Raw genomic sequence first — 72089 nt, forward strand, 5'->3', positions numbered from 1 at the left:
ATCCTGGTTTGTTTGGTTGGGTTTTTTTCCCCACAAACTCAACATGCACAATTTATAGTAGAAGCTATTGGCAATCGACAAAATAAAGGCAGAAAAAGACATAAAATAATTTTTTAATTACTTGCTAAACCTGTGCTATTTTCCCAAGTGGTATAAAATCTCAGAGCAATTCTCCCATCGTGCTCATTTTCACTTGGAGAAAGGTTCGTGTGAGTCATTACATTGTTTTGTGCTGAACATTAGCTCCATATCAGTCTTGGTCCCAAGTTCTCACTTGTAACAAGTCATGTCCCTGTCAAAGCCCTGCTTCTCCTTGTTTCATTAATGCTATTTAGTTATTAATAATGGTCCCAAAGTACAGCAGCTCTTATAAGTCTAAGAAAAGTCACAAATTGCTTTGGTATGCTGATATTAGAAATATTTATTAAATAATGAAATCTGAGGGCAGCTGGGTGGCTCAGTCGATTGAGAGTCAGGCCCAGAGACAGGAGGTCTTGGGTTCAAAGCTGACCTCAGACACTTCCTAGATGTGTGGCCCTGGGCAAGTCACTTGACCCCCATTGCCTAGCCCTTACCATTCTTCTGCCTTAGAACCCAGTATTGATTCCAAGACAGAAGGTAAGGGTTTAAATTTTTTTTTTTTTAAAATAAGGTTTGCTTTTATGTGAGGTTTTCAACTTACCTGAAGGATTTTAGAACATATTAGTTTTGTTAAACAAGATCTTAAACTGTATTTTTGAAATGATTTCCAAGTATTTTGGTTGCAATTAGAATAACTGCCACCAGATGGATGGTGCTGCTTGGGGTAAGGTCTTCTGGTCTAAACGATGAGGTTTCCCATAGATGCAGTTAATTGAAAATAATAATATCCTTATATATTCAGTTATGATTTTTCAAAAATAAAATGAATACAAGCTGTTACACATAAACATTCAACAATATTATTTTCACCAATAGTTTTGCTTGTAGAGTTGGCATTAGTAGAACCCAAATTAGATTCCCAAATCATATAATCACTGTGTGACCATGAATAAGTCACTTATTCTCTCAGTTTCTGGTTCCTCACCTATAAATTTGAAATAATAATACTTATATCATTTCTCCCAAGGGGCTGATGTCAGGAAAGTATTTTTATAATGTTTAAAGTATTATAGAAACTTTATTATCATCAACTCATATCAATCTATCAGTCCATTAGAGAATAAGAAAAATATAAAATGTTTTGTATAAGTTCTGTTGGGTGATAAAAAGGAAGAAAGGCTCTGATCACTGTGGAGGAGGATAGGAATATCATGAATAATATAAAGATAGAGGGCAAAACTAGCCAACTCTTATTTTTCTTCTGATTTCTCCACCAAAGAGAATAACCTTTGGAATTAGAAAAAGAAAGGAAAAATGGTTAGCCAAATATTAAAACCCAAGAATCAGGGAGAAGATCATAAGAGACACTTAGCCTCCCTCAGTAAGTTCAAGGCCAAGATAATTGAGATTCTAGGATGCTAAAGGAACTACTGCCTGTGATTGAGAATCTGTTATCAGTGGTTTTAAAAAAATTGTGGAAGATGGGAGATGTGCCTCAGCACTGTCCTAGTTTTTAGAAAATGGAAGAAGCTGAAAACTATAGGCTAAGGAATTTGTCTTCTATTCTTGGTAAGATTCTAGAACATATCATTAAAAGGATAATTTATAGGCATTTAGAAAAAAATGGTATCACAACGAACCATCACAACTTAAATAAGATCATGACAGAATGTGAAAGTTAAACTTATTACCCTTTTTGACTGAAAGATGAGAAAAATACCATAAATTTAATGGAATGGAATTAAATAAGAAATTTGACAAAGTATTTTATAAAATTCCTGCAAAAAAAGAGGAAGAGATATTGATTATGTTATTGTTATTTAGTTGTTTCCCACTCTTCATGACTCCATTTGAAGTGTAAAATTAGAATTTGAGCCGCAGGACTCTGAATCCCAGCATTCTACTTTTGTTCTCATGTTATATCCTTAAGTTTTGGAGATAAAGTTTGTGTGTGATCCTGCCCCTCTCTCTTTTCCCACTAACACGGCTGGGAAAACTTTTCTTTACTCAGGCTTTTACTTTTGTCCTTTTATTTCTTCTACTTCAAGTGGTTATTAATAAATCTTATAAATGTAATACTTGGAGTTATTGGATATTAATTTTAATTTTATAGAAGTTTTCTTGGCAGAGATACTAGATTGGTTTGCCATTTCTTTTTCCAGTTTATTTTACAGATGAAGAAACTGAGACAAACAAGATTAAATTACTTGCCCAGGGTCTGAAGCTAGATTTGAACTGAGGAAAATGAGTCTTCTTCACTCCAGGTCCAGCATTCTCTCCATTCTGCCACCCAGCTTTTATATAGATTATAGTAGTTAGGTGGATTTGGTTGGAACCAGATTCTAGTGATATAAAAGCCAGTGTCAACATGGCAGATCTCTAGTCCAGGGTCCCAGTGGATCTATCATTGACCTAGTAGCAATCAATATTTTTATCACTTATTTGGATGACACTCATCAAATTTACAACCGACCTAAGACTAGGTAGAAGAGACAATTGTAGAGATAGGATTGAAAGGAATCTTGAAAGGCAACAACTTAGTAAGATGAAATTGATTAAGGATAAATGTAAAATTTGACACTTGGATTCAAAAAATCAATTGCTCTATTACAAGACAAGTACACCTATACAAGAATTCTCGTGAATGAAATCTAGTGGTTTTAGACTTCAAGCCCATTATAACTCAATAGTATAATATTTTATACTATTTATACCTCACCTTTAACCAAAAACCCCCCCTAAAATGTAATATTGTATTTCATTAAGAATAGCATGATATCCAGGTCAAAGAAAGGGATAGTTCTAATGTACTCTACCCCGATCAGACCACATTTAAAACAATATATTCACTTTTTGTGCCACGTTTCAGTAGGTACCTTAACATATCAGAATGTGTTCAGAAAAGGGCAAATCAACTAAAATTAATATCTTTATTAAGCATCTACATGTGCCAATCATTAGGCTAAGCACAGGAATACAAAGAACAAGAAAAAACAGTTCCTCTCATCTGGGAGTTTGCATTCTAATGGGGGAGTTGGTATGTACATAAATAGATAATTCCATGATGCAGAGTAAGTAGATAGAAGGTAAACTGGGAGGGCACAGTGAATATGGTGCCAGGTCCACAGTCACTAACCAGCTGTATGACTCTGGACAAATTACTTTACCCTTTTAGTCTCACTTTCCCCATCCATCAAATGAGATGGAGAAGGAATGGCAAATCACTCTAGTGTGATTTTTTGCTAAGAAAACCCCCAAATGAGATCATGAAGAGTTGGACACAACTGAACAAGATAGGAGGGGAAGGCACTGGCCCCTGGATGGGGAGAGGGGCTGGAAAAGGCCTCCTGCTGAAGGTGGCACTTGAGCTAAGTTTTGAAAGAAGGCAGGGATTCTAAAAGAGGTGAGGAGAATTGCAGACTTAGGAGACTGCCAGTGCAAATGTGTGGAGGTGGAGATGGAATGCTTTGTATAAAGAACTCTAAGTAGGTCAGTATGATGGGAATGTGGAGTGAGTGGAAGGGAGTAATGTATAAATAGAAAGGAGAGAGAAAAGAGGGTCAGGTAGTGCTTTACAAACCAAACAGAAGAGTTTATATTCAGCCCCAGAGGGAACAGGGAGCCACTGGAATTTCTTGAATAGAGGTGAAACAGGGTCAGACCTGTACTTCCATAAATCATTTTGGTTGCTTTTTAGAAGAAGGATTGGAGGGGAGTCAGGGAGGCCAATGAGGAGGCTATTGTGATTGTTCAGGTAAGAGGAAGGATGATGGTTATGTGAGTAGAGAGAAGGGGACTTGAATGAGAGATGTAGAGATAGAAATGACAGAATTTGAGAACTCATTGACTAAGTAAATTGGCAGGAAGGAATTAAGGATGACAAAAGTCAGCAAACCTGGAAGGAGGGTGGTCCCCTGCATAGTAATAAAGAAGTTCAGAGGGTTTAGATCCATGGAGGTGAACCTATGGCATGTATGCCAGAGGGGACACGCAGACACCCCTTGCCTGAGGACATTTCTCACATCACCTGTCCTTCCAAAAGGCTCGCCATAAGTGGTTTAGGTCATTGTTCAATCATTTCAGTCTTATCTGACTCTTTGTGATCCATTTGGCATTTTCTTGGCAAAGATATGAAGTAGTTTTCTATTTCTTTCTTTGACTCATTTTACAAATGGGGAAACTGAGGCCAACAGGGTTAATTCGTTTGCCCAGAGTTGCACAGCTAAGTAAGTTTCTGAGGCTAGATTTGAATTAAGAAAGATGAGTCTTCCTGCCTCCAGGCCCAGTATGCTATACACTATGCCACCTAGCTTGCACACTTTAAAGGGACAATTTCATGATAGAGGGTTTAGATGAGACTGAAAGGAGAAATGGAGACATCCAGTGGGTACAGCTTTCTCAAGGAATTGATCTATGCAGAGAAGGAAAGACACTGAATTATGGAAATATAGAAATTGTAGGATCTAGTGAGAGCTTTTTAAGGGAAGGGGACACTTGGCTTTTCAGGAAAGGATGAATAGGTAGGGAGAGAGGATGATAGTGAGTACAATCTGCTGGAGAGCTTGAGAGATGAAGAGATCAAAACTGAAGGGAAGGAGGAGAGAGTGCGGTATGATGTCTCAGAAGAGCATAATTTGTCTTTTTTAAAGTAAAAACAAAAGATCTCTCCCCCTACCCTGCTCCCCATCAGATGACACTTTTATATTTATTTATATTTTATATTAACTAGATGCTTATATTAACTAGATTAATGATAAAGTCTAGAACTCTTAAATGCCTGGGCATGCTAGCATAGTGGATAAAGAGTCAGACTCAAAGCTAGGTTCAAGTCTAGCTTCTGATATATATTGGCTGTATGACCTTAGGTAAGTCATTTAACGTCTCAGTGCTTTAGGCATCTCTCTAAGACTATAAATGGCAGGAAATGTGCCAGCTTTCATTACTGATAGAGAGTTTTTTGACCTTGGACTTTCCTATACCAGTGAAATCATAGCTCAAGTTACTATTTAACTTCTCTTAAAGAGATCACAACCCTGTTTCTGTTCCTGGATCTATACATACCAAATAGAACATTAAAAAGTTTTTCAACAGAGCTATAAAGCAGCTTCTGTGTAGTTAGATAGCAAGAATATGCAGTGGATCAGGCCTGTAATAGTTCTGTGATGTTTTCTAGAAATGCTTTATGACCTTGAAAGAAGTGCTCTGTTGACAAAAAGTTAGAGGCAGGAGGATGAACACTTCTGAGTTCAGAAAGTATCATTCAAGTCTGATTTGGTATAAGAGGATAAGCGGGGGGAAATATGTCTCTACTGTGCCATCTCCAGAGCTGTACCCTCTCTGATTGCCTCCATAGAGAAACAGCAGTCTTTGTTGCTTTCTGGGCTCACATTGGGGATTGTTGCCTAGCCCTTCCAGATCAGGGGCCTTAATTCTTTCTTAATAACTTCCTTAGTTCTACCAATCTAACCAATTCTGGCTTCAGAAGGCCTACAACGTTAGAAGTTAAAGTTTTAACCCCCCCGCCCTCTCTGAGCCTTTACATGTTGCCTGCCAAGAGAATGAATGTTTCCTCCTACCCTTTGGATATTTGCCTTTATTTCTCCTTCCCAGACTCTTTTGCACTATCAGATATTTAATATTAAGAAGGGGAGTCTAAAAATGAGACATCTACCTTCTCCAGTTCAGTCCCAACATAGCTAACCAATTTAAATTCCTAATGCTATGTATATAGAACTACGTCAGGTAGTTGGCACAGTAGAGTTCTGGACATGGAGGGAGACACTTACTAGATGTGTGATCCTAGGCAAGTCATTTAACCCCATTTGCTTTGGTTTCTTCATCTATAAAATGAGCTGAAAAAAGAAATGGCAAACCATTACAGTATTTTTGCCAAGAAAATCCCAAACGAGATCATGAAGAGTAGTATATGACTGAACAACAATAACAACAATAACATGACATGTTATTCCTCTACTAAACTATCTTTAGTGGTTATTATTACTTCTAAGATAAAATAAAAATTCTCATCTTGGCATTCAAAGCCTTTCATAATCTGATTTTTATTTACCTTCCCATTCAATTTTAAAGTTTGCCTTAAAAATCAAGAACAACTTAAATAACTGGAAGAATATTCAATGTTCATGTCTAGGCTATGCTAATATGTTAAAATTATAATACTGCCAAAATTAATGTACAGTTTTAATGCTATACCAAACTACCAAGAGGTTATTTTACAGATTTTGATAAAATAATAACAAAACTCACTTGGAAAAACAAAGGATCTCAAAAATCAAGGGAAATGATAAAAAGAAGTTGGGATGAACAGGGAACAGTACTTCAGACCTCAAATTACATTATAAAGCAATAGTCATCAAAACTGTCTGATATTAGTTAAAGAATTGAGAGATCAATGGAACAGACTAGATGAGAGACATTTAAAAACAATAGAATTCAATAATTCAGTACTTGAAAAAGTGCAAAACAAATTATCTAGGGAAAACCTCCCTTAAAAATCTGCTAGGAAAACTGGAAAGCTGTCTGATATATATATATATTGGACTGAAACTGTCATCTTATATCACATTGTATAATATTCTTTAGCTAGATATATTACTTTAATATTAAAGATCTCACTATTAAAAAGGGAGAAGAGTGGCAGATCATCCTTTCATAGTTATAGGTAAGAGCAACTGGTATTTTTAACTGAACAAGATAAAGGTAATTACAAAAGCTAAAATTGGTAACTGTTTACTTGAAAATAAAAAAAGGTTCTTCACACACAACATTAATGCATCTAGGACAAGAAGAGAAGTGGCTAATGGAAAAAAGAATTTGTATCAGATTTCTCTGCTAAGGGGTAGGTATTCAAGAAATACAAATGATACCTCTATATGTACACACACAGTATAATATGTATGCATATCTAATAGTCAGCCCTAAAAGATACATGGCCAAAGGATATGAACAAAAAGTTCTTAACAGAATTGCAGAGTATTTTCAACCATGTGAAAAGGGCTCCAAACCATAATAACAAGAGAAATACAAATCAAAACAACTCTGAGATTTTACCCCTGCAAATGAGCAAAAATGACCAAAAATGCCAACAGCCAATGCTGGCGTGGTTGTGGAAAGACAGACACATGAATACATTGTTAATGGAGCTGTAAAATGGTACAATTATTTCAGAAAGCAATTTGGAATTATGCAAATAAAATGACTAAAACATCCACGCTCTCTGAACCAGAGTCCCTGTCACTGGGCTTATACCCTGAAGAAATCATTTTTAAGGAGGAAAAAAATACCCATATACTACAATATGTTTATAGCAGCACTTTTTGTGATAGTTACACATTTGAAGCAAAGTAGATCCCCATCAATTATGGTATGGTAAAAGAAATTGTAGTTCATGAATGTAATGCAATGCTTTTTTGTTTGTTGTTCAGGCATTTCAGTTGTGTCCAATTCTTAGTGACCTCATTTGTTTGTTTGTTTTGGCAAAGATACTGAAGTGGTTTTCCACTTCATTTTACAGATGCAGAAACTGAGGCCAGTAGGGTTAGGAGACTTGCCCAGGGTCACACAGTTAGTAAGTGTCTGAGGCTGAATTTGAACTCATATCTTCCTGACTGTAGGGCTGACTTTCTATCCTTTGAACCACCTATCTGCCCCAATGAAATAGCATTGTACTGTAAGAAATGATATGTATGATAACTACAAAGAAATGTGGAAAGATCTATTTAAACTGATGCAGAGAGAACTAAGCAGAGCCAAGAAATCAATATATCTAGTAACTACAACAATGTAAATGCAAAGAACAATGACATACCCCCAAATAAAAAATAAATGTAAAAAACCCCATAAAAACCAAGTATGACTCAGAGATATGAGAAGACACTCCCCAACTACTCCTCTTGGAGGTGGGAGGGCCACAGATGTTATGTTAATTCAAATGTTTTTGGACTTTGTCCATGTATTGATTAGTTGTGCTGCCTTTCCCCCCACTCTCTAAACATTTAGTCTTTGAAATATTGAACGGAACAGACTTAGTCCATTACATAGTGCATGGGAGAAATCAGAGCTAATTCTTTGGATTAAAGGCATGCCTTATAAATAAAAAAACAGGACCAACTAAGCAATGCATTACTGGGGTTGACAACTGTAGGGAGAGTAGGGTGGAGGACGAATTTGAACTAAAACCATTCTTCAAGAATAGAGAAAGGGAGAAGACTGAAATGGCATTAAAAAACAATGAAAAATACAAGTGGAGGCAGACACACATTTATTTGACTGTAATTGAGTTGAGAAATAGCCTAGGGTTAGCTAGAAGAAATTTCATTCCATACTTCTAGAACACAACAACATATATGTTCTTTCTACTTGCTTAAATCAACACAGTTCAATTCAACAAGCATTTATGAAATGCCTACTGTATGCAAATCACTTTGCTAGGAGCAAAACTCAGATAAGACAGGATTGTGGCCTTTATGGGGTAGTGGGCAGATAGGAGGCACAGAAACTCATATGATACCAGAGCAGAGTCAGTGGGAGTGGGGAGGAAAGTGAGGGGAGAGTCAATAACTGGTTAAAATAAGGAATCTGGCAACATGATTTGCATTTCTTTAGCAGGGCTTCCCATTCAGAATGATGAGCTCTTGACCAAGGATAGGATATGCCCAATGCAGCCTGGGAAGATTACATTTGCCTGGAGACTTGGAGATCTTCAAGAGGGCTTTAAACTGAAAATGGAGAAGGAAGGAAAAAGCAAACATGAGCTAAGCCAGGTGTCACAGAGAGAAGCAAGCATGGCATGGGGAAAACGCAGAAATAATAACTGAAATTTATATAAGGCTTTAGGGCTTATAAGATGCTATGCAAACTTGATCTTATTTGAGAGCTACCAACCCAATGTCAGAGGTACTGCTGGTATCATCATACCCATTTTACAAATGAGGAAACTGAGTTTCAGAGAGGTCAAATGACTTGACAATGGTTATATAAGGACAGTTAGGTGGTACAGTGGATAGAATGCCAGACCTGGAGTCAGGAAGACTCATCTTGCTGAGTTCAAATCTTACTAGCTATGTGACCCTAGGTAAGTCACTTTACCCTGCTTTTCTCAGTTTCCTCATCTTCAAATGAGCTGGAGAATGACACGGCAAACCACTCTAGTATCTCTGCCAAGAAAAACCCAAATGGAGTCATGAAGAATTGAAAATGACTGAACAATGACAAAATGGTTATACAACTAGGAAGTATCAGAAGCAAGATTCAAATATGGGTTTGACTTCAAGAACCACAAAAATATACAAGAAGAGAAATTGAGGTATCATAGAAAAATCATTGCATTTTGTCACTCAATTGAAATGTGTTATTAAGTGCCTTCTGCATGCTAGACACTCTGCTAAATGCTAGGGATACAAAGACAAACATGAAACAGTGCTTGGCCTCAAGAAACTTACTTTTAAAATGGGAGAAATATCAAAGAATTTGGGTTCAAATCTCAGCTCTACAACTAAGCGACCTATGGGACCTTGGGCAAGTCATTTTAGCTGAGCCTCATTTTACAAATATGGGGATTGGACTAGGTAATTTCTAAGGCCCCTTAAAGCTAGAAATCCTATGATCCTATTATACTATAAAAGGATAAAATTTACACTCATGCTTTCAGATGGTGGCTACATCCTTCCACATCTCAGAAATACCTTTCAGACTGAGGTAGATTCAGCCTCATAAACATTCAAGTGCATTTTCATGGTAAGCCTTAATATTGTTGTTCATTCATTTCAGTCACATATGACTCTTCCTGACATTATTTGGAGTTTTCTTGGAAAAGATACTGGAGGGGTTTGCCATTTCCTTTTCCAGCTCATTTCTTAGATGAGAAAACCAAGGTAGACAGGGCTAAGTGAATTGTCCAAGGTCACACAGCTAGTAAGTGTCTGAGGTCAGATTCATACTCGGGAAAATGAAATCTTTCTGACTCCAGAGTCAATGTTTTGTCCACTGTACCACCTAGTTGCCAAGCATTTAATAAATGATGGTTATTACTGAGATATGATATGATGTTTCTCAAGACTGACACATAGTAAGAGCTGGGTATACCATATTTAAAAGGGACTTCAGGGAGTAGTAAGCATAATGAAGAACAATTGGGTGAGGAACAACAGAGGGAGAAAGTAATATTGTGATGAGAGCATAAGACTGCCTGGTCAAATGAAGGAAACAGGTTCTAGAAGCAATTCAAAGAGTTGGCGAGAAGAAAAGATATGGTAATGGTGGTCTTCAAACTAACCAGTCTTCTCTAGGAAGGTCAAATAAGAATAGAATAGAATAATAGAATAAGAATAAACCCCTTTCTGTTAAAGGTAGAGTAATAAAAATTTTTGACTTGCTTTGTTGTGCTTCCAAGGGAGAGAAAGTGATAAGAACTGTGGACCATATTCTGAGAAATAAGTAGGAAATGGTTTCTAAAGTAAAAATGATAAGAACCTTGGGAAGAAGCAATCACACCATTAAAAAAATTTGTGGGAGATGAAAAGGAGAAAGCCATACATAGACTGACATATATCATTGATTTTAGAAGAATAGATTTCAAAGAAAAGATAGGTAGGGTACCATGTCCTAAGATTCTTTAAAAAGAAATAAACCCAAGAGGGATGGGAAGTATTCAAGAATTACATTTCAAAAACAAAAATAGAAGTGATTCTTATGAGGAAAAAAGGGAAGAACTGTTTAAAGAGAACTATAATATTGCACAGGGGACACATTCCCCAAGTTAGATTTTTAAAAGGAATGTACAGAAAATGGAAACAAGGGTAGATAACTGGATACGAATACAAAAAAGTAACAAGCTCATGTAAGAAGGGTGACTGTAGTGCTTGAATTTAACATGATCTGAGTCTGGCAGTCAGTTAATGTTAAAGGAAACAAAAAGAGCTTTTTGGATATGGTGAAAGTAGAGTAAGGCTCAAATAAAGGATAGCCTACTGATTAAGATGAATGGAAAAATGAAAATGATAAGACCTAGCACAATTCTCCGTGCATTGTAGATATAATCCTCAATAAATGCTTGTCAAATTTTTGCTGAATTATGGATAGAAGGCAGAAACACTCCATTCCTTGTTGTCTTCTTTTTTTTTCTCACCAAGAATAATGACATCCAACCTAGGAAACAGAGCAAAAATGGTGATTGAGAAATTAAACACAAAATAAGATGATAGTGAGAGAGAGTGCATCTAACTGGACTCAAAGAACTCAAGTTTCAAGGCTTGGATGATGTACACCTAAGAGTACAGAAGGAACCTCTGAATGTGATTGCTGTGTTGCTGTGATGTTTTTCTTTCTTTCTCTCTATTTTTTTTTAACATTTAAATTGATTGATTGATTTGTTTGTTACATTAAAATTCCCAGGTACCTCTTTTCCTCCTTCCCCTTTCTGCACTAGAGAAATAAAGGCATCATGTGATGAAAAAACATATGTGTATATATAAAATTATGTCTTGTTTATTTCTATTTATCAATTCTTTCTGTGGAGTACCCAATTCATTCTTCAAACAATATTTCTTTTGCTCTAATCCATATTCTATTAGTTCTGCTTGTTTTACCCTTTATAACTTCATGTGAGTCTTTATTTACATGATTTAAAAAAATGAACCCATTTGTCATTTCTTATGGAGCAGTAGTATCTCATCGCAATCATATGCCATAATTTGTTTTGCCATTCCCCAATTGATAGACATTTCTTCAATTTCCAGTTTTTTACCATCACAAAAAAATATTTTAGAACATAAAGGTTCTTATCTTTTTTCTCCTTATCTTAGGAAATAAACCAAATAGTGGTGTTACTGGATCAAAAGGTATACACAGTTTTATAACTCTTTGGGCAAGATTCTAGATTATTTTCCAAAATAGTTGGATCAGTTCACAGTTCTACCAACAATGTATCAGTGTTCCCATTTTTCCACATCCCCTCCATTTGTCATTTTGCCCTTTTGTCATTTTAGCCAATCTGATAGGTATGAGATAATATCTCATAGTTATTTTGATTTACATTTCTCTAATGACTTAGAACATTTTTTCATATAGTTATATATAGCTTTGATTTCTTTAGCCAAAACCTCTTTTTCATACCTTTGGACAATTTATCAATTAGGGAATAGCTCATATTCTGATAAATTTGGTAAAGTTCTTTGTATATGGTAGAATATGAGACCTGTATTTGAAATGCTGTCTATAAAATTTCCCCCCAACTTATTGTATTAATTTAATATATTCAAAATTATCCATTTACAACTTGCAATGTTTTTTATCTCTTGTTTATTTATCAATTTTTCTCCAATCCATAAATCTGATAGGTGATATGTTTCCTGTTCTTCTAATTTGTTTATTATATCTCCCTTTATGCCTAGGTCATATATCCATTTTGATCTTAGTTTGGTGAATAGTGAAAGATATTGCTCTATATCTAGTTTCTGCTAGATTGTTTTCCAGTTTTCCCAACAATTTTTTTTACCAAATAATGAATTTATATCCTCAAAACTTAGATCTTTGTTGTAGTCAAACATAAGGTTACTATAATCTTTTACAATTGTTTATTTATGTTTGTTCTCTTCTACTGATCTTTTCTATTTCTTAGCCAATACTAGATAATTTTTATAATTACTACTTTGTAATATAATATAAAATACTACTATACTGTCTTCCTTTACATTTTTAAATATTAATTCTTCTGATATGATTGAACTTTTGTTTTTCCAAGTGAATTTTGTTATTATTGTTTTAGTTCAATAAAATAATTATTTGGCAATTTAAAAGAGATAGCACTGAAGAAGTAGATTAGTTTAGGCAGGGATTGTCAGTTTAATTATATTGGCTCTGTCCACCGTTATAGGGAAAAAAGAGATTTGGGTTGCCAGCAAGCAACAGAAAGAAAAGTTTGCAAAGAAGGAGTGTGATAGCATCACATGCAGAAGAATGGGACAGGATCTGCTCTGGAATGTGGGGAATAAGTGGACACAAGGAGAGGAGAGGGGCTTTTTGGACTTCATGTTTTCTGTGACAATTGAAGTGGTAACTTCCTCCTGCTGACAATCTGTGTGAGCTGTGGGTGGGGGGGAGGTTGTTTCCTATCTCCTAGAAGCTGGAGCTGCCAATTCCAGTGTCCGATTTGAAGAAATCCCGCTTACTTTTTTTTTTTTTAACTCTTACCTTCCTTCTTAGAATTCATTGATATAAGGCAGAAGAGCAGTAAGGGCTAGGCAATGGGGGTCAAGGGACTTGTCCAGGGTCACATAACTAGGAAATGTCTGAGGTCAAATTTGAACCCAGGACCTCCTGTCTCTGGGCCTGACTCTCAATCCACCGAGCTACCAAGCTGCCCCCTCGATTACTTTTTGATCCAGTCATTTTCCTGCCTACAGAGAAGTGTTCCTGCTTACTGAGACTGGTGACCATCAAGCCTGTGATAGGAAAGGCCTAAAGCCATCTGAGACCTGACCCAACTTAGGTGAACTCAATCATGAAGGGTTACCCAGAAGCTATTCTGAAGAACTTGTATCTCAACCAAACCAGTCCTTAGGAAGGATCTTTAGTTACAGGATAGTCAGATAGCTGGGAAATAGGTAGGCAGGCAGAGTAGGGTTATAGGTAGCTTGGAAGACACACAAGAAATCTCTTTGCAGAGATTGTAGAGGTGGGAAATTTATCTAGCCCCTTAGTGATTAAGGAAACCTAACTACAATCCTTCCCTCCATCTAACTGGTTTTAAAATAAGCCCTGATCTGTTTTGTAACCTGTCTGAGACTTTGAACAGAGCACTGACCCAGAGAAGATACTTGTGGGCCCTTCCTTGTAAGGGTACCAAGGAACCAGCTAATCCTAGGTATCTTGACATTACTAACAACAGCAAGATATATTACCCACATATTTCAGTACCCATGAACAATTAATATTCCTCCAATTATTTAATCTGACTTTATTGATATAAAAAGTGTTTTATAATTATATATACTGATTTTAAAATAATTGTATAAAATATCAAAGATGTATTAGTACTAGAGCTGGTCAAAGTTTATTTTCAATAAATGGAATAGGGCCAGGTTCTTCAAACTATAACCCAGTGAGTTTGATTTTAATTTCTGGAAAAATTTCTAGAATGCATTTATTAAAAGAATGGTTTGAAAATTTTTGGGAAGTAGAAGCTATGATCACCAATAATAATATCTAGCATTTATACAACAGAACTTTATTTTATGTGAACTTAATACATGCAAATTTAGGTATATATGACTGATAATTTTAAAAATTAAGACAGAAAATATGTAAAATAAACATTTTTAACTTTGCACTAAATCTACCACATTTTTCTGAGCAAAATCTTTCAGCACGCTCATTTTCACTCTGAGAAGTGTTCATGTGAATCATCACATTGTTTTGCCCTAAACATTAGCATCCACATTGGTCTTTGACCAGAATTCTCCCTTGTAAGAAGTTCTGTTCTCATCAGAGCAGTGCTTTTCTTTGTTTATTAAAGCTATTTAGTTATTAATGAAGACCCCAGAGTAGGAGAGTAGTGTTGCTGGTAGCTCTGATAAGTCCAAGAAAAGTTACAAAGTGCCTATGTTTATATAAGAGATACTTATTAAGTAGCTATTCTGTGTGATGTTCAACACATTGGTCACTTTAAATAAGATCCTACTATATACGGTTGTAAAACACTTTGTATACATTATTGTATTTGATACTAATAATAGTCCCGTGAAATAGATGATACTATTATAACCACTTATAGACTAAGGCTGAGAAAAGTTAAATGACATGCCAGGAAATCAAATCATTTTGAAGTATCTAAGGTTAGATTTGAACTCAGTTCTTCTAGCACTATATCCGTTGTACCACTTAACTGCCTAATTCTAGGCACAAAGACAAGTTATGACTGGCCAACTTAATTTCATTTTTAAAAAGGTTTAAAAAATAGTTTAAAAACTAGATTGTTTTGTAAGAGTAATATTGTAGAACTAGTATAATTTCATCAAAAGATTTGACTGTTCTATCCCCATGAACAGAGGGATGAAGTCAATGTGATAATCCAGTTAAGTAGGTTTGGACCTGGTTCAACAACCAGACCCAGCAGGTGGTAATTAATGGACTGATTTTTATCTTGGAGAAGGGTCATAGGTGGAGTGCCCAGATTCTCTCCTTTGCCCTCTTCTAGTCATCATTTTTAGTAGAGATTTAGATAAAACAATACATAGATGACATACTTATTAAATTTGCAAGTAATAAGAATCCCAGAGGGATGAGTGTCTAATATGTTGGATCAAATAATTTGGATCCCAAAGCAATCTGATGGTGAGGGGAATCTAATAAGATGATTTTTGGAATAAATGTAAAATCCTACACTTGGGTTTAAAAAGTCATATGCAAAGTATAGAAAGGGGGAAGATATTGGACTTAAGAGTTTTAGGAAACTTCAAATCAATGAGTAAATTATGTGCATGGCAGCCAAAATATGTTAAACTAATTAATTTTTAGAGTGCATTAAGAGAGGTGCTTTCTCTAACAAAAGGACAAGAGCATTCCACACTGTTCTGTACAATTGGAGCAGTTCTAAAGTGGAACAGGCCTTGTAAAGCAGTGTGCTCCCTAGGACTGGTGGTCTTTAAGTGGAAGCTGGATTGCTTCTTGTTGAGGATGTTAACTAGTTTCTTGCTGAAGTAGGAGTCCACTAATGACCTCTGAGATCTATTTGACCTCTTTTGTTATTCGTTTTTTTTTTCAGTCATGTACAACTCTTTGTGACTCTATTTGGTGTTTGCTTGACAAAGGTACCAGAATGGTTTGCCATTTCTTTCTCCAGTTCACTTTACAAATGAGGAAACTGAGGCAAACAGAGTTTAAGAGACTTGCCCAGAATCATGCAGCTAGTGTCTGAGGCCAGATTTGAACTCAGGAAGATTAGTCTTCCTGACTGGGTCTGGCACTCCATCTACTTAGCTGTCTCTATTTCAACCCTAAGATTATTTAATTCTCTGAAAGATTGTTCCTGATGGGGAAAACCAGAAAAAAGATGACATTTGAGTAGAATTGGGGCAGCTAGGTGGCTCAGTGGCTAGAGGGCTGGATTCTGGGTTCAAATTTGGTCCCAGATACTTCCTAGCTGTGTGACTTGGGCCAAATCACTTATACCTAACTACCTAGCATCCATTGCTCTTCTGACTTGGAATTAAAACAATATTAGTTCTAAGACAGAAGGTAAAGGGTGATTTTTAAAAAAGAACTCAATGGGACAGAATGGAAAGTAGAGTTTAAGATATGAATTCATAAGAAACTATGAGCAAAATGAATGGAAGTAGAAAATCTAGGGTTCAATGAAGGATGTCTGTAGCTCAATTTCAAAGGAGTATCAAGTATATGGTCAGAAATAATATGAGATAAATTTAGTTAGGTTAACTGGAACCAGATTGTAAAGAGCCTTGATGACAAACTAAAGAGCTTAAGCTTTCTTTGATCTTTAATAGAGAGTTCTGAGGACTTAAGGAATAGGAGTGCCAAGTGTCAAGGTCAAATCTATGTAAAGGAAGATGAACCTCCTGACTTAGTGAAGAAGGATAGATTAGAGGGGAATGGAGGCAGAGGCAGGAACACTGTTTAGGCATATTTTAAAAACGAACTCCAAGTCTAGCACTATATCCATCTTATCAGTTAACTGTATGATTCTAGGTCTAAGGACAAAGTCCAGTTGAGTGGTGGGTAGGGCCATTGGTAAAGCGGAGAGACAAAAAGATGGATTGCGCAGGTGATATGTGTAAGTGATTGGATAGGAGAGGTAAAGTGGAGAAAAGGAAGGGTATAACACCAACGTTTGAACATGAGAGACTAATTTCTTTGTCTCTAGCTTTCTCTCTCTCTGTCTCTGTTTGTTTTTTTGGTTGCTGTTTTTCAGTTTAGATAATAAATGATCCCCAACTTCATGTGGCTTACATTGTAGTAAAGAATGAAGATGTAGTAAAGAACGATATGTAAGGTATCATTTGATAAGCATTAGAGTTTAAAAAATAAAAAGAAGGTTCTAGGTAATATCAGAGGGGGAATGACTGGGGGAGCATGGATGGTTTAATGAAGAAAGGAAACTCTGACATGGTTTTTAAGAGATGAATGGAATTTTATAGATTAAGGAAATATGAAGTTCTCTTTGAGGGTATGTAATGTAATAGTAGCAGCTAGATGGTACAATGGAGAGAGTACTGGGCCTAGATTCAGGAAGACTCATCTTCCTGAGTTCAGATCCAGCCTCAGATACTTACTAGGTGTGTGACCCTGAGCAAATCACTTAACTCTGTTTGCCTCAGTTTCCTGATCTGTAAAATGAGCTGGAGAAGGAAATAGCAAATCATTCTAGTACCATACTAGTTGCCAAGAAATTGCCAAATGGGGTCATGAAGAACCAGAATTGACTGAAATGACTGAACAACAACAATATAATGGCAGGCTGGATGGAATAGTAGGTAGTATGCTTACATGGAAACTAGGGAAGAGGAATTCTACTCCCATCTCTGGCAATTTGGGCAAATCATTTAATCTTTCAGTACCCTAAGCAATTTTAAAAATTCTATTAAAATTTTTATTTTGCTTTCTTCCATTTAACAAAAAATTATTTTCTCTATAACCGCCCCCCTGGGAAAAAATAAAAATTAAACAATATATTGACTTTGTCTGACACCATATGCCATATCTTATTCTCATAATCTCCCACCTCTGTCATGCAGGGAAGAAAATGAATTTTCCTGTGTCTTTTACAAAACCAACATTCTTAAAATTACATGGCACTCAGTTTGTTTTGTTGTTTGTTATTGTTCTTTCTCTTTGTGTTGTTGTAGTCATTGTGTATGCCATTATCCAGTTTCTGTTTACTGCACTCTGCATTCGTTCATTTATGCTTTCCCATGCTTCTATGAATTCTTCCTATTCAACATTTCTTACAGTGTGTCATTACATTTATATGCCACAGTTTGCTATTCCCCAATCAATGGGTAACTAATTGGTTTCAAGTTCTGAAAAGTGCTGCTACAAATATTTTGTTGCATATGACACCTTTCTGTCTTTGGCATGTAAGTCACACACACATATATACACACTGCTTACAAACTGACTGAAATGCCTATACCTTAAACACACACGCACACAATATCCATACCGTTAAACATACACACACTATCCATACCCTTATACACACATACAATATCCATATCGTTAAACACACATACAATGTCCATACTGTCAAATACACAAACTATCCACAACCTTAAAAATACCCACAATGCCCATGCCATTAAACACACACACACACAATATCCGTATCCTTAAACACACACACACCTTACAAATGGAATAAAATGCTTATACCCTTAAATAATATAGATAGAGATATAATATAAATACATTATACTTAAAATTGATCAAGATGCTATATACTATATATTCTATATATATAGAGAGAGATTATCTATAAATATATTCTGCTTATAAACTGACTAAAATGTCCATGCCCTTAAACACACACACGCACATACACTTAGGTGTTTGTTTAAGGATTTGAGCATTTGAGTCAGTTTATAAGTAGAATACATATTTATATAATATCTACAACTATCTATATCTAGATAGATAGATTTACACGTATAGGCATTTTAGTTAATTTGTAAGCTCTCTCTGTGTGTTTGTGTTTAAGGGAATCCGCATTTTTTGTCAGTTGGTAAACATAATGCCCATACCCTTATCCATGTCCGTGTGTGTGTGTGTGTGTGTGTGTGTGTGTGTGTGTGTGTGTGTGTGTGTGTTTAAGAGTATGGACATTTTTGCCAGTTGGTAAGCATAATTCCAAATTGCTTTTCAGACTCGTTGGATAGTTATAGCTCTATTAGCAGTGTATTAGCATGCCTGTTTTTTCTTTAGCCTCTCCAACATTGACAATTAACATCATTTGTCACTTTTTCCAATTTACTGGGTGTGAGATAAAATCTCATAGTAATTTTGATTTGCATTTCTCAATTTAGAATAATCTTTATTATTAATAATAGTTGTCAATTATTTGTGATTCTTCCTTTCAGAAATGCTTGTACATATCCTTTGGCCATTTCTTCATTCGGACAATGGCAGATTGTCTATGTTTGTAATAGTTTCCTTGGATATAGTTATTGGATATATATTCCTTGTAATAGTTTATCTTGGATATCAGACTCTTACCGAGATATTCAATGTAAAGATTGCTTCCCCTCAATTGATGTTTTTCTCTTGTATCCTACTTGCATTAATTTTGTTCATGCAAAAATCAGGGGAAGCCACTTTTCCACTTTCTTCACATTATCCCTCTACTTACAGCCTTGCCCATACTTTTACCCAGATATGAACATGGACCTGCTCACCCACCACCAATTCCTAATGGTATGACACTATTGGGTAAAGCCCAGATCCTGGTATTCTTTATATTTAGCCAAGCAAAATGATTTCCTTCCCCAGGCATCTCTGTCCCCTCTTCCTCAAGTCAGTAATCCAGCTCTCCCTTGGTTTCCTGATTTGCTGTAGCAGATGAAAACTGTACGGTACATGTTCATAGGCAGCAGAGGCAGGAGGGAGAGGGCATTTCAGGATGCCTGTGTGGCCTCAATAGTGAGAGCTCATCTAGGGCAAAGAGGGATGCAGGATATTCCTGCATCCAGAACTCTCAATCTGTGTCCCTCCTTCCCCACTCCCATGCCTACCCTCAGTCTGGTGACAGACTCCTTGGGCTGATTTAGGAAGGGCTGTGTGGAGGAGTCATCCCTTCCTAATAGGCCTGGGTTATAATTCACAACCGCCACCCCCTTCGTTTCACCTCCTCCTCCCAAAGTAGCCTCTGCAGTTGTAGCATTTAGGGCAGATTTAAGATCAAGATGAAATCAGATTCACCAAACATGGTGTCAGGCAAGGCAGGAGGGGCTGGGGGCTGGGGAGTTATGGCTTGGGAGCCCCACAGTCCCTGGGAGACTATTAAGTGTGTCTGTATTTTATGGGCAGGCACAATGCTGAGTGAATCATTCATAAACCAATTATAGGCAATGTTTCCTCTTGCTTGGCCTCTCCCTAAGATGGACAGGAAAAGTTCAGGTGTGTGGGAAGCTACACTCTGTGTGTGAAAACACTTATACATGTGTACACGCGTCCTTTCCATCCGTCATAGTTCACAGATGGGGGCAGTGTCACTAAGGTAACAGGCATCTCAGGATGGGGCACCCCTAGCACCCCGAGATATACGAAGTGGCCAGGGGTGTTTCTCTTGAGAATCTCCCATGACTGCCATTCTGTTGCTCTCTCATACAGACATCCAGTTGTGTCGATTATTGCTCTGGTTTAGCTGCTGAGATTCCAACCCAGAGCTAGCTGCATTTCAAAGGTGGTCAAGGCTGCCTCTTCTGTGTGGCCCTTGGAGATGAAAGGTAGCGAGGCAACACGAAGGGGAAGAGGATATTTGCCGTATCAGGTTCCACCAAACCCCTGATGTCCGTACACATGCACACACCTACCCCAACCCACGCTCATATAGACACCCAGACACACATGGATACACCCCAGCTCTCTTGGAGAACTTGGCTTTGTGCTCTTGTTGGATGACTCTAGGGACTACAGAGGTGCTCAGGGGAAGCAAAGCCCCGGGGGACCCAGATGCTTGCCTGTCAGGTCCAGCTGCCCTGAGCTCTGACGACTTGACAGATGGCATTAGCATAAAAACCTTGGGTAGTGGCAGCTGCCGGCTCCATGCCAGAGCCCTGGGCGTCTCTGCTTGGTGCCATTCACTGTCACTGAGATCAGGGACCTGCCAGGGAGATGGGCTTGGCTGTCTCTCACTCAAGTCTCCCTCTGACTTTGGGTGCTTCCCTCTCCCCAAGTCCTGGGGGCAGGAGCAGCACTTCACTCCCATCTCTGGCTTTTCAGACCTCTTTCCAATTGGGTCATGAATAGCAAATGGTAAGAAAAGAGAGCTCTGTGCCCCTGACCCTAGGCTCTTAGTGCCCCTGGGACCTCAGGAAGCTGCCATTCTCTGTCCTTCCAATGACATTTTCAGAGGGGGAAGCCCAGCCCAGGCAGCATGGCTCCATCTCCCTTCTCCCACCTCCCCATAATGCTTTGTTTTTTACAATGGTGATCTTTTGGTTTTTCTTAGAGTCCTCACTTCCCTTTACCACTTCAAGGAAGAGAGGGAATGCTGTTAGGGACTGGGACCTATAGAATATGAATGCTAGAAATGACCTTAGAGGTAGTCTAGAATAATGACCTCCTTTTACTTATAGAGAAACTGATACCACATTTGTAATAAAACTTCCTCAAGACCAACAAAGACCAGGACCAGGACCTAGTTCTGACTCTCCCCCAGTATTCTTTCTATCATTATGATATACATATATAGATGTGTGTACATGCATAAATATATGTATATGTACATAGATATACACACACATACACACACGTACAAAGCCTTTCCAGAACAGGCAGGGGCAGCCTCAGGAGACCAGGCCACTGGTCAGAGTGTCCAGTAGCAAAGACTACTGCCCTCTTCCTGCTATCCACCCCCAATACAGGTTTTCCCATCAGTATCTTAGGGTTTCCCATCTATTCCCATGAGCCTAGTCACTGCTGGGGAGGGAAGGGAACATCCAACATCTCCCATCTTCATGGCAACATTTACAAACTGCCTGACAGAGGAACCCAAAGATCAGGGAAGGAGAAAAGCCAGGAGGCCAGCCAACCACATCAGTAAGCTAAAATATTGGTCAGAGAGCTAAAAATATATTGATAGGTATCCCCTTCCTCCCTCGATGTATTAATGTGGTTTTGAAAATAAGTCAGCCTCCTTCTAGCTCTCCCTTTCCACTGTCATTTATTTCCGTTTTTATCTCCACAACAAAAATTCCTTCCAACTTTTTTTTCCCTCTCTCTCTCTCTAATGCTCTTCACTTTCAAATGCTAATAATCTCCAGCTGTAAAAGGCTTAGAAGTGGCTCTAGATTGTTTGATCTTTGGCCTGTGATCTGCTTTCATCTCTCTGCTTTCAAATGTTACTTCAGATTTACTTTAACCTATTAACATGCTTGGTATTCATAGACATGCACTCTCCCCACACAGGCTTCCATTCTCCCCAACAACCCCCATTCTCCACCCCCCATCCCATTCTAATGAGGCAGAGAAAGTGAAATTGGAAGACATTTAACTTTCACAATTTTAAAGAAAAACGCCAAGGAGAGAGAAAAAGAGGGACAGAGACAGACTCAGAGACACAGACAGAGACAGACAAAGAGAGCAATTAAAAAAAGGAGTGAAAACAATAGAATTGGAAATCAAAGAGAAATGGAAGGAGAGGAAAGAGGAGAGGCTAAAGAAAGTAAAGAAATAGAAAGAAGAGGAAGGGAAGAGAGAGGAGAGAATGGAGGGAGATGTAGAAAGAGAAGAAAAGATAGAAAAGAGAAGAGGGAGAGAGAATAAAGGTATGAGGAAGGGAGGGGAAGGAATTAAAAGGGGAATAGAGGGAGGAGAAGAGAAATGAAAGAGGGACTTGAGGGAGGGGAAGTAAAGATTGAGAAAAGAAAAAAGGGATAACTGGAGGAGAGAGGATAAAAGGTAGAGAAAAAAGGCAGAGAAAAGAAAAAAAGAGAGGAAGGGGAAAAAGACAAGACTGGAAGAGAAGAGAGAGAAGGAACAGGAGATGCAGGGTAGCTAGATGGCACAGTGCATAGAACACAAGGTCTGGAGTGGATTCAAATGTGACCTCAGACACTTTCTAGCTGTGTGATCCTGGACAAGTCACTTAATCCTGTTTGCCTAGCCCCTGTCCTTTGGTATTGAGTTGTTACTAAGACAGAAGATAACAGGTTTAAATTTTTTTAAGGAGAGGGAAAGAGGAAATGGTGAAAAAAATTTAAAAAAAAAAGAAGAAAAGAGAGAAGAAAAGAGCTAGTGAGGGGAGGCAGAGCTAGAAAAAGGAAAGAAGAGAGGAAGGAATGAAAGGAACTAGGAGGAAGACATCAAGAAAGGAAGAATAGAGAAGGAAGAGGGGAAGGGACAAAGTGAAGGAAAGTAGGAAAGAGAGGAGAAAGGGGAAAGAGGAGAGGAAATTAGAAGGAAGATAGATGGGGAAAGGGGAAGAGTAGAATGGAAGAGAGAGAAGAGAAAAGAGAGTAAGCAGGTGCCATTGTAGGAGAAGCTGCCTCTGGCTTGTTAGACAATATCTAAATCCACTTCCTCCCTAGCTAGGGAGCGGGCACTGGAGAAATGCTGAATTACTACTTAAGATTTCTTGCTACAGTGGTTGTGCTGGAATCTCTGGCATGTTCATTTCCACAGGAACCGAGAGTCATGAATATGGATGAAACCCCTCACCGAGACCACACGGGCCTGGTTCAATTATTTGCGATATAAAGTAGCACATAAGGATTCTTGGGGCTTGATCATTTCCCGACGGGTAGTAGGGAAGTAGGCGTTGGGGAGGGCATTTGAGACTGGGGAAGGGGAAAGGTTCTTTGGTACTGGAAGGGGTGCCAAATGGGAGGAGGCAGGGTCTCAAGGCACCTCTGAAAGTCATTGTGTCATTTGGAATTTTCCCATAGGCTCCAGTTCCATCTGGACATCTGAGGCCAACTCTGATCATAGGGTAGGAGATCACTTTCTGCCTTCTCCAACATACCTCACCACAGCTCTAACTCCAGCTGTCTTGACTTGTTTTCAGACATTAGTGGATCTGATAAATTAGGAAGCAAGAGTCATTGAGTCCTGGGCTAATGGATAACCCCTTACATATCAGCATCAGCCTTTCTCTCTGGACCTTGGAGGAGGCAAGAGATAGTTTCTCTTTGGAGATAGTTTCTCTTTGTCCCCTTTGGAGAAAGCTGAGAATAGCCTTACCATGTCCTTATATTCTCCCTTCCATAGACAAAGGACAAGTACAGGGATTGGGGATGATAGTAAGCAGATGGATCAGGAAGAGGAATGAGGGCAAGCAGGAAATGAGAGGAGGAAGAACACTTTTTCCCAAAGGAAGATTCCCCAAGTAGATGAAAGTCTTGAACTTCCTTAGAACTTACCTACTTATGTTGGGGATTTCTTCCTAAAGGGAATTAGGGGTATGTGTTTAAATTGGAGGCTCATAGTTACTGCGGAAAAAGCAACCAGCTATTGTCACCATTTCTTCCTATTTTTAAACATCTTTCACTCCAAGGATGTCCATCCCTATGGCTGACTTTGATCTTGACTTCTGCATTCAAAATCTATTGGTTCTTGTTCTGTGCTCAGTAGGGACAGAAAGCTTATGGTTACCCTATTGTATGTTTGAAGACTATTGGAGCACATTTAGTAAAAAATATCCAAAATTTTGATTTATGGGTTGACATGGATATATCTAGAAGAGTCACATGGGATGGGCAGGCATATAATCAGCAGGCAATCAGTATCATGGATGACAACTTTGAAATAGATGAGATCATAGACATTTGAGTATTTTGAGTACCCAAGGCTTGGATTCACATCATCCTAGAATTGTCTGTCCTTTTTCAATAGGTTTCGTTGTTGTTGTTCGGTTGTCAGTCACGTCTAACTTTCCATGACCCCATTTTTTTATCTTCTTGGCAAAGGTACTGGAGTGGTTTGTAAATGAGACAAATGAGGTTAGGTGACTTGCCTAGAGTCATATTGAGGTTGGATTTGAACTTAGGAAAAGGAGTCTCTGATTCCAGGCCTGAAACTCTATTCCCTGCATCACCTAGCTGCCCTTTTCAAACGGTGTTAAGGTTTTTCCTTGGAATTCAGTTTAGCCTTTCTCACAGGCACCATCATCATTCATGGCTGCCTTCCCTCTCACCCTACTTTCAGCTTTCGCTTGTAGCTCAGGGGTCTACAAAGGCTGGAAGCAAAGATCAAGCTTAAAGCTATGCCCAAAGGAATTGTAGTTGAGAGGGACTTTTGAAAATTTCTTGGCAAAATCCAACATGCAAGTATATGAATCCTATGAAGGTATTTAATGAATATTAATTCATGACAAGGATAAAGTAGTAAACTGGAAACATAGTCCTATTAATAATCATAGCTTACACTTAAATAAAGCTCTACCATTTATTCAGTGCTTCATTTCTAAGTATGAGAGAGGTGCTACAAGTGTTTCATTCCCATTTCACAGATAAACATCAATCCATCAAGCAATCAATGAGCATTTCTTAATCATGTGCCAGGCCCTGATTATCATGGTGTATCTTGCTCAGTAGTCACACAATTTTTTTATAACCCTTACTTTCAGTCTTAGAATCGATACTGTGTATTGGTTCCAAGGCATTGATCATCTAGTTGCCTCCAGTTACTTCTAAGATTTTATCAAATGAGGGGTAACAGGGGATAGGTGGACTGCAGCATTGGCTGCTGTTCTTAAACTCTAGCCATAGGCACAGCCTGTGAGGGAGCTGAGGCTCCCTTAGTGTGTCTGAAGGATAGGTTACCAGAGGGATGGGGATATCTCCTATTACTTGACTGTGTCCTGCCTATTTGCCTCAGTTTCCTCATATATAAAATGAACTGGAGAAGAAAATGGCAAACCACTCAGGCCTCTTTTCTAAGAATATCCCAAATAGGGTCACAAAGGATTGGATAGGACTGAAATGTCTGAACAACAAAATCTTTTATTTTATTTTAATTAATTTATTTTTTTAGAATATTTTTCCATGGTTACATGATCCATGGTTTTTCCCACTCTTCTTCCCTCCCCCCTCTTGGAGCTGATAAGCAATTCTACTAGGTTATACACAGATCATTTGACCAACAAAATCTTGCCAAAATAGAGGAAGAGTGTCTTTGGGCAGCCCGCTCTGCAGACACAGTCCCCATGGTTATCCTTTAACTCAGGCCCCCATGTTCTGCCATCTGCCTCCAGAGAACCATGAGGTCTGCTGAATGCTGCAGGTGGTCTCTGGGCATACCCTGGGTGGGCCCAATGGAGACGGATGGGAACGAGTCATTTTATGTCGCCTCTCAGAGACCCAGGAAGAAACTCACACGGAGGGGTGATGTCTTTGGGGTCTGGGCTTAGCAGGCGGATCCTTCCTTTCCCCCTTTTGGTCCTGAGGTGGATGGTGAGGAGGGGCACAGAAGGCGAGCTGGGCTCCCTCTGTCCCCAGTTACTGAAAAGAGCAAATGCAAATGTGGCCAAAAAACAATACCCAGAATACACTGCCATGATTCCTAGGGGCTCGCTCTAAGTTAAAGCTTGGCTCCTCCTGGGGGCTGACATTTTCCCTGGTTCAAACAACATCTGCAGCTTGCTGAGCTCAACGAAAGGTAAAGGAGGTGCCGCTGCCTGGTGCCCGCTGCCTCCACCATCTCTGCCTCTGTAGACTAAAGTGGGGGCCGGAGGGGTGGGGGGAAGCCTACCATTGCATGCCTTCCAGCCTGCCTACAGTCTGGAAAGCAAAACTTGCCTTCTGGCTGCCTCCTTCCCTCCCTCCCTTACTCATGGTCCCATGGCCAGCTGGGCCAGCTGCTGGGCGATAGGAGGCCGAGATGGCCTGGGCGCTGGCAGGAGAGCGGCGGCCCCCTCCATCTCTTCTCCCTCCAGGTGCCAGGCCCAATCTCCAAATGAAATCAGGCCAGGGAGAAATGAACAGCCCAGAAGCCAAGACAATGAGAAGGAGAAACTCTGAAGAAACGAATAATAATATATATAAAAAGGTGAGAGAGTTATTTTTCAGCTCACTGGCTTTCTGAAAAGTAATATAAAGTTGGGCGGCGTCTTCTCCGAATCGACCTTTCTGAGCCGAGACCCAGGCCACAAGCGCAGCTCTTTCCTCCCTTTCTATTACCCGGAATTTGTATGGTTTCATCTTCTCTGATGTTCTTTCATTCGTGTATCTGTACAAACCCCTAGTGTCAAAGAGGCCTGTTCCTAACCCCAGGGCCACAGCATGCTGAGAACATCTTCTCCTGCAGCCCCCCTGCTGGGGCGAGAATTGAGAAGGGCTTTTTCCCCTCCTCCCATCTCACCACATTCTTGGCTAAAAACAATTGCCTGCTCCAGTCTGGAGGAGCCCTCCTCATTCTCTGCCCAGCGAAAATGGGCTGCACTCCCCATCATTCTCCAGCTACTCATATATTCCAGCCCACCTCCCAGGGAAACCCTTTGTCCAGCAGAGAATTCTGGCGGAGGATACTCCCATCTTTGTTTCGTTTGATTTCTTTATGTAATTTATCTTTTGTTTTTAATCATCTTGATTTATCCCTCCCTCCCCACAGCATCACCACAACTCAGAGAGCCATTCCTCATGGTAAAGAAGGAAAAAAAAAACAGTTCACCAAAATTAATCAATCCTTTTGACTTATATTTGTGTGTAAATAGATTATATATCCACTAATCAATTATATAGAATATCATATATGCACATATACAATATATGCAAATAGATAGAAATAGATATCCTATTTTAGATATTAACATGTTGTATATTAAATATATACACAATGTGTTTATTAGATATAGGAGAGATAGCTAGGTGGTTCAGTGGATAGAGTACTAGGCATGGAGTCAGAAAGACTCATTTTCCTGAGACACTTACTGGCTTTGGGATTCTGGAGAAATCACTTACCCCAATTTGCCTCAGTTTGCTCATCTGGAAAATGAGTTGGAAAAGGAAATAGCAAATCACTCCAGTATCTTTGCCAGGGAAACGCCAAAAGAATCAGGCACAACTGAACAACAACAACAACAAATGTGCATGTTTATATATGTACCTATGCATATGTAACAAAAATGTCCATATATATAAATAAATACACAATACATCCATGCAGTATTCCAGTGTGTCACAGCCATCGTTTCCTACCTTCACAAATAAAAGAAGGAAGTTCATTCCTGTATCTCTTATTCATAGTCAACACAATTCTTAAGCATTCATTTTCAATGCTGATGTTTTTTATGCTTTCATAGTTATTGTATATATTGTTTTCCTATTTCTGCTTACCTTCCTTTGCCTCTGTTCATTTCAGTCTTCCTCACACTCTCTATTCTTTACAGTCATTACTTTTTTTTAATGGTTTAGTAACTTCACATTCATGTGCCACATTTAGTTAGCACATTCCTCAGTCCACAAGCTTCTGTTTCTGGTTCTTGGCTACTCCAACAGGCTCATTTCCCCCCTTTTTTTGGCGGTGGTGGTGGGGCGAGTGGAGGCTGAAAGTCTGGAGGGAAGACTAGTCAGGCTAAAAGTAAAGAATGGAAGCATATTTTGCCAGTGTGAGGCTATCTGCTGGGGCCTTTCTCTTTCTGCTTTCCCTTCTTCTCCCCAAGTTCATGGTAGGAGAGATTTCTGAAGCTCTTATTCTGGAAAATTCTGACAAAAAATTTGTGTTGGAGGCATCTAGGACATAGTCAATAAACTTTTACATTCAAACTCTCAGGTCTTGGCTTGGCAATGAGCCCTGCAGAAGGGCCAAATTAGGAGGAAGAGAAGCATCTCTGCAGTCTCCCTTCCTTCCCTTGCTCGGTGCCTAGCAAACCATGCTTTCAGCAAAAGTCAGCATTTTAAGGAAAAAAAAATACAGTTCTGGTGGCTTTCCAGGTGACTCACCATCTACTTTACACATCTGCATGTTCACATCTGCATGTTCTTATCAGCAGGGGCTGGCTCTCCAACAGCTGTTTTGCTTTCCAAAGATGGCACTAAAAGATCCAATGGCAGTGTCCCTGTGGTTTCTTCTCTATGTAAATGGATAAAAATGTGTCTGGCTTCCCCTGGGCTCAAGAGCACCAATGGTTTTTGCAGGATCAATCTGGAGTCTGCGTGGGTCCATCCGCTTCAGTGGCAAGATGTTAATAACACCAGATTGGTGGAGCATGGGCAGGAGGGCAAGTCAAGGAATCTGCTCTCAGACAGAATTTGGGGAAAGCAAGCGATGGCATCCATGTGGTTTTTCCCAGCATCCTTTGCCCTCACCTGTGCCAAATGGTCACAGCAGCAGATAGGCCAAAGAAGGAGTCCTTGTATTTCTTAGCAAGGTCATTTCTATTAAGTGCTAGCAATGCATTAATCACTAGTGTTGTAGGGGGTGAAATACTGGGATCCGAGTTTGGAATAGCTTGTCTTTGATGGCATTCCATGTTTATTAGTCTCGGTTTCTTCACTTTTTAGATTGGGGATACTAGTAGTGATGTTATAGGACTGTTTATAAAGATCAAATGAAATACTGTATGGAGACTACATACTTTAAAGCACTACAGGAAGGTGAATTATTATTCATAAGAGTAAGTTTCACAGTTTATCCAAATTTTCTTAGTTACCTCTATGCCTAGATCATAGAACCAGTGGTAAGTATGTTAGTTAAATGTTAGTTTAAGCAGAGCATGAGTCTCAGGTTATATCCTAAAGGAATTAGGATAAACTTTGAATTATTTTTCAAATTAATTTATTTAATTACTCAATTTAGAATATTTTTTCCATAGTTAAATGATTCATGCTCTTTCCCTCCCCTTCTTCTTCCCCCTCCCATAGCCAACGAGCAATTCCACTGGGTTATACATGTATCATTGTTCAAACCCTATTTCCATATTATTACTATTTACAATAGAGTGATTGTTTAGATTCTACATCCCCAATCATATAAGATATATTTTAAAAAATCCTTACTTCTGTCTCAATATCAATCCTAAAACAGAAGAGCAGCAATTAAGTGACTTGCCCAGGATCGCACAGCTAGGAAGTTTCTGAGAGCACATTGTTGTCCTTCCAACTTAAGTCCTGGGACTCTATCTATTGTCACCCCTGAGGTATATTCTCTGATTTAAAAGAAGCAGCATTAAGTTGATTAAGAAGAAGGCATATACATTATAAGAATAAAGATAAGGATTAGATCTTTGATTTCATTGGCACAGGCAATTTCCTGATGAGTAACCTCCCTCCATCAATGCTGGTTGGTACCTTATCTTCAGTGTATAGTATTAGAGTTGTCCAGGACATTGAATTTAGTTATTTGACCAAAGTCACACAACCATTATGTCCCGAAGGCTGGACTTGAACCTATGCCTGTCTCTTTGGCTTTTGAGCCTGGCTTTCCATCCATTATACCACAAGGAAATAATAGGCTCTACTCTTTTCATCTTCTCGGGTGGGTAGTTAATAATGGGCAAAATCATGACTTCCTGTACATCTACATAGTATTCGAGGCCATATTACAGAATCAAATAACCAGAGATGGAAGGGACCTCAGGTGCTAGCCATTTAGTTCAAATCATGGCAGAAAGGAACCCCTCAAAGAGAGCCATTCAGCCTCCTCTCGGAATTCCTACCAAGGGGACAAACATACTCCCTCCTGAAGCAGCCCCTTTCATCTTTGGACCTCTCTACTTCCTAGCAATTCTTCTTTCATACAAAACTACAATGAGTGAGCTAAGTAGCACAGTGGCTAATACATTGGGCCTGCCATCAGGAATACCTGAGATCAAATCTGGCCTCAGATACTTACTAGCTAGGTGACCCTGAACAAGGCACTTAATCTCTGTCAGTCCCAGTTTCCTTAACTGTAAAATAAGAATAATAGCATTACCTCTCAGGATTGTTGTGAGGATTAAATGAGATGCTTCTTGTACTTAGAACAGGGCCTAGGATACAGTGAGTACTTATGAAGACTTGTTCTCTTCCATTTTTCTTACATTTGCCTCCATTTTCTTTTTCAACTCATTACTTCTGGTTTTCCAACTGAGGTCCAAAATAGAACATTGAAGTCCGTTTTCACGTGACAATTCTTTATATGACTAAAGATAACTACCATGTCTTTCCTTCACCTCATATACACTCCAATGAATCTGCTCTGCTTCAAGATAAACATTCCCAGATCTATTGATGAATGTTTTCCAGATTGGACCATCATTATCCTTCCTAAATTATGTTACACAGACTGGAAACCAGTACTTGTGACTTCATCTGATGAGGATAGAATACAGTAGGGCTCCTTACTTTTGGAAACTATTAATGTCATCCAAGATTGTATTAGTGGGTTTTTTTTTTGTCTGCCTAATCATAGGCAGACTTGAAATAAGCTTAAAAAAACACTAAAATCCCCAGATCTTTTTCAAACTGTTGTCATACAGTGCCTTCCCAGTCCTATATTTATGAAGTTGATTTCTTAAATAAATACAAGTAGTATAAGACAAATACAATAAGTACAAGGTTATTTATTCCTATTCTATTTCATCTTATTCAATTCAGCCCCAAAATTCTAGCCTTTTAAAACCTTTTTGGATCTTGACTTTGTCATCTAATTTGTTGAATATTTTTGTCAACTTCATGATATCTTCAAATTTGATGAGCACACCATCTATGCCTTTATCCAAATAACTGAAACAACTATTAAATTGCCCAGAGCCAAGCACAGATCCCTGGGGCATTCCACTGGAGATCTCCTGCCAAATTGACAATGAACCTTTAGTGATTGTGCTCTCTTGTTGGACCATTCAACAATTTCTGAATACATCTAATTGTGTTATTGTCTAGTCTTCTTCTATCCATCTTCTCCATGAAGAAGATTGTATGAGATGCTTTTTCAAGTGCTTTACTAAAATCCAGGTAAACGATAGCTCTAGCATTCCTCTGATGTACTAACTTACTCATCCTGATTTTAAAAAATATATAAGGTTATCTTGAAATGATCTGTTCTTTATGATATGATGATGTCTCTTTATGATCCCCACTAACCTTTTTAAAGTTTTGGTCAGTTATCTCTAATGGTCCATTTTTGAATTTTCTCAGGAATTAGTTTTAAGCTCATTGATCTACAGTTTATAAGCCCTTTTTTTCTTTATATCTGGACAACATTTCCTCTTCTCTGGTGTTCTCATCTTCCAGGGTCATTAAAATATCATTGACGTTGTTCTACAATCATCTGTCAATCATCTGTCAATTTTCTCAGGACTGAGGATATAAATCATTTGGGTCAGGTGATTTTAATTCATCAAGGGCAATTAAATGCTCTCATTCTTTCCTTACTTAATTTGTGTATTAACTCCTTGTTGGGATTTTTTGGGGAGGGTCAGGGTTCATTTACAGTGTAAAGATGGTGGGAAAAATTGGTGGGAAAAACAGAAATGAATTAAGAATTAAACAACTTTGTCCTCTCTCTGTTGTTAGTTAGAATTATTTTATCTACCCCAAGCAAAGGTTCTATCCTTTCCTTTGTATGGTTATTTTCTTTTAAACCTTTGTACAATGTCCTTAGGTTCCTTCTTTAGCCTCAATTCATTTTGTACTTGAGCCTACCTGACACTTTTTTACCAAACTGGGCCATACTCATTATCATTTTCTGTTACCTGGCCTCTCTTCCTATATATTTCTTTTTTATATCTATGTTGATTCGTGAATTCCCTCCATATCCACATAGGTCACTTCAACAAATCCCATTTCTCCTCTTCTTTGGAATTGTTTTTCCTTGTATCATAATATTTTAATTCTTGAACATTTCTTATTCTTCCTGGGTTGATTTGCCATTTTAATCCAGGGGATCCTACTTATTTTTTCCTCTGTACCCTTTGAAATGTGTTTTCCTCAAATCTAGGTGCATGCCAGACTACCTAGATTTCCTCTCTTTTATCAAAAATTCTAATATGGAGTCATCATTTCATAGTCCACTCCCAGGGTTACCATAATTTTTATTCCAGAAATCAGTTCCTACCTGGTTGTGCTAACCTGATCAGGAATTCAATTTATACTTGTTTTTTACCTTTGAAGGATGAGATTATCACTGAAAGCTTTCTCAAGGTAAACCAAAAAGTTCATAGTTACTATGCTTTAGGGAGAAATAGAAAAGAGGGAGAATAACAAAGGAGAGACAGCAATACAGGAGAGAGAGAGAGAGAGAGAGAGAGAGAGAGAGAGAGAGAGAGAGAGCAAGAGAAAGAGAGAGAAGAAGGGAAGGAAATTAATGAAGTAGATAGCAATTGAGATGGGTCTTGAAGAGACTAAGAATTAAGATGCAGAGATGAAGAGAAAGTACATTCAACACAAATGGAGCTGCTTGCTCAAAGACACTGAATTGAAATATGAATATCAAGTTCTCAGAATAGCTAGTAGATAAATAATATGAAAAGAATCTAGGAAGGTTGTTGGGAGTGGACTGTGGAAGGCTTTAAATGCCACACTAAAGAGTTGGTATTATATCTTAGAAGCAATAGTGTGCTGCTGACAATTGTTGAGAAGGATAGTGACATGGTCAGATCTATGTCTTAGTAATATTAATGTGGCAACTGTCTGAAGAGGGGAGAGTTTGAAAGCAGAATGAATAGTCAGTCACCAAGCTATTGCAACAGTCCAAATGAGAGGCAATGGGAGATTGAATTAGGATAGTGGCTCTTTGAGTAGAGAGAAGAGGAAATCTGTGAGAAATGTGGTGAAGATAGAATCAATGAGATTTGGAAAATTATTGAATTGCAGAAGGGTAATGAAAAGGAGATTTTGAACCTGTGTGATTTGAATGATGGTAGAAGGGAAAGTTTGATGGAGGGTTGGGTTTACAGTGAAACATAATGAATTGGATATATTGAGTTTTGAGTTATATGTTATATCCAGATGAAGATGTTTAGTGAGCAATTGGTGATTCAGGAATAAAGTACAGGAGATAGAGATATAGATTTGGTCCTCATTTGTGCAGTCATAATAATTGAACTCAAGGGTGCAGATGAGATCATTTAGAGAGAGAGAAAAGAAAAGAGTTTTAAACTGGGCCTTCTATCCAAATTTAGTGTGGGGGAAACATGGGGATTCATTAAAGGAGACTGAAGAAGTAATTAGATAGGAAAGAAAACTAGGGAGAAGTATTTTGGAAACCTAAGGAGAAGGGCATATCTAAGAGGAAGGGGTAGCAAACAGTGTCAAAAATTGGTCAAGTCAAGAGGACGGAGGTTAATACCAGTCAATAGGTCCAGCAGTTAAGAGAATGTTGACAGTCTCCAAGAAGGTAATTTTATTCAAGAGAGAAGATCAGAAACCAAGGTTCAAAGGCTTGAGAATCTAAGTGGGAGAAGAAGAAATGGAGGAAGTAAATATACAGAACCTTTTTTAGGAATGGGATGTTGGACATGCTATACAAAATCTTATCAGTCACAAATAATGTAACTGAACATTATTTTCTGAGTCTGGGGAGTCAATGGTGGATCACATATCTTGGTGAGCTAGTAAACTACTTGAATATATCTGCAAGTCTGGTTCACTGGGAACAAGAAAAAAATCAGAGAAACCTGGTGTTCTTTGAATTTATTGTTGTTTTTTCCCCATCTACATGGTAGAATGGGCACCTGGGCCTCAAATGGGCCTAAGAATTCAAACAAGGTAGGTTTAGTGGGGTGGGATTTCAGGGGGCAGATTCTCCAGAAAGGAGTCCTACCTTTCTCATTTCCTACTGCCATTCTCTCCAAGTCTGGCCATTAGGGAGGCGGAAGCCAGCCAACAAAGTAATAGATTGGAACCAGAATGCCCAGGTTAAGTGGGCTGCTCTGTGGAACTCATCCATAATCCTCCTGGAGCCCCAAGAACAATACGTTAATTAGAGCCGACCACACAGCTCCCGCCAGCCATCCATCCTGCCTGTATCTTCCTGGTCTTCCCCATGGACAAGTCAGCCCCACTCCCTTCTCTGAAAGAGATTTATGCATTATCAATTTTTGTGTGCGGGCAGATACTAGCAGAGAGAGAATGGAACTCCAGGAGGAAGGGGGCATGAAAGAGATGCAACAGGGTGGCTTGGCAGCCTGAAGAATGGAGTATTTGGAGGCCCGGAAGACTGTGGTTTCTAATTAGTGGAAAGTGTTAAGGTTACCCCGGCTGGACAGGAGGGAGAAATGGTCCAAATTAGATTGGAAAGATTTCAATGAGCTTCATCAAATTCCTGGATATTTTGATTTTAGACCTTGGTTTACTTAAGGCACAGGAATCATTGGCATAATAGCAGGAGCGACTTAGGCTGGGAATCAGAATCAATGACAGTGGGACAGAGGGGAGAGGACCCAGAAATGGAAAAAGGAAGAAGAAGCAATGTGCTTCTTTAATATCTTTGGTGATAATAATATGATAACAATATCTTTAAGAAGAAAAGAGACGTGACTCCTTCTCTGCCAACCTGTCAGTTCTATAAGAAGGAGACATTTAGGGGCAAAGAAGAGGAATAAAATGACCTCTGAGGAGAAATGGTAGCCTGAGGATCTGGACTGAGGTCAGAAGATCTAGTTTCTAGGCTTAACTCTTCTGCTAACTAGTTGTGAGAACCTAAACAAGGTACTCTCTCAAGCCTCAGTTTTCTATTCTGTAAAATGGACTTCTGACAGAAGAAATAAATGGCATGTGGACACTTGAAAATACATGCATGTCCATGTAAATATAAGATTATTATTAGACTTTAGGGCTGGAAGGGACCTTAGGAATCATTTAGTACAACCCCTTCAGTTAATGGATGTGGAAAATGGCATGAAGAAAAGCCAAGTGACCTGTCTAAGATAGCATGACTGGTCAATAGCTGAGGTGCAAGGAAGACTCTAGTCTTTTCCTTTGTAGCTAGCTCCTTGCTTCTTCTGCCACATCACAATGACAGGGTTGAGCAGGGACTTGGAGCCTGGACACTGAAATCCCCACTGCCTCTGCAATTTCCAAGTGGTGTCATTCTCCCTTTTGCTGGTTTCCTATTCCTCTACCTGCACCAGGTGGCAAAGAGCATTTCTCCAGCCATGCTGAGGATTGATTGGCTAATATTTGTAAAATGCTTGGAAGGCAATATGAGCCAAGCATGATCAGTAAGATTTAGAGAGAGCCCAAGTAACGAAGCCATAAAGCCTGGAAATAACTCTCTATTTCCTACCAACAAAACCTCTCATTTCCAAGTCCATAAAAGCTCCCCCCTCCAGATCTGCAGGCCCATCTGTTTTGTAAGTGTGTATAATTATTAGAGCCATAAAGCTGCTTTCTATATCTAATGTAATTATTGAGAGCAGAAATAATCCCAGGTAAGGGAAGGAGGTTGGGGAGATGCAGAAACAGTATTCACTGCTAACCTAAACAACTCTTAGGAGAGGGAGAAATGCTACTATAATAAGATAGTAATGCAATATAATGCTATTAGGCTTCTAATCATTTAATTCCCACCCTTTCCCCATCCAACATTTTTAAATTTTTTTAAATTTTTATAAAACCAACTTTGGGAGCAAGCAAAGAACCAGAAACAGCTCTTTGAGAATGCATTTGTTTTCATGTCAACAAATCTCAGACCAGACCCGGACCCTGGGGAGTGGCATGTTCTTAAAATATAGAAATGGGGTCATGAGATAATAGGGTTAGAAAGGATCTAAGAGGACATATGGTTCAATAAGCACCACTACCCCCTCCTATCCCAGCCCTGTTTTACAAATAGAGAAACTGAGGTTCAGAGAATTAAGTCAATTTCCTTGAGTCAAGTAAGTAAAGTGACAGAGGTAGAATTAGAACCCAGACCTTCTGATTTACAAGTGAAGGGCTCCTTCCTCTATGCCAGAATGCCTTGACCAGAGGACTAGAACTATGGATCGCCAGTCAGTCTAGGGTAGGGACTGGAAAGCTGGGAGTTGGGAGAAGGGTGAGAAGAATTTCAGGAGTCTTATTTGAAACCTCACTTACGTGTGCTGCCCACACTGCCTTTGAAAAGAATACTGTTTTCTTCAGTACTATGGAGAATTCAAAAGCACTTTTAAGTAGGCCTGTGGTGGGAAACGTCTGTTTTCAATGTAGATTTGTTTGGGTTTGAATTAACTTCTGCTTATTTTAAGCCGCCCTGGCGTCTTATCATATGCAGATCTGCCTGTCTCTTGGAGTCAAAATCAACCTGATGATTTATTTATTTTTTATTATTTGGCTATATATGTATAGAAATTCTCCCCTCCTATCCCTTCTCCACCTTAGGGGCCCGGCTCCTTTCTCTTAACTAATGCACACCAGATTTGAGGCTGACTGGTAGAGTCGAATATTCCATTGCAAATGTGGATGGGGCAGATGGCTGGGTGGGGGGAACAGAGGGGAAGACAGCAAGGGAAGGGGGGAGGAGTAAAGCCTTTCATTTCTGGTGATGGGCAAATCTCAAAGACACCACTTGTAAAGTCTGGATGAAACTAAAAAAGTTGGACCGACTTGTTTTCTAAAGCATCTCTGCCTCCTTTTAAGGGGTGTCTGTGTGTGTGTGTCTCTTGTTCTCAAGCCAACCATCTCTGGATGCCCACCAGATTCCCTTCCTACCTCTGCTTGTTTCTCTGGCCTGTCTCTCTCCTCATTCCTTGATTCCACAAAGGGACCTCAGCCTCAGCTAGAGACTCTGAGAAAGTGATGTCTATGAAAGGTATTTGTCTCTTGGTTCAGGGTCTGCCTTTTCCCTTTTCCTAATCCATGATCCTTCTCTCCCATCCAGACCTCTCTCACTGGCTCTGGCTCTTATATTTTCCCACCCTGCTTTGTGACATGCCAGGAATATGCCCCAGCCAGAGAAGGGCATGAGCCAGGCCCCTCAGAGGGCATCTGCTTTTGCTGATAAGTAGCCCTGTCTTTCTCAAACCCACAGGCGGGACAGAGCCCCCCTGATGAGCCATGGAATTAAAGCAAGAAGCTGAGCGCTGGCATCCTGTCCCTCCTTGCTGGCATGGGGCCTTCTCCATCTCCTCGGGTCTCTCTTCCATAGTGTCACCATTGCCCAATTAAAAATGATTTCTTGTTGCAAATTGAAATGGGTCCTGTCTAGAATCTGCTCCCCAAATGAGCTGGCAGGTCAGAAACTGGGACATCAGGACCCAAGAAGTATGCTATAGAGAGATGGGCCCTGGGGGTTGAGCTTCTTCCCTCAACTCCCACCCAGGGGAGAAGCTTCAGGGCTGTGGCATCACGAAGTAAGAATCTGGCACCTACCCCAGATCTGTGACTTAAATAGCTGGCTTCATACCTGCCCTTCTTTCCCTTCCTGAATTTATTTTAAAATAAGAGACATGGTCTCTCTGATCTCGCCTGAATTATGAAGGTGTTTAATAGGTCTGTCAGAAGCAAGGATGGTCAGTGTCCCTTTAGGGCTTCCTTCCACTTTGACTGGGTGCCCAGGGCATTATGAGTTTTAATTACCTGGCCCTAGATGCCTTCATAGGTGCCACCTATCATGCAGCAAGCTGGGCAGATTCCCTCAGCTCACTTCTCTAGCAAGAGGCTCCTGTTGACAAGTCCTTCAATTAAAAGGAAGTCAGACAACAACAGACACACAAAACATAGAATAGAAAATTGGGTTGTTCCCAGGGGAGCCTCGGCAGAGCCAGAAACAGAGAAGAAAAGTACTTTGGATAATTTGGGAAAGGAGAGGGATGGGGACAGAGGAAAGTAGTGGAAAGAGAAGCCAGAGAAAGATGGAGAAGGAATTGGCCAAATTCTTTTTGTTTTTTGGCCTCATTTAATGAAATTACATGATTCTACCAACATCACTTTTTTTCAGATAGCTTCCTTGGGGAAAGACTAACCCCAGTCATTCTCAGTGATGACCTACCTTCCATTTACTCCTCCCCCTGTGAAAATTCTAGACTTAATCCCAAATAAAAAGTTTGTTGTCTGCCAATTCTATGGTTATCACCTAAGAAAAAAAAGGGAGACTCCCTGAAAACCTTAACTTGGAACCATAGTTTAGGCCTTCCTCCATGTTGAATCATTTACTTAACATCCCTCTGGTCAGATACTTAATGATTGGGATTCTCAGAATAAGATTCTTACATAGGCAACAAATTCTAGGTGCCAACATGATTAGAGTACTGCTTTACGTCTCATTTATAGACCATATGATCATGGAATAAGTATCAGAAGGGACCTCAGAATTCAATCAATAAATAAGCCTTTATTAAGCACCAACTATATGCCAGTCATAGGGGATCCAAAGTCCAACTCTCTCATTTATATGTAAAATGAGGTCCAGAGAAGGAAAATGAGTTGTTCTTGTCATTAAGGGGCAGTGCTTAGATTTTCCGACTCCAGATCCAGGACTATTTTTATAATCCTTTCTTTGTTCTTTAAAAATATGTTTTAAACCTTTGCCTTCCATCTTAGAATCAATACTGAGTATTATTTCCAAGGCAGAAAAGTGGTAAGGGCTAGGCAGTGGGGGTTAAATGACTTGCCCAGGGTCACACAGCTAGAAAGTGTCTGAGGTCAGATTTGAAACCCTGAACCCCCCATCTCTGGGCCTGACTCAATTTACTGAGCCATCTGGCTGCCCCTCTTTGTTCTTCTTAACTTCATCCTGCTTTATCCAGTCAGGTCCAATCCAAGGTCCTTCTTGACCATCTCTCCAAGGGCAATTCCTAGGTTTAGATAAGACCCACTAATGCTGTGACTCCCTGATGCCTCAAGTTGATTGTTCCACCTTCTCTGGTTCAATGTTCATTTTCCAGCTTTCTATTTCCCGACTTCCCTGGAAAAGGGAGCCCCAAGGGTTTGGGGATAGGGAAGCTGAGCAGCACTCAAATTGTATCCTTGAAATGAATGTGCAGCTCAGAATTCTCCTCTGGTCCCTTTGTCTTGTTTGCAAATGAGATAAACTGGATTTAGAGACATCCCGAGGGTCAGGAAGGGTCTCAGGCCTGTGGAGGAACAGAGAGAAGATGTTTCTCCAAGTTCAATGTGCAATTTGCCCCCAGCCTGCTCACCCCCACTGCCTTCTGGCTAGCATGACAGACATATCTGGCTTTGCTCTTCCTTCCTTCCAGGAAGGGGCTCTGAATGGGCCAATAGCTACCTTCTCCCTTTTAGAATTCTAGAATTCTACTCCCTCTAATTAAATGGCTGTTTTTCTCTCCATAGTGAGAAAGGGAGGGGAAAGCTTGGTGCTCCTGAGCTGCTGACCAGTCTCTGGGTACATCTGCTCCATCTGAACCCTGTTCCTCTCCCGCCCCCTCCCACCCTTGGGACGCCCCCTTTGCAGTGAAGCCAGGGTACCGGGAAATGTCAAAGCCTCCTCCCGCCAAACACAGGGATATGGGAGGGAGCATGGCGCCAGCCACCATCATTACCATAAAGTTAATAAATGTCGGGCCTCCTCAAGGTAATGCAACCCCTCTTCTCCTGGCTTTTTTTCCTCCCCTTCCCTCCTCTTTCCTCCTCTCTCCTTCCCTCCACATACGGATCCCCACTGAACTAAAGGCTGCTGGTAGCCAGCAGGCAGGAGGAGCTGGAACCTCTGCCACTACTGTCTAAAAGAAAGCTGGCCCAAGCATGAGATATAAGTGAAAAGGTAGAGAAGGGACACTACATCCCTCTCTCCACTCTGCTCCCTCCCTGCCCAACTCAGCAGTCAGTGCGTGCATCTTGGAGCTGTCCCTTCCTAACTAGAAGGCATCAGGGAGTTATAAATTAGAGGCGGAGATTCCTTGGTCACCTGGCCCCATCTCTGTTTTACAGACAAAGAAACAGAAATTCAGAGAGCAGGAGAGACTTCCTCCAAGTTGTAGAACTAGTCAGTGGCAGAACTAGGACTATACCCACTCTCTCCTGACTCCCCTGTGGATTCCCTTCCAATAACAACATGGTGAGCAGAAGTAGAGATGTGTAAGCAAGCATGTGCACATACATGCAGTCACAGGGGTCCTCACAGAGACTGTGAATCAACTTGGGGATCAGGGACGCATGCTTCTTTCTCTTACTTTTTAAACGCTTACTTTCTGTCTTAGAATTGATACAAGTATTGGTGCCAAGGCAGAAGAATGGTATGGGTTGGGCAACTGGTTGGACGACTTGCCCAGAGTCAGAAGGGTTCAAATGCATACCTCGGGGAGGACTCAGTATATTTATAGAATTATGGAATCTTAGAATTTGTGGGACCCCAGGAGCCATTTAGTCCCAAAGCCCCTTTTACAACATGATTCTATAACCCCCCAGAGAGGGGAAACCCACTACTTCCCAAGGTCCATTCCCCTTTGCAGAGCTCTCCATTAGAGGTGCATCTTTGCCATTTCCACCCCTTTTCCCTAGTTCTACCTTTGTGGCCAAACAAAACAAAGTCAATTCCCTTTCCCTATGACCACCCTCTAAATACTTAACAATTGCTATCATTCCCCGTCTTCTTTTCTCAGATGACGTGTTTTCAGGGCCCTTTACCATCTTGGTTGCCCTCTTCTGTAAGGCCTGTAGCTTATCAATGACTTTCCTCAACTATGGCATCCAAAAATGAATACAATATTCTAGGTGTGACCAAGGCAGACTTCAAGGGGATTGACTCCCTAGTCCTGAACAACAGGCTTCTCTAAGCAGCCTGTGCTTGCATTAACATGTTTGGTTATCATGTTACACTATTGACTTTTATAGCGCTTTCAATCCATTAAAACACCCAGATCTTTATCCAGATGAACTACCACCTAACCATGTTTTCTCCACCTTGTCCTTGTGAGAAGTCTGTGACTTTTTTCTCAGTTCTGCCACTTTTTGCTTTTGCAAATCAGACAGTTTGGCCCCTCTCCAACCTTGGAGCGCCTCTCTTATTTTCCAGTGGCTTCATCATCATATTTACCAGGAGCCTAGAATGGAGTTCCTTGACCTCCTTCCAAACCACTGGAAGCAGAGGCCCTCCTCTTCCTTCTCCTCCTTGTTTCTGTTTCCTCACTCTGCCCTGCTGAAGGGCCATATACTCTGGTTGAGAAGGGCTTGTTCCCTTCACACTAGTAAAGTGATGATAACCCTTGCCTCATTGGAGATATCCCCACCATGCCTCACTCTGCTCTCCTCCCACATACTCCGGCCCTTTGTACAGCTTATTGTTCTTATTGTTTGGGGCTCTGCCTCTCTCATATTTTCAGTTCCTGGCTACAAGTCACTATATGTTCAGCCTTTTAGCTCTAAAATATGTAGATGGCTATTCTTAAATAGGCAGCCAGACTGAGAAAAAGATAGCTCAGGGTTTGACAGAAGGAACTGTCTCCTGGTTGTGTGGGTGGACTGTGCAAAGGTGACTGAGAGGAGGAATCTTTTCCCTCCCTGGAGCTCATCAGGGACAGGTGAGAACCCTTATTGGTTTGTGTAAATGAAGATTTGTCCATCTGAAAGACCCTGAAGAGCTCCCTGCTACTGTGAAAGATGCAGATACAAGTGTAGGTATAGAAGCCCCAAGTGATGGTGGTCTCAAACTAGAGGCATTCCTCAGATTCTGAGAAGAGATTTGCTTTGGGTGGGGAACATAGGTCAAGCTCCCCATGAAGAGTCTAGAGTCCTGTTGTCACCTCTGTTTTCCAGAAGGGTGAGGGTCGGTATAGGTATGGCCCCTTTGCAATGAGCACAGTAGGACTAAAGCCTGATGTTTGTTTGTTTGTTTGTTTGGAGTCATTTCCACTCCAAGTTCTGAGACGCTGAACAGAAGTGCAAACATGGGGATTTTCATGGGTTTTGCATTTCGTCCTCCTTTGATAAGTTGCCACTTTGGGTCCTCCAAATCTTTAGCTTAGAGGAATAGGGCATGAAGGAGGTAGGAAGATGGCTTATGTGAGATGAGGAAATTTAAGCTGTGTTAAGCTTACCTGGGGAGCAACTGATCTCCATGTTGCCCTGAGAGGCTCCATCTTCCCTTATGAAAATGCAGGTTGACCTTTCTGGATCTTTATTTAGCTCCTCTGTAGCAGGCTCCTTGGAGGGAGCCCCCCAGATTCCTGGAGGGTTTCTTCTGTTTGGTTTTTTCCCTTTCCCCTTCCTTCCTGGCAGATCTACAACTAAGATAGGGCGATCAGGGCTTTGTTCCAGGGTGCTAAATTTAGAGACCAATAGCAGCCTGTTTGGTACTTCAGTAGCAGAAATTAGCTCTAGTGAGCAAGACTAATTAGTTAATATATGACATGCCCAGATGGTGGGATTGGAATGAACTCTTTCCTTGCCCCACCCTTCTCATCTTCCCTCACAGGGCAATCTCTACTCCAGTATTCTTTCATCACTGGTCCTTTCTTCTCTCTATCAAATGATCTCATTTTTCCCAGGAAAGTACAATTTGTGGTCCCTATCCCAGGTACAAAATACTTGGTTATAATTTTGTTTCCTTACCCCAGTCTTATGGCCTTCAGCACATGGGTACTCAGTAAGCCACACCATTACTCACTTTCCTGGGAAATACATAAATTTTAGAGCTGAAAAGGCCCTTGGAGACCATTTGATCCAATCCCTTCATTTTACAGATGAGGAGCCAGAGGTTTAGAGAGATGAAGCATATTTGGCAAAGCTCTGTGTAAACAGGAGCTATTATTATTATTACAGAGTTCATCTCTCACTATTTCTATGAAGTACACATTCTGAGAATTATTATTTCCATTTAACAACTGAGGAAGCTAAAGCTCAGAGTTGGGCAAGTTGGCTCAAAGTTACATAGCTAGAAAACCATAAAACTGAAATCCATAATGTAAGATCTTTGAGGACAAGAACTATCCATTTTTATCTCTGTATCCCTAGAGCTTGGCATGTAGTAGTTGCTTAATGCTTATTGACCACCTGATTGATTTTGACTACAAGTTCAGTCCTTTTTCTGGTTAATTGACACAGATATAGAATATAATAAAGATATTGCTTCTGCCCTATATACCTTGACTACAACTGGGAGACTACAGATATTCCTTTCCTAGAGCCCTCCCCAAGGGCTGGAAGTCTGCTTTTTTTACTTTTCTATGTATCCTCTGTATCCTCTGTATCCTATGTATCCAGACCTTGGCACAATGGGTAGCATACATTACCTAACTGTGTAATCCTAGGTAAGTCACTTAACCCTGTTTGCCTCAGTTTCCTCATCTGTCAAATGAGCTGGAGAAGGAAATGGCAAATCGCTCCAATGTTTTTGTCAAGAAAACCAAAAATCGGGTCCTTGAAGTTTCATAAACGACTGAAAATAATTTATCATCAACAACCAGTTAATAAAATCTCTTTAACTGGCTAAGTAAGGACTGAGGAAGATATCAATACCTAAAATATGGTCTCTTTTTTCAAGGACCTTCCAGGCCAGTTGAGGATACCATATACAAAGACAACTAGAAATTGAACTTCTGGGGAGAGGGCCTTGGGGCCTGAAACATTGTGGGAGGTAGGAGCACAATGCTGATGAGGTAGGTACTAGCCTGCATCATCCTTTGGAATCCTCGACTTCACCATTCTCCCTCTTCCTCCTCCCTCCTCTCCCCCCAACAGCTTTCTCTTTTAAGCCAAATAACTTTGGTCTCTGGTTGCCGTCAGCCCGTTACATTCCAACTCAATCATTCTTTGAAATTTGGGGCTGTAGCTAAAACGCTCTTGCCCTGTAACAGGATTTTCACAGTCTCCACAGCGGCAGCTAAGTTGCTCATCACCTGCTGTTGTAATCTGCACCGTTAAGCCCACAGCTCGAGTCAGAAAGCTTAACTCGCTTTGCTGATTCCCACCCTCCCTTTCCCAGGCATCCAGAGCACATTTCAGGAGGAAAAGCTAATCCTCTCTCCCCCCAACTCCACACACAAAGGCTTCTCAAATGAAATTCAAATGGCGGAGGAAACCAATGGCTTCAAGCAAGAGCCAAGGAGAAACCTTGAGAACCGTGTTGCCCACATATGATAGAATGGACAACAGAAAGGAGAATTTGAGTTGACAAACCAGAATACTGGGATACTAATGCTGGGTCATTGGCTCACTCCCTGTATGACCTTGGTTTGCTGCAGTGGGTCTTCCATCTCCTCATCGGTTACATGAGGAAGCTTGCCAATCCAGTGGATAAGGTATGTGCTCAGTTGGTTTGTAGAGCTAGAAGAGGAAATTGTGCACTTTCTCCAAGGGAAAGGGAGACAATTCAGCTGGAAACCCTAGACTATCTAGAAGTCCCAGTGGCCTGAACTCATTGGAGTTTTGAGCTGGAAGGGACCTCAGAAGTTAAATCGCCCACCACCCTCATTTTACAGATGAGGAAACTAGACAAAAGGAGGTTAAGAAAGTGACTATTTTCCCCCAGTCACACAGGTAGCAAATAGCAAATCCAGAAATTGAACCCAAATTTTCTGACTCTAAAATCCGATTCTCTTTTCACTTTCCATGCTACCTTTCATGAGTCAACTGAGTGTACTACTTGAATCAGGTAAATAAGTACATGATGGTAAGAAGAAGTATGATCTGGATTATATGTATTGTGTTTTTCAATTATTTCAGTCATGTTCAACTCTTGATGACCCCATTTGTTTTGTTCTTTGTTTTTCTTTTTCAAAGATAAAATGGTTTGGCACTTACTTCTCCAATGCATTTGACAGATAGAGACACTGAGGCCAACAGGGGACAGGGTTAAGAGCCCTTGTCCAGGGTTACATAACTAGTTAGTAACTGAGGTTAGATTCAAACTCAGGAAGGTGAGTCTTCCTGACTCTTGGCTTGATACTTTATCCACTCTGCCACTTTATAATACCATAGGAGTATAAAATAAGAACTGAGGATGGTGGGGAACATGGGGAAATTTGTAAGGCCAATCTCCCTATTATAAGAAGTAAAAGACTCAATGTAATTAGCAATTTTAATGATTTAGAGTTGGCCCCCAATGGAAAAGACCTGTCAGATAATCAACAAGCACATTGCCAGGTACTGTGCTAAGAACTGGGAATACAAATAATAACAAAGAAGAAAAATAGTCCCTGCCTTCAAAGAGCTTATGTACTAATGGAAGAAGACAACATATAGAAGGAAACTGAAAAGCAGTGGGGGTAATCTGATGAAGGGTCATGGCATTATGGGAGAGAAGAGATGGCTGACCAGAGATACCTTCCTTTCTTGGAACAGCCCTCCAATCAAAAGGAGTGTACTTCCTTTTGTGTGAATTCCAGTGCTGAACTGATCTTTCAGAATTAAGAGTTTTCTGGGGGTGGAATGAAGTCCAGATTGCAGTCTAGTAAAAAATACAGAACTGCTTTGAGTGGTAGTGAGATGACTGTCAACAGAAGTGTTCATACTAAGCCCTGGCTGACCATCTTCCACGGTTGATGTAGAAGAGATTTTTGCAAAGGATGGAAGGTAGGACTACCTGCACATTAAGATCCCTTCCAAGTCTGGGTTGTGTGAAGCTATCACATCTTTAAGCTACATATGGACAAGTCCAGCACTTCATGACACAGAATAATATAATGAGAATAAAATAATAAGATCTGGGCTGAGAATATCTTTAGGGATCATCTTGATGAGAAAACTCAAGCCAGGGATATAGTGACTTACTCAAGTTACACAGATATTAAGTTATAGATTTGAGATTTGAATCCAAGACTTTTTACTCCAAAGCTAGTATTTTTTCCACTGTAACTTAGAATATTTCTTGTAATGGAATCTGTTTTGGGGCAAAGATGTTTTCCATTCAGATCAAACAACAGAAGATTCCCTTCCTTAGATCACTAGCACCTTAGCCTCAGGCAGCTCTACCAGAAGCAACTAGTCAGGTGGCTAAGGATGAGATTATGCCAGAATGAGGACAACACATTTGTGTATACACATATGAGCACACCTGTATACATATATTCATTCTTTTATACACATGTTGATTTGTGCATGTATCTCTGCACATTATATATATATATATGTATGCATGTATGCTAGGTACTATATGCTAAATGCTGGGGATACAAAGAGTCAAAAGATAGTCCTTTCCCTCAAGGACCTTACAGTCTAATGGAGAAGAGAACATATTGACAAATATCTACAATGCAAGATATATATATATATATATATATATACATATATATATTATTAATAGGAGATAATTAACAGAGGGAAGGCTGTAGAATTAAAGGAGTTTGGGAGGGTTTCCCGTGGAAGGTGGAATTTTTGTTGAGACTTGAAGGGAGTCAGAGAGAGGGGGGGAGAGAGGGAGAGAGAGAGAGAGAGAGAGAGAGAGAGAGAGAGAGAGAGAGAGAGAGAGAGAGAGAGAGAGAGAGAGAACAACACATATAGGAACCTCCCCTAATTCTCTTAATTCCAATGCCTTCATATATATGTATATGTGCACATGTATATAGACACATATGTTCATTCAGACATATGTATATAGATGGCTTGGCTATAAAGACCTTTACATATGTATATATACATATATATGCCTATCTTATGGGTATGGCATAGTAAATATGAAATATACACATAAATGTATATGGGTGTATATGTATGTTATATGTTACACATACAACTAATGGTGAAATTTGAAGAGTGTCCCATGTTTTTCAGTCCCTTGAAGGCTCCAAGTCTATATTCTTGTCTCCATGACAGCTTATCACAAAACAAAATGAGAATCTGTGTGCGTATGGTTGGGGCAGGCTCTGTGTGATCTGGGGATCAACTTCATAAGTTTCCTCCAATCAACTTGATTAGTTTCCTGGATATGGATTTTGTCTTTTCTTTGAGCTTTCTCTCCCTTGGACTTCTAGCCTGTAGTATATGTAGCAAAGGGTTGGAGCTGTGATCGGGATGGGGAAATTCTCCTTTCCTGGCTGTTTCAAAAGCAAAATTCAGTTAAATTCAATAAACATTCATCAAGTACCTACTATGTGTCAGGTACTGTGCTAAACACTGAGGATATAAAAAGAGGCCCTGCCCTGAAGGAGCTTACAGTCTAATGGAGGAATGAACATGCAAACAAACATTTCCCAAGCAAACTATATATATATATATATATATATATATATGTATATATATATATAATAGGAAATATTAAAAGAGGGAAAGAACTATAATTAAGAGGGGTTAGAGAAACCTTGCCTTGAAAGGTGGGATTTTAGTTGGAAATCAAAGGAAGCCAACCTTAGTAGTTGAGGAAGGAGAGAGTATGTTGCAGGTCTGGGGAACACCTAGAAAAAAATGGAGCTGAGAGATGGAGTGTACAGTGAGATTGAAGAGTTCATGTCAGGGATTACAGTGTAAGAAGACTGGAAAGGGAGGAGGGGACTAGATTATAAATGGTTTTAAATACTCCTAGAGGCAATAGGAAGCCATTAGAGTTTATTTAATGGGGAGGTGACATGATCAGACCTGAATTTTAGGGATAGTTTGGTTGATAACTGAATGGAGAATGGTTTGGAATGGAGAGAGACTTGAAGCAGACTCACTGGCAGCTACTGCAATAATCTAGGTATATGGTGATGAGGGCCTTTACCAAAGGGTTGGCAGTGTCAGAATAGAGAAGGGTGCATATTGGAGAGCTGTTACAAAGACCTGGGCAACAGCCTAGTTGGGGTGGGATGGGGTGAGAAATAGTGCAAGAGAAGCACAAAACCAACAGCTTGTGCTTACCCAGGGGAGTCTGAGTGTGGAGTTTCTGGACTTTAATTCCTGGCCATGTTCTTATTTCCTTTTTTTGAACATGGTTTCAGACTAGTAATCTAAGAATGGGCTTTTCCAGTCTTGGAGGATTGTCTCCTATGGTTCTTCAGTTAGAGAACTCCTGAGTTTAAGAGTGGAGTTGGGTACTAGCCTCCCAGAGGGAAATTTCCTTAATAGAAAAATTTCCTTCTCAGAAAAGGAGAGAAAAATTCTCTTCTCTTCTTGGGAATGGGCCATTGAAATCAGGCCAGAGTAAGTAGAATTCTCTTATTACCTGAAGTATTCCCCCAGTCTCCGTATTTCTTCTTCAACCAACGCCAGTATAAAAACTCAGGTAATCCAACCACCCCATGCATGTATGCACACATACATTCCCACATATATGAAGCCACTTGATAATTTCATGAAATATTTAAGAAGAAACAGACCCAGTATCCAAACCTAGCATCCTTGGATCCAGAGACCATTCCAGCAGTCAGAAAGGCAATGGGCGTCCGCTTTATTAGATCCCATTATAAATGGATGATTTGCCATCTCTGAAGATAAATGGGAAACTTAATGCAGAGGTATCCTGTCTGGGGAAACCAGAGAGTTATGGATGTTAGCTTTGTAGCTTTATGAAAGCACTTTCTTATGGAAACTGAAATGGCTAAGATTAGATTGAATTAGTATGTACTGGTATGGTTTCTTTTCCCCCCATCCTTCTTAATTTTTTTTAAAGAAGGGAAAAGATTTGCCTCCTGCATGAACATTTCATAAAAATGCAAATCTTGGGTTTGGGTTTGGTAATTAGCAAGGTTGCCGCCTGGTGCTAACGAAGTATCAGCACAGCTTGAGCTCTCCTCGGGCAGTAGGGCAGCATGGCGTCCTCAGCTGGCTGGCCCCAGAGGCAGTGTCTGCCCCCTACCTTCCCCCATCCATCTCACTGTGGGATGTTCACCTGCTGCCACTGTGTACAGCTGGGAACCCATGAGGCCTTCAGTCAGTCCCAGCAGCTAAAAAACTTTCTCCTACCCCTGGAAGAAGAGGGGATCCTCACCAGAGTCAAAGCCTTCCTACTCCTGCCTATGAAGAACTTGAGGGCAAGTTAGCTTTGAGACCAAAGCTCTCAGTCAGCCTCCCAGCTCTTTGGGAGGAGTATGGGACTTCGGAATACAGCTGTAAAAGAAATGGTTATATCTTTGTTTAGTGGGAGCATCCTAGAGCATTTTAAAAAATCGACATCCAAACCAGAGGGATGCGAGGCACATGGCAATGGGGTGGAGGGTGGGACCTAGGAATCAGTGAACATCCATACATTTTACCCAAACCCAAACCAAACTACAACAGCAATAATGAACAAAATTAATTACTTCAGTAAGAAGAAACTGGGTTCATCAATCAAGTAGGTCAAATACTAGCCAGGTGACAATTCTGACTCTTTTGGCAGTTTGACCTTGAATAAAGTCACTTCAATCACTACAGGTCTCAATTTCCTTTTCTTAAAACAGGGAGGGGGGCGCAGCTGGGTAGCTCAGTGGATTGAGAGCCAAGTCTAGAGACGGGAGGTTCTGGGTTCAAACCTGGCCTCAGACACTTCCCAGCTGTGTGACCCTGGGCAAGTCACTTGACCCTCATTGCCTAGCCTTTACCACTCTTCTGCCTTGGAGCCAATACACAGTATTGACTTCAAGACGGAAGATAAGGGTTAAAAAAAAAAAACAGGGAGGACAGAATACTTCCAGCTTGCCTATGTGAGGGTCAAATGTAATCAGGGATTTAAAAGTGCTTTGAAAAGCTAAAAAGCACTATATAAACATTAGGCAACAAATTGTTGATGTTAAAATTCTTCCCCAAACCAGAGTGGCTGGGAAATACCTCATTTTCAAGTCAGAGAATAAGGTACCAAATTTTAAATAGAAAAGAGAGGGCTATAAAATGACATTATTATGCACATATAGGAGAGGCCAAATCAATTCTGGAATCACAACAATAGGCAAAGGATGGTTATAAGATTGTTAGCCAATAATGTGGATGCTAGGTTTATTCTGTTTTCCCAGCACAGAATTGCAGGATCTTAGAGTGAGGCTTTTGCAGGAAGGAACTTTAGAGATCATCTGTGCACTTATGATGTTCTGTTTTATGTCATAACATTTTGTTGGGTACCTATCTCCCTACCAGACTGCAAATCAAACACTCAATAAACAAAGAGATGAGGAGGGTTTGGGGGGGGTGGATAATGAGTTCTGCTTTGAGATATAGTAAGTTGAAGATATCTACTGGACTTCTAGTTCAAGATGTCTGAAAGGCAGTTTGGAATGCAAGATTATAGGTCAAGAGAGACTAGGGCAGGAATGGTGGATTTGAGAACAGAGATGGTAATTAAATCCATGGGAGCTAATTAGTTTGGAGACTAGGACCCTTTTTAACCTTAAAAACTTCTCTAAGCTTCAGTTTGTTGTTTTTCAGTCATTTTGGTCTCATGTGAGACCCCTCTTGACTCCATTTGGGGATTTCTTGACAAAGATATTGATATGATTTTCCTTCTCTAACTCATTTTATGGATGAAGAAACTGAGGCAAATGACTCCAGACCTGGCACTTTCTCTACTATGCCATGCAACTGGAAGATTTAGTTTACTCATGTATAAAATAGGGGTAACGGCTGATAATATCTGTCTCTGACAGAGTTGTTATAGGGGCTAAAATGAGCTAATATATATATTAAGTGCTTTGGAAACTTAAAAAAAATGGGGGGGGGGTGCAGATAGGTGGCTCAGAGGATTCAGAGCCAGACCTAGAGATGGGAGGTCATGGGTTCAAATTTAGCCTCACATACTTTTTAGCCATTTAACCCCCATTGCCTAGCCTTTACTACTCTTCTGCCTTGAAACCAATATACAGTATTGATTTTCATACAGAAGTTAGTAAGGATTTAAAATTATGTAAAATTTTATGTTTTTATATAATATTTACATATAAATGGATTTTATTTTATATATAATTATATAATATTAATATATATATATATAATATATATATACACACACACACATATATAAATGGAAGTTAGATGGCTCAGAGGGTCAAGCCTAGAGATGGGAGGCCCTGGGTTTAAATCTAGCCCCAGATACTTCTTAACAAGTTGTTTACCTTTCTTTTACCTTGCAATTGATACTGAGTATGGCCTCTAAGACAGAAAGTAAAAGTTTAAAATAAATAAATATATGTCTGTCATTGCCATTACCACCACCACTATCATCAGCAGCCAAGTACAATGCTTTGTGCATAGCAGATGTTCTATAAAATATTTGTTGAATTTAGTTCATTCTCGTTGTCAGATAGGAAACCGAGATCCTGATAGTTAAAGTGTTTTTCACAAGGAGTTAGAGGAAGATCTGTAATTAGGCAAGAGACAGAAAGCAGCAGTGAAGAAGATTTTCTGGAAAACATTATAATAGGGTTCTCCTATCTTAGCACCTCCAGGAATCCGATAGGAGGAAGAAAATGAGATGCCAAGCAGTGGTGACTCCGAAGAGGGGTCGGGAATGGGGACTGAGGATTCAAGGGCTCCAAGAGTTTAGCAATGATCCAGTTAAGGTCCGGGGTTCCAGGGAGAGGCTTGGGCAGCTTTGTACAGGGAATCCTGGGGCACAGCTCTAGGGATAGGACCGCTGCCCAGCAGAGAAAGCGGGTACCCTGAACTCGGTAGCACAAGCAGGCCTTTGGAGCCAAGGTTCTGTTGCTCTGAGGAACTCATTTATAGAGATAGTGAAAAAAATAAAATAAAGTAAAAACAGCCAGGGCTCTTTGCAATGGCTTCAGCCTCCAGGGGGGCAGTCAACACAGAAGTGGAATTTGAATGGAGCAGCTGAGTATTGGGTCTGAGATGAGAGCGGCCAGGAGCAATGTGTCTCTGGTGGAGTCATTTAAAATTTAAAACCGCAGATTAAACAGATTCCTTTTTATGATGATAAGCACAGTGTCTGTCCCAGTCCCTGGACACCCCCGCCACGGCTCACAGCTCCGTAGGATACAAGGACAGAGGCACCGCTGCTGCTGTTCACCAAATGTTTGTGGATGGAGCCACGGAAGCCACATAGCCTCCCCTGACTCGAGGGCCCTCCCCACTGGGACCTCAGGGGCCACACTCACTGCTTTCTGGGCGGTGGGACAGGACCAAACGGACTTCAGGACGAGGTCCTTCCTGCCTGATGAGGATAGAATGAATATGTTAGAGGGGAGTTTTTCACTGAGCATCAGAAACTTTTCTTCTGAACCCAAAATGGCTCTTCTGTTACCCCATACCGCTCTTCCCGCTCCCCCCCCCATCTGCCGACCCCCACGCAAATGGTGGTGTGGAGGATTGGATGAAATGGTCCGTCTTGTCCCATCACGAGTGCGCAGGCAAGCCCCATCAGAGGTTCCTACTGAGATTATGGATTCGCCCGAGAGGAACTTCAGAGACTGAGGAGTCCAACCCCAGCATTTTACAAAAGGGGAAACTGAAGCTGAGAGCAGTTAAGTCACTTGCCCAGGGGCACACCGTTAGTTAAAGCTGAAGCAGGATCTGAAGTGTGTCTTGTGTGTCTCTCCCACATCTAATCTTTTCCTAAGACCACGATCTTCAGGGGATAGTTGCTGGTTTCTTGATTTGAGTTTAGGTTCTGGTCCTGAACAGTTCTAAGGCAGGGTCTGGAGATCAAGGCAATCAATGACAAGATTGCAAGGTGGTTTCTGCTGAGGTGCTAGCCAGGTTTTAAGCAGTAACCCCATTTGGCTGAAACCAGAGCAGTCTGAATACAAACACGGTTGCTTTATCATTGTTAATCCTTATTTGGGTAAGGGAATGAGAACAAAAAAGGAAGGACAAATTGGCGCCTGGTGAGCCTGAGGGCTCACAGAAATGTGAGCCTGCTTAAAAACCCGGTGATGGGGAAAAGATTAAAAAGAGGGATCTAGGGGAAGGACTTGATAGGATCCGAGCTGCTTGCAGGGAGAGAAATTTAGGCGGTTTTGGCTGCGGAACACAGGAAAAAAAAAAAACCCAACCAGCTTAGGGTTCAGTTTATTACAGAGAATGCTGTTTTAACCTGGAACTGAGGTTATACCCAGATTCCAGCCAAAAAGGACTTGGCGTGGCCAAGAACTGAGTCCAAGGGTAGTAAGTAGTAGCATGACGAGCCTGGATGTGGAAGAAAAAGACTCTGAGTCAAATCTTTCTCGGTTGTGTCTGATTCTTTGTGACCCCTTTTAGGTTTTTCTTGGCAAAGTTATGGAAGAAATTAGAATGGTTTTCCATTTCCTTCTCTAGATCATTTTACAGATGAGGAAACTGAGGCCAACAGGATTATGTGACTTGTCCAGGGTTCCACAGGAGGAGTCTGAATTCAAATTTGAATTCAGGTCTTTCTGACTCCATACCTAGCACTCTTTCCACTGCTACCTCATGAGTTATGGATGTCCTTAAATCACTTTCTGTGCCCTGCTTTTCTCCCCAACTTGAGTGTAAACTCCCTTAGGAATACAGTTGGTGTCATTATTTTAGGTACCCCCCCCCACTCCATTCCTCCCTCTAGATTTAATACAATACTCTGAAATAGAGACTTTTTGTTTGTTTTGGGTGAAAATAAGATACCTAGGGCTTTTTCTGTGAGCTGGATGTGTGGTTAAGTGTGATGGTATGTATGTGTCTTTGTGATGGTGTAGTATAATTCCAGGTAGAGGGATAGTTTCCTTGTCAGCTTTCCAGGAATAGGTGCAAGCAAGGAGAAGCCAAGTTTTCTTTCCCTTTCTCTAAAGTCCTGCTCTGGGATGGAGGAGCGATTTCAAACTAGGAAGCTAGCTAATGATCCCTGCTCTCCAGCCAGGCTGGTTGTAGTCACCCATGTACAACCATTGTCCTTGGCACTGAAGGGAAAAGGTGAGCAAATGCCTTCCATCTAGGATTAGAGGGACTGGGGGTGCCACACAGAGTGCAGACAAGTTATCTTCTCTGTCATCCACCTCCTCTCTCATGAGTTTTTCTCTTGGAGGATCACAGTCCCATTCTCATAGATATTACTTTATAGAGTTTAGGGGAAGAAAATAAGCATTTATATAGCACCAACTCTGTGCCAGGCACTTTACAACTATTATCTCATTTGAACCTCATGACAACCCATACAGGTAGATGCTATTATTTCCATTTTACTGTTGAGGAAACTGAGGCAAACAGGTTAAGTGACTCTAGGGAGCCCTGCTGCACTCTGTCTACATACATCTCAAGGTAGAATCTTATTTCCCCAATGCTCATTAGGCTCATTAAACTCTGTCTTGCTGGAGGAGAACTGGTACTGTTATTGCTGCTGCCTATTTGTTTGGTTGAGCTTCCTTTCTGCACTTGCCTTCCTGTCCCTCCCACCCCTTCAAGGTGGCTGGGCCATTTTAATTAAGTTATGTAAATTGTTTGTCCACTTAACAGCTCATAATGAGGCATCTTAGGGCCACCTGGGGGCACATACATTAATACACATGTGTTTGCCAGTAGGAACATTGACAAACGAGGACATTCAGAGAAGACACTGAACCGAGTTAAGCCAGCTAACATAGAACCCGCTTGCTGGAAGAATTTGTGCTATAATGATGCTGACCTTCATTTTGTCCTGTAGTATATCATTCACTGTGAGACATCATGCTTTAATGAAAAGAATGCGGGGTTAGGAGTCAGTTGATGCTGGCTCTAGTTCGAGGCTCGCTCTCACTGATTTGCCCTGTGACTTTGGGCATTATGTTAAGCCACTGTGTGCCTCAGTTTCCTCATCTGTACAATGGAAGGGTTTGTTAAATGACCTCTAAGGTATCTATGATTCTCTCATTCTCAGTTCTCCAGCTCTCCTAATGCCCTCTTTACCCAGAAACAGCTCAGATGTTTTTGCCCCGTCTCTTCATTCTTCCCTGCTCTCATCTACTCTCCACTGGGTGGTGCCCTACATCACTGATTTGGTTTTGTTATTGTTTTTTAATTAAGAATGCTGGGAGTTTACCCTGGGGGCAGCAGGTAGGTGGATCTAAAGGAAATTGGATAGGCTGAGAGTGAGATGGGGTAAGAGGCAATGTTCATACAGTGTATTATAGAGAAAACCAAAAACAACCAAGAGAATGTAAGGAAGAATTGAGGCCCCCATTGTGCCTGGCCTAGACTGTTAAAATATTAAATGGTCTCCCTGTTGCCAACTTGGCCCTTCTACAATCCATGCTCCATCCATGCAGCTTTCAAAGTGGTATTCCTAAAACACAGATCCTTGACCATATCACTCCCATGCTCAATAAGCTTCAATGGCTTCCTATGACCAATAAGATAAAATACAAAACTCCTCCTTTTGGCTTTTAAAACCCTTCATAATCTAGTTCTGAACTAGTTTTCCAAACTGATTTGACATCATCGTTTCTGTTTTATATGTAATATGATCTACCCAAATTGTCCCACATCTCCCACTGCCATGCCTGGAATGTTCAGCTTACATCTCTTAGAACTCTTAGCTAAATAAATAAGCAAATAAACACATAAGTAGATAGTTAATTAAATAGATAAATTAATATCCATATCCATATCCATATCCATATCCATATCCATATCTATATCTATATCTATATCATATCTATATCTATATCATATCTATATCTATATCCATATCCATATCTATATCCATATCTATATCTATATCTATATCTATATCTATATCTATATCTATATCTATATCTATATCTATATCTATATCTATATCTATATCTATATCTATATCTATATCTATATCTATATCATATCTATATCTATATCCATATCCATATCTATATCCATATCTATATCTATATCTATATCTATATCTATATCTATATCTATATCTATATCTATATCTATATCTATATCTATATCTATATCTATATCTATATCTATATCATATCTATATCTATATCTATATCCATATCCATATCTATATCCATATCCATATCCATATCCATATCATATCCATATCCATATCTATATCCATATCCATATCCATATCCATATCTATATCTATATCTATATCTATATCTATATCTATATCTATATCTATATCTATATCTATATCCAAATCTATATCCTTTCCCAATTTCCCTAGTTCTCCGTCCCTCTCCCATTACTGGGAAGCTAGGTGGCATAGTAGATAAAGCCTGAAGTTGGGAAGTCTCATGTTCCTAAGTTCAAATCTGGCCTCAGACACTTACTTATCTGTGGGATCCTGGGCAAGTCAGTTAGTCCTGATGACCTCAGTTTCCTTATCTGTAAAAATGAATTGGCAAACCATTCTAATGTTTTTGCCAACAAAACTCCAAATAAGGTAAGGAAGAGTCAGACATGATTGAGAAACAACCCAGGTTACTATATTAATTTTATGTTTATTTATTGATGCACTTGCAGTTTCTTCTATGGAATATAAGCTTCTTGAGGGCAGATGCAAGTTCTTTTTTGGCTTTGTCTTCCCAGCAAATGATTTAGCAACTGGCATAGCTAATGAGTACTTGAGATAGAATTTGAACTCAGGTCATCTTGACTCTGAGTGTAGTGCCCAATCCTTTATATCTTATTCTCTCTCACAAGAAGGAGCATAATAAGTGCTGATGGAATTGAATAGAATTGCATCACAATAGACTTTGGATAGGGTTGATGGATGTCTATCCCTCTTTCTTTCATCCCTCCTCTGTGTCTCCCCTTCCCTTCATTTCCTTTTCCCTAACTTCAGGCCCCATCAGCTGTGAGGGAAATGGGAAAGAGGCACATTTTTAAACAATGTGTTTTTATAAAAAACAAAAAAAACCCAAACCATAGAACAACAATATAATCAACTGAACTTGCTTAGTAACTATTTACATTTAAATTAATTAGTTTCAGCACATAAAGTATACTAACAACATTTTTTTCGCTACTCATTCTCTCTGAATCTTCATCAGGATTCTTTGTCTATTCATTCTCATTTAATTTTCTTTTCATAAAGACTTCATTGAAATGTGCTATCTTTTTCTGGTTCTGCTTTTTGGGGGACTATATTATTTCATACGCATCTTTCTAAATTTCTTTGAATTCCTAAAACTTGTCATGCTTAATCACATTGTAATGTTTCTTTTCATTAATTGATCACAGTTTATTTACCATTCAAAGGGCACATTTTTAAGCTGGGAAATAATCCAGATCAATGTCATGGGTGTGGTCCAGGTGGACCATCATATTTGGCCTTTTTTGTGTCAATGTGACCAGAGATACATACAGTCAACACTCCTGAGTTCTTTTGCTCAGACTCAGCATTAGCTTTCAGTGACTTTTGGGAAGGGGATTAAGTGACACCAAGGTTTGTATGTTCAGATTCAAACGTCTCGTGGAGGGGAGGTCTCTGTTTTTTCTTTAGATCCCAGATCTAGAACTCAAAGGAAATTTAGGGGTCATAATTTTTCAGACTAAAAAATCAAAAGCCAGGAAAGTCAAATAATTTGCCCAAGGTTACATAATAGCAAATGAAAGCTAGGTGGCAAAGTAGATAGAACATTTATTAGCTTGAAGTCAGGAAGATCCATCTTCTTGAGTTCAAATCTGACCTCAGACGCTAGCTGTATGATTCTAGACAAGTCACTTGTTTGTCTCAATTTCCTCATCTGTAAAATGAACTGGAGAAGGAAAACTATTCCTGTATCTTTGCCAAGAAAACACCAAATGGGGTCACAACAACTGAACAACAACAATCAAAACATAATAGGGAATCAGAGACAGATTAGGACCCATGTCCTCTGACAAAAACTACATTGCTTTTTCCATCCATGCCATTCTGAGATAAAAGTTCTAACCCCCCAATATCCTTCCATCACCAATAGTGGGCTGGTGCTGCAGACAAAGGATTTAGGTTAGACACCAGGAAGAATTCCTAGAAAAAGATAACTACGAGTGAGCCCGTGTTTTAGTTTAAAAGGAACTATATTTGATAATGGATATTTTCTTTTATTTGTACAAATGCACTTTAAATACAAAAAATTATAAGAAGACATAATTTTGCTTCAAAATAAAATCGATGCAGTTTGCTTCCTCAAGACAGTCTTAAATTCTGGTCCTTCTAAGTGTTAGGAGATAGAGGGGTGCATTCCTTGTGGTGACTGCAGTCTCCTACCCTGGAGAAAGCCTCAGCTCTCTGAATGGGGCTATCTACACTGATACACAGAAGCAGGGGGATTAAGAGAATGGCCTTTAGGGGGCCCTGTAAGTTCTAATAGACTGTGATGATGTCAAAGGAAAATTTTATGAGCTCTTCAGCCAGCTGGTCCCAAGGGGGCTTTTGCCTTGCTCTGGACCATCTCAGATACACACATATATCTTAAAAAGGAAAAGAAAGAGTGAGAAAAGCTATTTTATTTCATTGCCAAACTATCCACTTTAAATACCCTTTTTATTACAGTATCTGCATAGTAATACTAATAATAGATCTTGTTGGCAGTTCTAATGAGGCTGGAGAATATAAGGTTTCCAATAAAGTTAATTGTTGCCTTTAATATTCTCATACATTTATACATGGTAAATCTTTAAAGGAGAAAAAACACTCCATTTCTTCTCTATTAAACAGCTGGTCCTAGGCTGGATGAAGACAGAGCACAGTAGTGCTGGCATTGGGTCTCAAGGAACCCTCTGTCTCATCTTCAGACCTTCCTTCTCACCTTTGGGCTGTCTCCTGTTCCTTCTGGTGGGGACACCAAGAAGGCAAGATGGACCAGCCAGTGTGCCCTTTCTCCCTCTTCCCCATCCCACTCATGTCAAGGGTATCATCAGTTTGATTTGACCCCTCTCCCTGAATCAGTAGAGGTACATATTCCTGGCATGGTCTTATTCCTGCTGCATTGGCTGTAGGGCCACATGTATCAGGATGGTGGGAAAGCATGTCTGGAATAGCAGAGTGGGCCCAGACTGGATGCAGACCTTAGCTGGCCTTGGGCAATATATCAATGGTCATGATTATGATCCTCCTCTTCTTCATCCTCGAATTATCGTAAAGTGATTTATTAATTGCCCAGACTTTCACAGACATAATGTTTCATAGAGTCATAGACTTGGTACTGAAAGGGACCTTAGAGATAGATCATCAAGGCCAACCCCTTCATTTTACATATGAGGAAACTGAGGCCCAGAGAAGATCATAGGACCACATGATCATAGATCTAGAACTGGAAAATCCCTTAGAGACTATTTGGCTTATCTTCCAAAATTTACAGATAAGGAAACTAAGGCCCAGAGAGATTAGGTAAGCATCTTGCCCAAAGTCCCATAAGTAATAAGTAACTGAACTTTGATCCCAGGCAACTGACTCAAAGTCAAGTCTCTTTTTACTATGCCACAGAATTAGGTGATTTAGCTAAGCTCACATAGGTAGAACAATTCTTTGAAGCAGATCAGTATCATACCTGTTTTTATAGGTGAGGAAATTGGGCGGGTAAGTGATTTGACCAAGGTCATATGACTTCTAAGTGGCAGAGGTAAAATTAGGGCCCAGGCCTCATAGACTACAACCAAACAATCAATCAATAAACATTTATTAAGTGCCTACTGTGTGAGAGACTTATGGCTATAAGTTAAGAAGAAGAGCCCCTGACTGCACCTTCTTTCACCTCATCCACAATCTGGAAGAAAATGGGCCAGGTGCATCATTCAACAAAATGATGCCATGACGCTGGGGATGACCAAGGATCCTGGAGCAGGGAAGAAGCCTAGGCTTGGCCTGTGTGTCTATGAAGTCTTGCGGCTGCAACATGTGAATTCCCAAATAACATCTGCCCCTCCCCCCATTCCCCAATCACATACCAATTCCTTTTCCCTTGGCACGTGGTAGAAATACTATGTGGCAGAATGGTTTCCATGGCAACCCACATTTCCCCGTTAAACAACCAGGCACTGATGAGAGGAATCTCGTTTGTGTTGGTTAAAAGGGTTCATGTGTGCATATGTATATGTGAAGGGATTTTATTTCTTTCTTTCACTCTTCTCTTTCATTCTTCTCTCTCTTTCTCTCTCTCTCCCTCCCTCCCTTTTTTCCTCCCTCCCTCCCCCTCCCTCTCTTTCTTTCTCTCTCTCTCTCTCTCCTTCCCTCCCTCCCTCCCTCCCTCCTTTCCTCCCTCCCTTTCTTTCCTCCCTCCCTTTCTTTCCTTCCTTCCTTCCTTCCTTCCTTCCTTCCTTCCTTCCTTCCTTCCTTCCTTCCTTCCTTCCTTCCTTCCTTCCTTCCTTCCTTCCTTCCTTCCTTCCTTCCTTCCTTCCTTCCTTCCTTCCTTCCTTCCTTCCTTCTTTCTTTCTTTCTTTCTTTCTTTCTTTCTTTCTTTCTTTCTTTCTTTCTTTCTTTCTTTCTTTCTTTCTTTCTTTCTTTCTTTCTTTCTTTCTTTCTTTCTTTCTTTCTTTCTTTCTTTCTTTCTTTCTTTCTTTCTTTCTTTCTTTCTTTCTTTCTTTCTTTCTTTCCTTTTCTCTTTTTTTCTTCCTCTTATTTATCTCAAATACTGGAATTTGGGGTATCTCTGCCCAGGACATGAGGTGTCATGAGCCCAATCAAGCCAAGACTGACCAGATATATTAGGGATAGGTGAAGATTTCATGTTGACATCAGTGTATATGATGAGGGCATCTCCAAAACACTTGAATTCCAGTTTCCTGTTCCCCTTCTGCTACCCTCAGGTCCCCCCTGCTCTCTCTCTCAGAGGGACCTGTTGGGGAAAATGAGTGGCTAGTGAAGGTCCTTGTGTCCCTAACAGGTGGTTGGGTAATTAAGTGAGCTTTATGCACACAACACTGTTTTGCCTGATGTAATTGCAGTTTCCATATAAATAATTCACGGGGAATTATTAGAGTGAGGACATCGCCCGCCTCCTCATAATTTGCTTAACCGAAATAGGCTCTTTCATCATCCACGTTGATTTGCCTTAAGATCATGTGCTCAGCATCCTTCATAGGCTGGCTCCTTGGAATAGGAGGACCAGGAATTTAATTAAGTTATGCAAATTGGCCATCTCCTGCCTGGGGAGCAGTGGGTGTTTGCCCAAATATCTGTGGTGTAGCAAAAGCAGAGGAAGGGGGTGAAGTTCCAGGGTCTAGGGTTGGTACAAAAAATGGTTTACCCAAGATGCCATGTGGCTTCTTCTGGGGTATGGGAACAAATGCCCTGCCAGAGAAATGAAAGCCTTTTCAAGCAGAACGTGGAACAATGTTTAGTGTAGTCTCCATTGCCTAAGAGGTATGGTGGGGCCTTTCCACCTGAAGGGTAGCATATAAGACTCTTTTCCTAATCCAGGAATTTGGTGGGGTTTACAATTTAAAAGCTGAGAACAGGATCTTGGATCCTGAACAGTCCTGAGTAGAAATGTAAATTACATGGTTTACTTTCAAAATCTCTGCCAACCCCACTGTCCAACTTAATGTCTTCAATGATCCCCTCTCTTTTTTCCTTTTCCCTCAAGTCCTCTTGCTCTTTCTCCAGTCTCCCTGGTCACTAAACTCTGCTTTCAGAAAAAGTAGCTGATAAACTCATTTACGTTGAAAGTATAAGTGACTATTGAAGTTTAAGGTAGGGACCGTGACCCAGGAAATTTGTATTCTAACAGGAGACTAGAAGGCACAGGTCTGGGACCCTGCCAAAAAACCACAGCTCCTCAATGGAAAAGGAATCCTGTATTAGGAAACCTGGGGAAAGGATCCTATGTTAGCTTATATTCATGGCTTAACTCAATGCTTAAGAACTTCAATCTGAACAGTCTGAAGCTCAGAGGTCTGCCCCATTCTTCAGTACTCATCTTTTCACCCCCTCTGAAAAAAAATATTGCCACCTTTTCTGTATGCCCTGAATCCATCATATAAACATTCATCAAGGAAAAAAAAACTATATACACACAGGTGTATATATACATATACGTACCCACATATATGTATGTGGGTACGTATATGTATATGTATATAGTAGAGGCAAGGCAACAAGGTATGAAGATGGTATTAACTGTCATTGTTCCAGGACTGACCCAAGGCCAAATATGAGGAATTCTCAATTAGGAGCTCAGGGATAATTCAACAAACATTTATTAATCTCCTTCTAGGTTTCAGGTGCTAGGTTAAATACTGAGGATACTACTGGAATAGCTATGTCTTCTTCTTAGTCCCTAATATACGGATTGACTCCATGAGCCATTGCACTTTGTACTTTTAGCCTCTTGGTTATATTAAAAATCTTCCTCACACATTCAGTCCATTAGGAATAGACACCTCCAGCTGGTCCATCCTCTCCTTCACCTGTTACAAAGAATTCGAGAGAGAGAGACAGACAGACAGAGACAGAGACAGAGAGACACACACAAGACAGAGAGACAGAGACAGACAGAGAGATAGATTGAGAGAGAGAGAGAGAGAGAGAGAGAGAGACAGAGAGAGACAGAGAGACAGAGAGACAGAGAGACAGAGAGACAGACAGAGAGATATGAGTGAGTTCAGGAAACCAAAATAACAGCATATCAAAAAAAAGTTTGATTATATGTAGCATTTCACACCGTTAGTCTCCCATTTCTGCAAGGAAGTAGATGGTGGTGTCTTTTCCTACCTCTTCCTTTGAGGACAACCTTGATTGTTATTGCACAGGCTTCAGTTTGGATTTTTTGTTGTTGTTGTTCTTTCCATTTGCTTTGTTGTAGAAACTGTGGACAGTAGTAGTGGATAGGGCTCCAGGTCTGGAGTCAGGAAGACCTGAATTAAAATCCATCCTTAGACACTTATTTACTGTGTGACCCTGGGTAAGTCACTTAACCATTTTTGCCTCAGTTTCCTCATCTGTAAAATGAGTCAGGGAAGGAAATGACAAACCACTCCAAACCACTTTGTCAAGGAAACCTCAAATGGTCACAAAAAAATGAGATACAATGGAAATGACTGAACAACATTATTTTCCTGGTTCTGCTTACTTTCCTTTGCATAACTTGCCATGTCTTCTCATCCTTTTTGGTTCTCATCATATTACTCATTTCTTACCACATATTGATATTCCATTGCTTAATTCACCATTCCCCAACTGATGAGCATTTATTATGTTCTTAACCTTTGCTACTATAAAAAAGTAATTTTTACAAATGTTTTGGTATATGTGGAGCTTTTCTCTTACTTCTTCAGTGACCTATTTGGAGTATATGTCTAGCATTGTCAGAGAGTATGGACATTTTAATCACTTTATAGTCACACAATTCCAAAATGCTTTCTAGAATGGCTGAAACAATTCTCAACTCCACCAATAATGTATTAGTTCATCTGTCTTTTTATAACTCCTTCAACATTGATCATTCTTCTTTTGTCATCTTTGCCAATTTGCTGAGTATGAGGTAAAACCTCAGAGATGTTTTGATCTGCATTTCTCTCATTAGTAGGTATTTAGAACATTCTTTCATGGTTGATAATAGTTTGCAGTTCTTTGAGTGTTGGAGAATTCTCTTGATCACTCATCCATTAGGGAATGACTTTTGGCATATATGTATATGCATATATGTGTATGTATGTATATGCCCATATGTGTATATACACACATATATTTATTCTACTTGCTTATATATCTTGGCTATCAGAAACTTATCCGTTGTATTTAATATAAAGACGTTTTCCTACTCAGTTGTTCACTTCCTCTTTCTAGTTACATTAATTTTTGTTCATGAAAAACTATTTAAATCTCACATAATTGAAATGATCCATTTTATCTCCTATAATCTTACCTCTCTCACTTTTTTGGGTAAGAACATGGTTAAGCATTTTGGTTATGAAGATCTCTAAAGGCATAACTGTGAAATGATCATGATGTGGTTACCTTCTAATATTTCAATGCTATGACTTTAAAAATTCCTATCATATATCCACTTGTAGTTTGGTGTAGTATGTGATAGTGTGAATGTTGTTCCAGATCTAATTTATGCTATCCTATCTCTTTCTTATAGCTGCCTGACTTTGTAACTCAGGGGACCTTCTTAGCTCTAGCTCTATATTCTAACTTACCTCCCATATTCAATAATTTGCCATATTATTGGTGATTCTTGTTGATTCCATCTCCATAAAATATCTTATATCCATCCCCTCTGCTTCATACTACAACCACTGAAGTTCAGGGTTCCATCACCTTTCACTCTGACTGTTGTAATACCCTCCAGACTGGTCTCCCTGCCACTTCCTTCTCTTATCCATCCTCCAAAAAATTGCCAAATTGATATTTCCAAAGTACAGATTTGACCATGTCATACTCAGGAAGCATCAAAGCTTTGCCTCAAGGGTAAAATAAAAATTCCTTTGACTGGCATTTAAAGCCTTTTTCAATTGGGTTCAATCTTTCTTCCTAGATTGATTTCACATCATTCTTCATTATATACTATTTGTTATAAGTCAAACTGGCCTACTTGTTCCCCATATAGTGGGGATCCTAGGCATTGGCCATGCATCAAACTTTCACCACTGGGTTTTACATAGGCTATTGCCTATGCTTGGGATGTTTTCCGTTCTCACCCAGTTCTCATGGAATCTTCCTCAAGTCTCTCCTGATGTATTGCCTGCTCTAAGAGATATTTCCTTATTCCCCACATTGTTAGTGCCCTTCTCAATTATTTCATATTTACTTTGTATGTATTTGTTATTTACTTTTCTGTCTGCATGTTCTTCCCAAAGAAGAACATAAACTTCTCAAAGGCAAAGACTGCTTTATTTTTGTCTTTGTAATCTTTGTGCTTAGCACAGTGCCTGGAGTATATGCCTAAAACATTCTTGTTGAAGGGTGGCTACATGAGTGCTAGGCCTGGAATCAGGAAGACTTATCTTCCCAAGTTCAAATCTGGTTTCCGACACTTACTAGCTATGTGACCCTGGGCAAATCACTTAACCTTGTTTGACTTAGTTTCCTCATCTGTAAAATGAAGGAGTTGGACTAGATGATTTCTAAGATTCCTTTCAGGCCTAAATGAAAGCTAATTAAGGGTATGGTGGGAAGAGCTTTATGGACCATTGGCCACCTCAAAAATTGTATCTAATGCAGTATCATAATATAAAGGAAGCCACAGTAATGTGGCCACAGTGATGAGATGGGAAACTCTCCCAGGCATGCCTAGAGGATTGGAGAGAGACAAAGGATTTGGGAGAAGATGGTCAGCATTTAGTTTGCAGCATATTTGTCTCCACCAGACCTTCTTTCCCCTACTACTCTTGTCCTTCATTTCTAGAACAAGAAAAGGAAAGTAGGAGATAGATGACTCAATGGACCTAGATATGGAAAGTCCTGGGTTCAAATCTGACCATAGACACTTCCTAGCTATGTCACCCTGGGCAAGTCACTTAATCCCCATTGTCTAGCCCAGTGTTGACAAACCTTTTAGAGATCGTGTGCCCAAACTGGACCTTCAAGCTACCTGCGAACCCCTTCCCCCGCAATCTCCCCCCCCCCCCCCCCGCATTACCCAAAAGAGTGGAGGGAGGAAGTGCTTGCATTGGGCTGCTGGACAGAGGGTCAGGGCATGTGAAAATTGTCCTTAGGTGTGGTAGAGAGGGACAACTAGAGTGGCCCTCTCTGGTATGTCAGGGTACCCGTGTCACACCTTCGCAAACATGGGAGCCCTTATTGTTCTTCTACCTTAGAACCAATATATAGTATTGATTCTAAGACAGACAATAAGGTTTTTCTTTTTTCTTTTTTTTTTAAAGAAAAGAGAAGTAATGATAGACAATATGGACCGGGAGCATGCCCTGTCTCAGTGTTCCACTCCTTTTTACCCCCTTCATTTTTACTGGAGAAGTTCAGTTCTCCTTTTGAGAAATCACTATTTCCACTAGATGTCCTGGTATGTTGGAGGCTGGGGACCTTGACACCTGGGTTGGGCCTCAATAACAGGGCAGGGCCAGAGATGTAAAGGTGGAGTCAGGACTAAGGAACGCCTTATCTGGTTGGAGGCAGGCACATTAGTTTGGGGCTGTCTATTGAGGACATCCCTGTTTCTTTTTCCAATTTCCCAGTGGTAGAGAGCTGCTTCTCTCTCCTCCCTTACCTCTCACACCCCACTTTCAAGCCTGTAGTTGCTATGGCATGTTGGCTGCTCATGCTGATAAGGAAGACAAAGAAACTTAAACTGCTGCTCTCTATTCACCAGAACTGGCAGGCAGAGTGAGAGGGGCCGTTCCCTCCTCTTCTCCATTTCTTTGCCTCAATCCGCCATGACAGTGACTTTCAAATGGCTGTGGGTGGGACTAACAGTAGGATAAGCAATGACATCTTCCCAGCTCCCTGACAACAGGAACGGAAGAAGTTTGATTTTACAGGAGGAGAGATTTGTTTTGGATAATGGGAAGAAGTGTCTACTGCTAGGCTGTGGGAAGGTAGGATAGGTGACCAAGAAAGTGCTGGACGTCTTAGAGTGGTAGCCACGTTGATTCACACTTATCTGGGGCTTTAGACATCATCGGGTGCAACATCTTAATTCTACACAGGAGGAAACCAGGGCACGCACGGGGAGGTATAGAGGTAAGACAACGTATGCCAGGTCATACTATTAGTGGTGGGACAATTTTAAAATGCAGCTCTTCCCAGTCCAATACTCTTCCATGCTGAACTTCTTTAAGGACAGCCGCTAACCCAGCCCAGCACAGGATTCCCTCGCCTTTGTTGGGCTGGGTTTTGGAAGATGATACAAAGCCAAGACATGACAAGAAGCCTTTGCTTCGAGTCATAGAGGCAGGTCACTGATTCATTCCCTGGCAACCTGCCTAATCATGCCAAGGGATGGAACCTGAGGCAAGAAGCTGAGCTTCTTAAAAGGTCTGGTAGAGGCAACCCAGCCAGAAAGCTAGTGACAGGGCTCATTGGATCCAAGCCAGAAGGAACGACAGCTCCAGGCTGGATTCAACCACCAGGGTTATGGCCCTGACTGTCCTACCATCAGCACCTGTCCCTCTGACAGGGTGTCATGGAGAGGGTCCAAGGCCATCACTGGCCTGGAGAACTATGTTAAGATAACCAGGTGTTCCCATGCCACCCAAGAGACAGTCATTGTCAACCTATATTGAGTGACACTGTATGCTCTACTGGTACAGTAACAAATGCAATTCAATTCTATTTCAGTGAATGAATGTTCATCCAGCCAATCACTGTTTAATTAATTCATTAACCCGATATTATTAATGTCTTTATGATACCCTGGGTACAGATAGAGATACCAGGATAAATTTAAAGTAATTCCTACTCTCAAGAACTTACAATTTTTAAATTCTATTTTGATTCAGCATCAGCTCATCATACATAACTTATGTGCTCTGCACAGTTCTCGGTGCTCTGGGAAGGGCAAAAGGTACATATTACATGATACCTACTCTTGCGGAGCTATTTCTTTAAGTAGTAAATATGCCTTTTTTCCTATACTAGATTATAAATTCTTTGAGGACAGGACAGATGGTAATGTGTTGTAATGAAACATTTCCCAACTATTGGTCTGTGACAAATTTATACTGGGTCCCCAAAATTTTACTACCAAAATTCTTTCTCTTTTAAAAAATATTATTTATTTATAACATTCATTTGAAAAAAAAATTTTGAGTTCCAAATTTTCTCCCTCTCTCCAGATCTTCCCCCACCCTTTGAGAAGGCAAGCAATATGATATCAATAATGCATGTGAAAATCATTCAAAACATTTCCATATTAACTATATTGCAAAAATTCTTTTAAAGCAAGAAAATTTAAAAATGAGAAAAAAATATACTTTAATTTGCACTCAAGAGTTCATCAGTTCTCTCTCTGGAAGGAGATAGCATTTTTCATCTTGAGTCCTTTGGAATTGTCTTGGATCTTTGTATTGAAAAGAGTAGCTAAGTCTTTTATAGTTGATCATCATTATAATTTTTTTGTTATTGTTCTGTTGTTCTGTACAGTGTTCTGTTTCTGTTCACTTCACTTTGCATTAGTTCATATAGTCTTCCCATGCTTTTCTGAAACCATCCTGCTCATTATTTCTTATAACACAATAGTATTCAATCACTCACATACCAGAACTTGTTCAGCCATTCCTCAATTGATGGGCATCCTCTAAATGTCCAATTCTTTACCAGCACAAAAAGAGCTGCTATAAATATTTTTGTGCATATAGGTCTTTTTCCTTTTCCTTTGATCTCTTTGGGGTACAGATCTAGCTGTGATATTTCTGGGTCAAAGAATATGCAGTTTTATAGCCCTTTGGGCATTGTTCCAAATTATTCTCCAGAATGGTTGGACCACTTTACAACTCTACCAACAGTGTACTACTATTAGTGTTCCTCCCCCTCCACATATTTCTTACTTCTTTTTTTTAAAACCCTTACCTTTCATCTTAGAATCACTACTGTGGATTGGTGCTAAGGCAGAAGAGTGGTAAGGGCTAGGCAATGGGGATAAGTGACTTGCCCAGGGTCCCACAGCTAGGAAGTGACTGAGGCCAGATTTGAACCTAGGACCTCCTGTTTCTAGGCCTGGCTCTCAATCCACTGAGCTACCCATCTGTCCCCATATTTCTTACTTCTTAAAACCAATAAAATTTAAAAAGTAACTTCCCCTTCTCTCTGCATCTTTTTTATGCCTCCCCTGTGCCCCACCTTCTTCTTGGCTTTCCCTCTCCATCCTCTAAGTTACACAGAAACACTATACTGAAAGTTGGGAGTTCTAAATAGTTGTTTTTTTTTTTGCCAGTTCTAGAGAATAATTTAAGTTAGGGATCATAGGCACAGAGGAAAGGGCTCCAGATTAGGAAACAGGATACTTAGGTTATGCTTATAACTTTGCCATGGTATTAGGCCATTTGCCCTCTCATACCTCAGTTTCCACATGCATTGGATGAAGGTTTTGGACATCATAATCTTTATTTTTTTAATTGAAAAATTTAATTAATTAATTAATTTAGAATATTTTCTATGGTTACATGATTCATGTTCTTTCCCTCCCCTCCTCCCCATCCCTGTACCCAACATGCAATTCCACTGGGTTTTACATGTGTCATTGATCAAGACCTATTTCCATATTATTGATAATTGCACTAAGGTGATCGTTTAGAGTCTGCATCCTCAATCATATCCCCCTTGACCCATATGATCAAGCAGTTGTTTTCCTTCTGTGTTTCTGCTCCCACAGTTCTTCCTCTGAATGTGGATAACGTTCTTTCTCATATGAACTTCATAATCTTTAAATTCTCTCTTGGGTCATAGATAATAATCCATAAGACAGTTTCTTTTTAAACTTATCTCCATATTCCTAATTTTCCCCTCACCTTTGGTCCAAGTTATGGTAGGCATGAACTATATAAATTTGTTGAATGAACCTAAACAGATAATACAAGGCAGTGTATATGGTTCAATTAAGTGATACAGTATTAAGCACCACAGGAACTCACAAGCAGAAGCTAGTCATTGGGGCAGAAAGTGGTATTTCTATTTCAATTGAGTCCATGATTTCATCAAGGTGAATAGTCCTCTCCATCTGTGTAGACTATAAACATATACAAGTTCTTATCCTGTGTCATTCTTGGGTATATTCTACCAGAATCCCTCATGCAAGAGCCCTTAGTGCATTGGAATCTTTTCTTAAGATTTCAAGGTTAACCACAAAGCCCTAGCTATGTGTTTGTTATCTCTTACTTTCCAGACATGACTAGACCCCCTCTTTTTGTGACTAGCCAATTCCTTGGCTTTTATGTGTATGTCATTTTAGGGAATACATAGTAGCCCACTTTCAGCTCCCATATACCAATCTTTGGTTCAACCATGAATCCAATTCATTAGGGATTGTTGTTTTAACACCTTTTTATTCCCACCAAACTTTCTTTTTAACATAGATTGCAGGTGTTCTCAAGACGGCCCAGCAAAGTGCTAAAAATGTGGAGTGACTCTGTCTGCAGTCTCTATGTTTCCTGAATCAGAATTCTATCCCAGCTCCCCCTCCTCTGAGGGATTTGTTCCCCATTTTGTTGGGCACAAAAAGCCCTACATTTCTTAATGAGCTGCTAACAAGCTGTCAATTACCTATGCAAATGGGGACACAGGAAACTCATGACTGTCAGGAAACCAATTGTTCCACTTTAAGGGGATTTTCCCCCTAGCTTGCTCCATTCTCACTAGTCCTTGGGAGGGGAGCTAATTACGGAGGAATTAAGGGGAGAGTCAGCCATCTCCCCTAGGCCTTTTGGAGAAGGGTGGCCAGGCCCCACAGCTTCCAGAGAGGATGTTTTTTTTTTCTTTCTTTCATTTTCCCAGAATGAACACCAAACTGGAATTGCTTGGCTAAAGAGAAGGTTGAAATAAGCAGAATCCTGGCTTTTCTGCAGTATTATTTTCAGTATTAAAGAAGTCATTTCAACTCTATGAATTACAGTTTCCTTACTTGTAAAATGGACAGTAAGGTTCACTTTCCCCCATTATTTGGTGAGTTGGGGGTTTATGAATGTGAAACGTTTCCTCTACTGATGGACAAGAACTCCTGGGTCGATTAGTCTCCATTAGTCTCAATTAATTATTTTTCTTTGTCTCAAAGAAAAGCTCACTGGTAGGTAGTGTGGAGGAGAGAGTGGAAGGCTTTGACTTGAGATGCCAATGACAGAAAAATGAAGCCATCAATAAGACTTTTCTTTAAAGAAAACAATTTGGGGCTTGGACTAGTATCTCTAAGTTCCCTAATAACTCTAAATATGAAATTGAAGAATATGTTCCTATTTAAATACACATGATGGAATACTGTGTTCAAGAAACAACAAATAGCCAATGTACTAGAGCATAGAGTATACAGAGGGTGATAATGAGTAAAAAACCTGGTAAACAGGAAGGGGCCAGGATAGGCAGAGCTTTAAATATCATGCAGGGGAGTTTATTTGGGATTTTGGATGTAATAAAGAGCAATCGATGTTTAATGGCTTGTGAAGTGACATTAGAGGACTTACACTATTTAGGAGCATCACTGTGGCAACTGAGTGGTGGCTGGATTGGAGTGGGAAGAGACTTGAGACAGGGAGCCCAATTGGAAGGCTGTTGTATTAGTCCAGGCAAGAGGAGATGCTATTCCAAATTGGGATAGTGGAAAGGGGATGGCACATAGAGAGGTTGTGGAGGTAAGAACTGCAAGATTTGACAACAGAGTGGATATATGGGGTCAGTGATGGTGAAGAGCAGGAGGTAATAGGGTGATTTGAACCTGTGGGTTTAGAAGTATGGGAGCATCCTTGATGAGCAGCTAGATGACTCCATGGATAGAATTCTGGGCTTGGAGTCAGAAAGACCTGAGTTCAAATTTGACCTCAGATATTTATAGCTGTATGAGTAAGTTGGGCAAGTCACTTAACCTTACTTGCCTCAGTTTCCCCATCTGTAAAATGCATTGGAGAAGGAAATGGCAAATGATTCCAGTATACATATGGTTAGCCTTCTTGGTAAGTAATAAGGAAGTTTAGAAGAAGGGAGGGTTTTGGAGGAAAGATGACTGCAGTTTTGGACATGCAGAGTTTGAGATGCTTACAGGGCATCCAATTTCACTTTTGCCTTTTAGGCAGTCAATGATATGGACTTGGAGCTCATAAGAGAGGATCCAAGAAGTTGAGAAGAGCAGATATAGAATGATAGCTAATTAGAATAGAATTTTGTAGAAGATGAAGGCGACAGGA

The sequence above is a fragment of the Monodelphis domestica genome, chromosome 4 (genome assembly GCF_027887165.1).
Source record: "Monodelphis domestica isolate mMonDom1 chromosome 4, mMonDom1.pri, whole genome shotgun sequence".
NCBI classification, from domain to species: Eukaryota; Metazoa; Chordata; class Mammalia; order Didelphimorphia; family Didelphidae; genus Monodelphis; species Monodelphis domestica.